This window comes from Lathyrus oleraceus, chromosome 6, assembly GCF_024323335.1.
Source record: "Lathyrus oleraceus cultivar Zhongwan6 chromosome 6, CAAS_Psat_ZW6_1.0, whole genome shotgun sequence".
Taxonomy (NCBI): domain Eukaryota; kingdom Viridiplantae; phylum Streptophyta; class Magnoliopsida; order Fabales; family Fabaceae; genus Lathyrus; species Lathyrus oleraceus.
In genome coordinates this window covers 74,050,870-74,122,958 of record NC_066584.1, presented here as the reverse complement: position 1 = coordinate 74,122,958, position 72,089 = coordinate 74,050,870, and the positions used below count along the sequence as shown (strand labels likewise).

Here is a 72,089-nt window from a genome sequence, read left to right as displayed (position 1 = left end):
CAATGATGAGTATCCAAACCTGAAACATCAGACAAAGTTAGTTTATGTACATCCAATCAACACAACAAAGCATAAACAAAGGCCAAATTCAGAACCTAACCAAATGATCAAACCAGGACTCATCCTTTTGCACATTACACCTTCAAACACTCCCCAAAATTTCCTCAAAAGGACCGGCATCAAATCAATGACCAAATGCCTCAAATTGCCTATGCCATGCAATGACCAAAAATATGCACAAAATGAACTCCCAACTTAGAAAATTCATATCAAATCAGAAATGCATACGATGACTTTGAGATTTTTTATACAAGTTCCTCATGTCATGAATAATCATCATGCAAAAAATTAGGTCCAGAATAATGCAAATGCTATGTGAACAAAAATGCACCAATTCAAGGTCAAAAATGTGACACAAATTGTCACATTTTTCTCTATGTGTCAAAAATGATGATAACATGTGAGAAAAATTCCAAACCAGTGACCAAAAATTCATGCCATGTATGAATGTTATGTATGTACAAAATTAGATCAGAAGGTTCAACATAGAGAATTTCACAAAGCATTAAATGCAATAGGTCAAATTGGCACCACATGGATTCAAAACATCACACATAAAAATCCAGACATCCAAAATTCATTAATTCAGCACTATAAAAAAGTAGACATCCATACAAATCTATGAAAAAAAATTGGGACACATTTGGATAATTTTTGTATTTTTTATGAATTTTACAAAATGACCAAAAATAATTGAATAACCAAGCAAAAGGGAGGGAAACAATTAATTCAAATAAAACTCTGAAAAAACAGGAGCCACACGATCTGGCGCGCTTATGAGATCCACGGCTCTCATTTGAATGCATGAAACGCTTCGTTTCATTAATCCACTCAGCGTCCCGATCATCTTTCAATGCATGCGTGGCTTTGGTCAAGGAAAGCTCGTCCAATCAAACTTCCACGCGACGCAATACCTGGCATCCAGTCAGCCAAACCCTAACACAATACAGACGCCGGAGCTACAGCTCCGGTCGTCTTCTCCGGCGAGACGCACGCTGGCGCCGCCCAAAAATTTCTAGAATTTCACAATGCATATACCATTCTACTCCTCTTCCAACGCTGATTCCAAATATCAATTCAATTTCTCCTAATTCTCCCTGGATTTTGCAAATCGAAGAGGAGAAGTTTCTAGATCTAAACTTCCAGTCCATATCAAATCCTCAATTCTCACTCATTTTCAAATCTAAACACATATTCGTGCTCTACTCAACAAGATCTACAGTTCTATATCATGAAAACAGCAAAAGGAGAGGATGAAATTTGAGTCACCTTGGAATGGAGACCTCTGAATTCGCGTTCTCACAAGCTCATCAGCTCCAGATCAACTCCACTGCATTTCCTTTGAAGCTTTGTGCAAAAAGAACTGGTTGAAACCTCTTGAATCTACTTCAATTTCCAAATTCCATTGCCATGAGAATGCTCTTGATCTGCTCGAATTCTGGATGAATTGCTCCAAACAGTGGATGATTCTTGCTCAGTGAAGCATGAGGATCAAAAATATGCAAGAATCTTTGAGAATTATATGGAGAAAATGAAGAATCGAAGAGAGAGAAAGTTGAGAGAGTTCTTGAATTTTCAGATCTGAAAAGTTAGTTATGGCAGTTAGGATTAGGGTTTCACTATTTATATCCCTTGCTAATGACAATGCTAATCCTCTTTTTCATTGGTTAATCATGATTAAGGAGTTATGAAGCAATTTGCAAAAATGCAAATTAAGCTCTCCTTGCCATAATGCACGTGTTCCTCCTCATGTTATGATCTTAATTCACTCAAGAACATCCAAGGGTCATGATTTGAAGATTTGTTTGCTTACATCTCAAGCCAAAAATGAATGGTGAAGATTCCCTCCAATTTGCAAATGTTGTGAAATAATGAATATACATGCCTCCCTCATGCATGGCAATGGCTTATTTCCACTCAAATATGGTCCATGAAGCATGCTGAATTGAAGCCTTGCCTTGGTTCTTTGTGAATATTGACTTGTAGCATGATAACACCCTTAGAACAAATGTGAAATAATGTGACTTTTGGCCATGATTCCTTGAAGCTTAGCTTGCACAATTTAGCCAAATGATGTCAATTTGAGATGCCTTGAACATGAGAAGCATTTTGCAAAAAGAATGAACCAATTTGAAGCATTATATCAAAAGTTATGCCATTTTGAATTTCCATGCACACCTTGTGATCAAATGACCATAACTCCTTAACCATTCATCATATGGACATGAATTAGGACTTTTTGGAAAGGGGAGACAAAGATCTACAACTTTCATGTTCACCAAAAATCCATTTGAAACTTCTTTGATATTGGAAAGTCAAGTTGAAAGTGGATCAAAAATTTGCCAAATTTGGAAACTTTGAATTATAGGTCACTTTCCATTTTTAGTAACTTTTGCCATGACCTTTGAATCTTCAAGATGGATGTTTAGAATGATAAATGGACCCCTTTTGAACATGATTGAGGTTTCTCAACTCATTTCCCCACTTCATAGCCCCCAGTTGACTGCACAATTGACTTTTGGTCCTCAGATGACCTTGAGATGTCTTGATGATGATAGACCCATGATGATGGTAATATATCCTTGAAAACAAGATGATGCTCAAGACCTTTGAAGAATCAAGAAACCCTAATGCAATGCAAACCCTCAGATGGTTGATAATCAATTCATAGAGACCCTCAGGCTTGAATCTCCTAACTTCCCCATCTTTTGAAAAGACTTTGGAGGATGACCTTCTTATTTTCATATGAGACGCAAAATGCAATGCCTAATGCTCTAAAATATGAAATGCAATGTGTCAAACTAGTCTCAAGAAGAGGAGGGCAAATTTTGAGTTGTTACAGTGGCGTACAAAGAAACAGGACACCATTTCCAGATCATCATCAGAGGCAGAGTACAGAGCATTGTCATTCGCCACATGTGAACTGCTTTGGTTGATTGTTCTCATGAAGGAACTGCACATCAAGTGTACCAAACTTCCTGTTCTTTATTGTGATAGTCAAAGTGCAATGCATATTGCGTCCAATCCGGTATTCCATGAACGAACTAAGCATCTAGAAATTGATTGTCACTTGGTTCGTGAGAAACTTCAACAAGGATTACTTCGACTTCTACCTATCTCTACACATGAGCAACTGGCTGATTTTTTAACCAAGGCATTACCAACTTCAACATTCAACAAATTCATTTCCAAGCTTGGCATGATCAATATTCACCATGCTTAGCTTGAGAGGGGCTGTTGAGATTAATCATGCTGATCATTATGGTTTAGGCTAATACAGTTTTATTAGTTTGTTTAGTTTACTCCATCATGATTGGTAGATAGGAGATAAGGTTGTTGTATATAAAGGATATATTGCCACATGTAATAAATCAATGAACATAACAATATTTCATTTCATCTCATTCCTTCTTCTTTATTCTTCTTTCTCTTCTACTGTTTCTGTTATGTTCTCCTTTTGTTTTCTGTTATCATCCTGCAAGACCCTTGATAATGGCATGGTTATAATCCACCATGAATGAATCTTGATGAATCTTGATTAATCATAATAAAGGTTATCATGAGTTGATATGTTGGTTAGAAGTGTTAACAAAGTTAGGTTTTTGTTAGTAGCAGTTAAACTGCATTGGAAGTTAGTTATAGAGGAGTTGACAGTTAGGTTGTTAGGTGTTAGAATTGTTAGCTAAGTGAATTTGAACGTTAGAGTTATGTTGGATCAGTTTGTAGTCAAGGATATATATTGGAGGTTAGTTGGTATGATAGAATTGGGTTAGAAATTGTTGTGAACTACTAAGAGGATAGTAATTGATCAAGTGGATTGTTTAGAGCTAAAATGTTCTTGTTTTGAGTTAGTTAGCTTGTGAAATAAATTAAAAAGTTACTTGACTGTGAAAAATTGATAAACCGCGGGTGTAACCAATTAACCACTTTGGTTAACCAGTTACCAACACAAACTCTTGTTTTTTTTTGTTATTTGGATGATTGATTTGTGAAATGTTTATGTGAAGACTTGGTATTTTTCTATTAATGGTTTTAATTAACCATTAGAAGTTAGTTACTTAACAAACTAGTCATGACATGAATGCTAGTGAGTGTTGTGAATTGAACCAGGTTAGTCAATGTGAGATTTTAACTGTTAGTGTGAACTATGTTTGGATTGTCATCAAATGTACTAGACTAATAGAAGTGAGTTGAATCAATAACTGGAACTTGGAACTGTCAAACAGTTAAATGGATGTGGCCTTGTGTTGGTTTGTTAATTTGTGTAGTGATGGCTAGTTAGTCAAGATGTTAACATGGTGATTGTAGTGAATAAACTTGAACTTTTTTAGTATTAAAGTGGTATGATTTTTATCATGTATGTTATTGCATGTTGAATTAGTTCTTGAGTTGCATTGCTATGATACTAAGTTTTTATGGACCATTAACTAAGGAGAAAGCTAGTTTGAAGCAGAAGAGAATTAGTTAGTAGTTTAAATGGAATTTTGGTTGAATGTTGAATGGATTTTTGACCTAGTTTGATTACTTGAATTATGATGGAATTGTTATGGTGTATGTAATATGTAGGTTAGTTAAGGTTAAGTTGATATGAGAAACATTTAGCTTAAAAATGAGTTATTAGTAAGTTAGATTGGTTATGCTAACTGAAATATGCTCAATCATGGGATGATCATTAGAATTGTTATGGACTTGTTTGTAATTGGTATTAGTTATAGGTTATATGTTGATGTATGGTAAACAAATTGGTTTATGGATACTGGCTTGATTTTTGTCATTTGTGTATTATAGGCATGCCTTTGGTCATGTGTGTCTATGCATAATGATCATGTATGTATCTGGTGTAGTTTTGCAGGATTTGTACACACGGGAAGGCTTGGCAAGGCATTTTGGTCATGGAGAAGCTTAACACACCAAGGCCTATCAAGATGGGAGCTTTGGACAACACCAAGAATTGTGAAGAAACTTGGAGAATCGCAAAGATGGGATGAATTTGAGGATGAAAGAAAAGTGGGATTAGGGTTTAGGATTAGTAGTTGACTTTGGTAAACTATTTGACCAAAAAGTCAACTCTAAGTCAAATGTATGTGAACTTTATTTTTTGGATTTGTAATGTTATTTGATGATTATGTATTAAAAAATTGCCCTTTTTGAAATGAATTATGTAACTTGTGTTTCAAGAAAAGATAGTTTCCCTCCAAAAAAGAATTTGAACTTGATCTTGAATGAACCTAGAACTTGAATGAATCCATCTTGATTTCTTTAACTTGAATCCATGTTGCAAAGCCTTGAATCAAATGAACAACCAAACAAACTAGTTGTGTAGGACTTCCATAAAGAATAGTCAACAGAAAGTCAACCCCAAAGTTGACCTTTACTTGACCAAAGTCAAAGCTCTGAATGGCTTCCAAATATCAATGTCATGATGCAATCCATAGTAACCAAAGATCATAATCCAAGAATTAGGGTTCCACAAGGCTCTAGTCTAAGAGATGTATCTCCCAAGTCAATTGTATCACCACGATTCCATAGGTTGGATCCATAGAGAAACCGTAGCTCAGTGTTAGGCATAAATAACAAGGACCTTTGAATCAATGGTATTTAGAAAATGCAATTACGAATGACCTAGTTGGCTAGGGGTATGCAGATGAATCGTGGACCAAGAGTCAAATGAAAAAGTGAAAATGGTAGGACAAATTTTGGGGTATGACAGTCCGCAAATATCGAAAGGTTAGTATGTAAGTTTGTCATCATTGATGTTTGCATACCATAAGGTTGTCATGCCCAAGAATATGCATTATGAAACTTGTGGCAAAAGGCCTAAAGTTAGTTGTACTGGTCGTTCTAGAAGTCACTAGGTGACTATGTGTTATTGAGGGGAAAATATCACCCTTTCTTGTGCAATCGGCGATTTAGCCGTGGTCGACGGCATGACCGTGGTTAACGGTATGACCTTCGTGCTAACAATAGAGGCGATTGGTTCACTCGAACTTGTAGTGATCATGTCTGTCGTTGTGCTATTGGAGGATTGTTCTCCATTGTTGTTGTTTATGGGAGTAACCATTTTCATAATGTATCTCCTCGTTGGTTTTCTAACTTCTTTTTTGGTTATCATACCACTCCTCAATCTCATGAACACTCACAAATTTGAGAAGTTTTTTAAATGATGAACTTTTCAAATAAATATATATATTTTTAAAACAAAAAATTATAAATTCATACCAAAAAAAAAATTCCACCGGTATACCAATTTGTTTACCGTGAAATTTAGTAAACAAAAAAAGTTTGATTTCACTTAAGGGATTAAATTAGAAAAGATCCCAGGACATATTGTATGAAAATCACAGGTTTGAAACATATTTTGACACTAAAGTCGAAATATAAAAGGAACAAAAGATAATTGAAATAAAATTCAATGCAGTAAATGACTGAAAATAAAGACTTTGTTTTATAAAAAATGGAATGTGTATACATACATTCTTGACTATTTTCTCACAAACACACAAATACTTTGAGTTTTATAAAATTTGTGTACAATTGCAGACCATTTAAACTATAAGTGGTTGCTACTTATATACTACTCCTAATATAGCCATTTGTAATTTTTGACTAAAAAATCATGACACGTCTTCGTCTCCATGCAGACTCCAACTTTGACAAGCTTCCACGTGTCTTCAGATAAATGTCTGATCTTATCCACTTATACCTCATTCGACTGCGTGGAGAAAACAAACGTTTGGAAAACTCTGATTTCACTAAGTCGCAAGACCAGCCAAACCTTTGGTCTCTGCCTGATTAGAAATTCGACCAAAGTTGGCATCATCTTTCGACCAAACAAATTTTTTGAGATGTCTACGGGATTATCAGACCATTTCGATTTTGGTAATAAACCTATCGTCAAAAAAAAACTTATCACATCTTTATAATTAATGCTTGTGTCGAAAATTTGAGGTAACACAAACGCCTTCATTTGGTTCGTGAGTAACACTAATCTTTTAGAACAAATATAGCAACTTATTCAATTTTTTTCATCTGTTTTATTTCAAACTTCTTTCTTAACGTCTGCAACTTCACCCTCTTCAGTTTTTCATCTCCACCGTACAAATTCTTCAACTTGTCTCACGCTCCTTTAGACGTCTCTTCTTCAATAATCTTCTCGAACATGTTAGGATCCGCATATTAATTAATCAAGAAAAGAGTTTTTCCATCTTTCTTCCTCTGTTCATTGTGCGCAACCTTCTGAACATCATTTGCATATGCTTCCAATGCAGGTACTCCATCACTCATGATTCACGTGTCTTCAGATGATTGTCCGGTCTTATCCACTTATACCTTATTTGACTACGTGGAGAAAACAAAAGTTCGAAAAACTCTGAATTTCACTAAGTCTCAAAACCAACCAAACATTTGATATCTGCCTGATTAAAAATTCGACCAAACAAATTTTCGAGATGTCTACGGAATGATTTAACCATTTCAATTCTTGCAATAAACCTATCATCAAACAAAAAACTTATCACATCTTTATAATTAATGCTTATGTCAAAATTTTGAGGTAACACAAACGCCTTCATTTGATTCGTGTGTAACACTAATCTTGAGAACAAATCAACAACTTGAGTCATCTTTTTTCATTAGCTTTATTTCAAACTACTTTTTTTAATGTCTACAACTTCACCCTCTTCAATTTTTCTTCTTCGTCTTACAAATTCTTCAATTTGTCTCACGCTCCCTTAGACATTTCTTCTTTTCAATAATCTTCTTAAAACACATTAGGATCCACACATTAATTAATCAAGAAAAGAGATTTTCTATCTTCCTTCCTCTAATCCGTTGTGTGCAACCTTTTCAATAGCATTTAAATTCACTTCCAATGCAAGTACTCCAATCCCTCAGAGTATTTTGCAGTACTCCAATCACTCAAGATATTTAGGAAGTACTCCAAAGAAGTGATCATTTGCATTCCCTTCTCGGTATAAATGTAATAAGTGGAGAGAATTAAATTTAGGAAGTTTCAAATTAATGTCTGACCATACAATTTCAACATGATTAATTCAATGAGATGGAAAATAAAACCAGAAGTTTTTATATTATATAAACTAGTAGTATTAAAAAAAAAGAACACAAAACATCTTTACAATGCTAAGGTTTAGAAGACTCTCATTTCCTTCCCCCTCTCTTCACCCCGGTAGCCTTCTTGGCTGGAGACTTCACACTCTTAGCTTTCACACTCTTGACAGGAGCTTTCTTTGCAGCCGCTGCTTTCTTAGGTGCAGGCTTGGCAACAGCAACTTTCTTTCTAGGTGTCGTCTTTGTCGATGTCCTAGCAACCTTTGTAGACTTTGCCTTAGGCTTTGGTTTCGCAGCTGCTTTGGCCTTAGCAACAGCTTTAGGCTTGGCAGCAGCTTTGGGTTTGGCAGCAGCCGCTTTGGGCTTAGTAGTAACAGACTTGGACTTTGGCTTGACAACAGCTTTAGCTTTTGGCTTAGCGGCTGTCTTAGCCTTCACGGCAGCCTTTGCTTTGGCAGCTGGCTTTGTCTTCGGCTTAGCAACTGTGGGCTTTTTGGCCGCTGCTGAAAGCTTGTATGAACCTTTAACCTTAACAAGCTTTCCAGAAGCAACTTTTTTCTTCAAACTCTGAAGCAATAGTTTCTTAAAGTTAGCAGGAAGCTGTTTCTGTTTCTCTTCAATGAATTTCGCAATCGCATATTGGCTGGAACCGTTCTTCTCCTTCAGCGACACTATTGCATCCTTAATCATCTGCAATTCAATTAACCAATCAAAATCCAGATCCAATTGAAATTATAACTCACTACGAAAAAGCATAATTAAACCTGCAAAGAATTAGAAAAGAGTGAAATGAATTGAATGGAACCGAACCTCTTCGTAAGTAGGATGAGAAGCAGGGTTTCGTGGTTTGGAAGCTTTCTTAGGTTTCGATTCCTTGGATTTCTTCGTCTTCTCCGTTTCGGCCTTGGGTTCCTCCACTTTCTCCAAGACTGAAGGTTCGGGAACGGGTTCAACCGCGATGATGGGTTCCTCGGTTGCCATGGGAAACTTAAGGGTTAGGAATAGATTTGAAAGGGAAGGGAATTGAATTATAGATGAAGAGAAGAAGAGACTGTTATAGTGGAAATTGAAATATTTTTGTGTGATATTTGGAACGGAAATGAGTGGTTTAAATAGTGAAATGAGTGTGGGGTGATATTTGAGTACTTAATTCTAATTGGTTCAGACAACCCAACAAGGATCGATGCTTTCTTTTGTTTGAATATCAGCCCTTGGATGGGGATGCTATCTAAGGTTAGTTTTTATTGATAGGTGGAGAATATAATGAAAGGTTTGGTGATTTGGGAGGTGTTGGTTGTTTTAGGTGTGCTTTTTAGTTAGATTCATTTTGTCATAACTTGAGACGTGGTTCATGGTTTTGGGTGATTTTTTTTACAACTTCTAGAAAATTTTATTAGCTTTTCAATGAGTGTTTCAGCTTCAAGAATGGATGGGTGGTATGGGAGAATTTTGGTTTTGAAGGCACAAGGGCTATCATTCGGATTTTTCACGATGTTATCAATGTTTTTCTCTAATTCAAGGAGCGCTTTTATCATGGTTTTGATCAATCCTCACCCCTTAAGATAATAGATTAATTGAGGATTCTATTGCATCCAAAATCATGAAAAATAGTTGAAATTTGAATATAAAACAATTGTAAAAAAGGTCATTGAAGTTGAACAAATTATACTAAAGAACCTATGTTGTGAAGTATTGTACATAAATTATATATAACACATAATATTTCATAATAACTCGATTTTGGAGACTTGATTGAGTCATTGTTCATACAACTATGATGTCCATTTCATGAGAAAAGAGTCTATCAAACATTAAACTTCATATACTGATTACTTTACATGTTATGAATAACAGATACTCAAGAGGGGTGGGTTAATAGGTTTTAGTAGCCATTAAAATTTTGTAACTTCTTCAACCCTTAAAATTTCTGTAACGGTTTCGATCATTGATCTCTCTAGGGAGATGACATCATAATGGCTCCGACTTTGAAGGTCCTTTCGGATCCCGGTGAGTCCATATGTGCATAGAACTTGTTGTCCGACCTCATAAAAATCTCAGGATATACATAAGCCCTCAAAGCATGAGGCATGTAAGGGTGAAGTGTTTTGACTTTATCTCGGATCATGCAAACTTGTCATAATCGTGTTTTAATAGAGTAAACTCCTTTTAAGTTTGTGGCATTGAGGATGGATCAATTACTATCGTATATTGGGAATATTTATGATTTTGATGAAGGAGTTAGATAATCGTGGTCGATACGCGATGTAGGTCCATTAGAGAGCCTAGGTGGGATCTCTACCTGTTTGAAGTCATAGAATCTGGTGGATTCTAGACATAGAGAAGTCGGAGAGTCCTAGTGGGATCTCGACCCTTCGGCGTCGTAGAACCTAGTAGGTTCTAGAAATATATAAGTCGGAGAGCCTCGGGTGGCCTCTCGACCACTTGACTGAAGGAGAAGGGTGATCCAAAACGCATCGGAATTTAAAAATTCTCCTTTAGTGATCCTTACGAATGGGCATGATCAGTGATAGAATCGTTACCTCTTATGGCGATTGAAACCTTTGATGCAGATCTATATAGCGATCACGAACGTTGAACGGTGACAACGCCTCTACTCAGTCCACATGAACAGATTCCTTCAATCTCAGTGCTAGCTGCTACGAATGAAGGCTTTGAGTGTGTGTGTGTGTGTATGTGTGTGTGTGTGTGTGTGTGTGTGTGTGTGTGTGTGTGTGTGTGTCATACGGTGAACTGACTTCGTGTGTTTTTGCTTTGGAAAGCAAATGTCGCGGATAGCAAGAGTCGCCACCGACTTTTCTTTTATCCCATAAGGAAAGGTGGAAAGAACAGGAAAGACCTTAATTAGATTTTGGATTCGGGAGGTACATTATACAAAGGGAAGGTGTTAGCACCCTTTGTATCCATGGTTATCCATGGGCTCTTAATTGCTTGATCACTTATGTTTGTCTGAAAAAAAGTGTTTGTGAATTGCTTAAAAAATGTTTTGGAAAGAGAGTTTAACTTTGTAATGATTCTTGTACGAATGTATACAAAGTAGTTATCTCGTTTAATTTTGAAAGCGGTTTAAAAAATATAACTTGGCAATGATTCTAGTACGAATGTATACCAAGTGGTGATTTTCTAGTATTTGCAAAGTGTGAGGTATGAAAATGTTTTAGGTTGTGAGCCAGCAATTAAGAGTTATACCCACCCAAGGTCTTTATGGGCATTTCCTATCCTTATGAGGGTAAAACTGTCCTTACTATTGAGAAGTAAGTAGTTTTATCCTTTGGATGTAAAAGGGTCATCGTAGGGTCATCGTTTGGTCATTGAAGGCAACATTTGTAAGGATACCTTAGCATTCGAAGGGACGATCATCATTAACCGTAGGCTACAACGAAGGGTCATCGAAGGACAAAATCATATATTCGCAGGCAACATCCGAGGGACTATGATTTATTTTATAGGGACATGATGATTTAATCGAAGGGTCTTTGCTAAATGTATCCCCACATTCGCGGGACATGACCATAATACCGTAATATCGTGAGGCAACAAAGAGAGGTCCAAGATCACATATTCAAAGGCAATATTTTATAATCAATTAGTTAGTTGTAATCAATTAGGTAATTAGGTCCACGTTATAATCAATTAGGTAATTAGGATGAATCTCCACAAGGGTATCCCACAAATAAAGTGGAATACCTTAGCCAGCTACCTTTTCCGGGAGTATGTGAACCCTTACAAAATTCAGCAAACAGGTCAGAATACCAAATCAGGGTGCGGTCAAGAGTTGCACCCAACAAAAGGCATCACAACAGAAATAGTGTTAGGCAAATACTGCATGATTACAATAAAACAGATCAGATAGGCAAGAATCAGAACGAAAAAAAAAATCAGTGACTGTCACGTTCGCTTCTGCCTCGCCTAGCGACGGCTTAGCGAATGCTCGCTACATGCTCGCTTAGCGATGTGCTAGCGAGCGGCTGCGGGTTCTGGTTTTAGAACAGTACGATTCCAGCAAGCTTCACGCCCTATGGCATCCATTACAGAAATTACATGGTTAAACGTTCAAGATATTCATACATACTTAAATTCACATGCAAAAACTTAAGATATTTTTATAAATTCAATCATAATGCCGCATGCAAGTTAAGAACATAAAGCGGTAATAGTAATGCAAACCTGTTTGCAACTGAATTGCAACCTTGAATTGGCAAGTCACTCTTAGGGTTGGCGCCGGATTGAGTTGGGCGGAGATAACCTTGGTGCATATGAGTTTCCTTTAGGGTTTCCTTTAGGGTTGCTCTGAATTCTCTAGGTTAGCCTCTAGGGTTTGCCGTGCCTTCTCTCTATCTCCCGTTTTCGTTCTGTCTATCTGTCCTTTTCTGAATGAGGTCCTTGGTATTTATAATAGTTTTTGTGACCTAATGGGCTCAGAATGAAGCCCAGAATTTTCTGGTATTCGTAAGCTTCGCTAGGCAAGTGGCATAGCGAAGGGTTCGCTAGGCGAAGGAGCTGCTCGCCTAACGAGCATGCCAGTTTGGGCCATTTTTTGGATTTGGCCATCTGTGAGCTGGGTCTTTGTTCCTTTAAGGTCAATGCCTTGAGTAATGAGTTGGAGTGCCTTAAAAAATGTCTTGCAAAATTAACGGGCAAATTTTGGGGTATGACAGTGTGTGTGAGAGAGAGAGAGAGAAATTACAACTGCTGAAATGCTTCTGCACAAGGGTTCTATTTATATAACCACTTGTGTGGGCTGCAAGCTAAAAAGCCCACATAAGTGTATATGACCCATATCTTATAATATGTCAAAATTACTTAAGCGCGTGGTACCTTACCATATTTCGTATTCTACTTAAGTACATCGTGCCTTATGATGTTCTACAATTCACTTAAGTGCATCGTACCTTACGGTGTTCCTTAGTTACTATATCTCTCATCAATCCATCCTTTTGTGTGTGACCTTGTATGTTTTCGCGGCATTGGCAATTGTATTAAATTACGTATTTAACATAATAAACGGTGAGCGGTATCTAGCAACACATCATTGCTACCCAAGACACGAAAATGTCATGTGATCTGACAGATCCTTTTGTGATAATACTTATGTGTACAATTATCCTTTTGCCCTTATGTCTATATTGAACACAAGGCATAGACCGTGTCATCCTTGTCCAGTTCAATATTGGGTCCGTAGACATTTATCCTGTTACGCAGGATGGGCAAATTTCATATAGGTCACTCATGTCCCTCAACATGCTTCGTGGAGTACCCATCAACTATCTTTATGGTCATCCAGTTACGGACAATGTTTGATCAGCAATAAGGCACTCAACTCTACATCTAGGGTCCATAGTGGTTTCAGGTCGAAGGGTGGTATACACCACTATCACCATGAGAATAACTTATGACACTTTGCATAACATTCTATATAGTATTCTCATAGCGGGTTAATCCAATATAAATATTACTCTTAATATTCATACCTATGTTTAAGACTTGATAACTCCTTATCCATGATCCATGAGATGTGATCATCAGTCTATATACATAATAGTATTATATGTAAATGGCATATTAATGCTTTAATGTCCTTATGTTTAATGTAATCTCATGATTAAGTCACACTTGATACATTAAACAAACTAGCTATTCTAGGGACTTTATTAAAAAACATAATAAAGAAAAAGCCTTTTATTATTAGTAAATAATTCGATACAAGTACCAAAAGTATTGGCCTCTAGAGCTTACACCAATAATCTCCCACTAGCACTAGAGTCAATCAGGCATATCCCTAATGCCCATAGATCTAGTATGACCATCATGCTTCTGTTGCGCAAGAGGCTTTGTTAGTGGGTCAGCAATATTGCCAAGTGTAGGTACTCTGCATATTTTCACATCTCCTCTATCTATTATCTCTCGAATGAGGTGATAATGCCTAAGTATGTATTTGGATCATTGGTGAGATCTAGGCTCCTTAGCTTGTGCGATAGCACCATTGTTATCACAATAGAGACCAATGGGATCCACAATGCTATGAACTGTGCCAAGTTCACTACTGAACTTTTTGATCCAAACAGCTTCCTTTGCTGCACTTGAGGAAGCAATATACTCGGCCTCGGTTGTAGAATCAACAACTGTATCTTGCTTTGAACTTTTCCAGCTCTTAGAGCCACCGTTTAAGCAAAATACATAACCAGATTGCGATCTAAAGTCATCCTTATCTGTCTAGAAGCTAGCATCAGTGTATCTAATTACAACAAGCTCTTCCTGACCTCCATATATCAAGAATGAGTCCTTAGTCCTTCTCAAATACTTAATGATATTCTTGACAACTACCCAGTGAGCATCACCAGGATCAGATTGGTACCTACTCGTTGCACTTAAAGCATACGAGATATCTGGTCGAGTACATAACATGGCATACATGATAGATCCTATTGCAGATGCATATGGAATCTTATTCATGTGATGCCTTTCTTCCTTAGTTCAAGGGGATTGTGTTTTTGATAGACACAAGCCATGTTGCATATGTATGAATCCTTTCTTGGAATCATGCATATTAAAGCGTCTCAAAACTTTGCCTATGTATGTACTCTGACTTAGGCCAAGCAGTTTTTGTGATATATCTCTCTAGATCCTGATTCCTAATATATAGGTTGCTTCACCCATGTCCTTCATAGAAAAGCATTTCCCCAACCAAGACTTTACTTGTTGTAGGGTAGGGACATCGTTTCCAATGAGTAATATGCCATCTACATATAATACTAGGAAAACGATCATACTCCCAATAACCTTCTTGTAGACACAAGGCTCGTCTTCGTTCTTGATGAATCCAAATTGTTTTACTGTCTCATCAAAATGAAGATTCCAGCTTCTGGAAGCTTGCTTCAATCCATAGATTGATCTTTGTAACTTACATATCTTTTGGGCTTCTTCTGGTATGTCAAATCCTTCAGGTTGTGTCATGTACACATCCTCAAGAAGATTCCTATTAAGGAAAGCAGTTTTGACATCCATCTGCCATATTTCATAATCATGATATGCAGCGATAGCAAGTAAAATCCGAATAGATTTAAGCATTGCAACTGGTGAAAAGGTTTCATCATAGTCAACCCCGTGAATCTATTTATATCCTTTTGCAACCAGTATTGCCTTATAGGTATGTACCTTACCATCCATGTCAGTCTTCTTTTTGAAGACCCACTTGCATCCTATAGGGTTAACTCCTATAAAAGGCTCTACCAAGGTCCAAACTTGGTTTGTGTACATGGAATCCATTTTAGATTTCATGGCTTTTAGCCATTTCTCAGACTCATGACCAGTTATGGCCTCTTGGTAGGTCACAGACTCATCTTGATCCATGAGTAATACATCACCTTGATTAGTTATGAGATATCCATATCTCTCAGGTAGGTGATGTATCCTGCTTGACCTACGTTGGTCTTGTTCTACTTGAGCAGGTTGCTCTTCCACAACTACTTGTGTTTCCCACTCTAATTCCTCCATAGGTGTATCAATGCTTTGTGATTCTTGAATTTCTTCAAGCTCTACTTACCTCCCACTGATTCCTTTGGAAATAAAATCCTTTTCTAGGAAAACTCCAGTTCGAGCGACAAACACTTTACCCTCGGAAGGATTGTAGAAGTAATACCCTCTTGTTTCTTTAGGATACCCCATAAATAAGCATTTGTCAGATTTGGGCTCAAGCTTAGTTGAAATTTGTCGTTTCACACAAACTTCGCAATCCCAAATCTTTATGTAAGACATATATGGTTTCTTACCACTCCATATCTCATATGGTGTCTTCTCAACCTTTTTGGATGGAACACGGTTAAGTGTGTAAGCTGCTGTTAATAGTGCATGTCCCCAAAAGGACTTTGGAAGATCGGTGTGACTCATCATGGATCGGACCATGTCTAACATGGATGGTACAAATGTGAGAACTGCATCCAGTATCTAATACCCATGATGCAGAAGTAGATAAATTAATTTCAATAACAAAAACACCTGAAGTTGAGGTCTCTACTCCATTCTTCTTATCTTCCAGGTACTTTAGGTAGTTTCTCTTCCAGTGTCCGGTCTTACCGCAATGGAAGCGGGTGCCTTTCTTTGTTATGCCTCCAATAGGCTTCAAAGCAGCAACAATGGGTTTGGGTTTGGAAACTTCCTTGCCTTTCCCTTTATCACCCTGCTTGGTGGGTCTTTTGTTTTGTCTCTTTCCATTTCCGATCATCAGAATGGACTTCCCTTTTGACTTCAGATTCTGCTCAGCAGTTCTTAACATGGCTAGCAGTTGAGGAAGAGATTTGTCCATATCATTCATATTGAAATTAAGGACAAATTGACTGAATCTATCTGGCAACAATTGCAAGATCAAATCAGTCGCAAGTTCCTTTCCGAGGGGAAAACCCAATCTCTCAAGGTTCTCCACATACCCAATCATCTTGAGCACATTTGGACCTACATGGGCTCCCTCAGCTAACTTGCCTTGAAAAAGGGCTTTTGAAACTTCAAACCTTTCATGCCTTGCTTGCTCTTGATAGAGCATCTTCAGGTGTTCGATCATATCGAATGTTGCCATATTCGCATGTTGCTTTTGTAACTCTGAGTTCATGGTAGCTAGCATGAGGCAAGCAGTTTCATTGGCATCATCGACATGCTTCCTATAAGCATCTCTTTCTACCTTAGGTGCATAACTAGGAGGTTCCTCTTTAGGAACAGGTTTCTCCAAGACATACAACTTTCAATCATGTTTGAGGACAATCCTCAGATTTCGGTGTCAATCCAGAAAATTTGTCCCGGACAATTTTTCTTTGTCAAGGATTGATCGTAAAATGTTGTTAGAGGTGTTTGTTGTCATGGTAATCTACATGAAAATAATGAAAATATAAGTATCAATAACATATTTAATTAGGCCTTTAATTAAATATGCTCCCACTATTTTACTCAAAACAAATGACCCTCACCATTTGATATGGAAAATCCCGTTGGAAGATTTTCTAGTGGGTCGAGATCCACATTTCACTTTGTTTTAAGTCCGCGTAGGCGAATTACACAAAACTAGGTTATTTAGGTAGAACTCCTTCCAATTGTATCTAATACAACTCTCGAATATTTTAGTTGGGTGAATAACTCCTTATTCCAATCCATCACATGGATCATTTCCAACTCTTGCTTCTAAACATATATAATCTTATTATAATTTGTTTAGTTAAGTTTGACCCATTGTTTTAGCAATTGGGTATTACAATCATCCCATCGCACCTTACTAATATAGAATATGCACCTCGCGTAGGCGAAACCTACATTATTCTATACTAGTCTTGATGAGTGCTAAAACTTGGAAAGCATAAACTTAATATTTAATTTGAGGGAATTTGCAATTATTCTGATCTCACCGACTTATTTATCATATAAATCGTCTCTCACATACATTCACATGCATGTAGCAGGGTATTCGTTACCATTAGAGATATTGACTAAATCCAAGGTAAACCATACAAGTCGAGTCGCCACCGCACTTCTATTTATCCAAAGGATTGGTTAGAAAGCGAACAAAAACCTAAAAGTTTTATCGAATCAAAAACTAGTAAAAATGTCAGAGATCTGGGTAAGGGGGTTGGTTATGCAATGGGAAGGTTTTAAGCACCCAAAACATCCTAGGTACTCCTAGGGAGCCCTTTTCATAAGTGTTGTTCTAGTCTAAAGGGTGTAGGTATATCTAAAGTACTATTTACTAAAAGGAAGGTTAAAAGAAAATGACTCGCAAGGATGTCGCATCCACTGCCTACGTATCTCATATGAGTATGATAATCAGAGTCTTCGTAGCTTGGCTACCTATGGGTTAAAGAGAAGTGTGCTCGGTAAGACATCGCGTCTTATGCCTACGTATCTCATCTAGAATGAGAATCGGAGCAAAACGTAGTTCGGCTAACTAGGGGTTAAGGATTGCCATCTGAACATGGACTTACAAAAGAGGACATCAGTTGTGTCAAAGGAGGGTGGGCAGTGTGTTCAACGTCCTAGCAGTAGGTGTCGCAACTCGCTAAATCGAGTCTTAGGCAGTTACCTCTTTGCAATAGAACGGACTGACATGCCACAAGATCGGAGACGCACAGAAGGTCTAAAAGTGGGGAAGCTCTGCTCTAGAGTTGTCATGAAATATGGACCTATGTGTTAGGATTTACAAAGGGGAACATTTACCTAATGTTAGCATGCAAAGAATAAGGGAATTCTACCTATGTTATCATACAAAGGGTTCTACCTAATGGGTGCTACCTAAACGGAACAAGAGTCGACGGATGGAGCGCGGAGAGGAGTTACGGATAAGGGTAGATGGCGATGCCGGAGGCAATCGACTTACAGGTAGATGGCGATGCCTGAGGCAATCGACTTACAAGAGGATGGATGAATGCATGCTGGTTCTGTTAAGTTTTGAAAATGATTACTCAACGTTGGATCGAGCTTTTGATCTTATTTTGAAATGGTTATCGGATGTTCGTTTTAATTCTTGTATTAACAGGTGACTAAAGAAATAAAGAAATAAATATTATACACTTTATGGGAGAGGGTTATATTTGTTATGAATGGGGATTGTTCATGGCAAACAATCAATAAGAATATATGTCTCATACATCATACAAGTAGGCAACAGTTATCAATCAGATCGGATAAATAAACAATATATAATCAAACCAAAGAATCAAATAATGGAGCATTTAAACAATGAATAGGAGTATGAACATGTTAAATAATCAAGCAATAGAAAGCATGAATGAGAGAAACAAGTATAAAAGATAACAGATGAATCAAACAGATGAAAATATACACACGAATGGTCCATTGAATAATTTAATCAGGAAATGAGGTAAGGACCAAATAAAATCAAGGTAAAAGGCCTCTAATACATGGCATATAAGATGAACAAGGGAGGATCAAAAGATCTCTTCAATTACCATAAGCAATCCCTAAGTCAAACATCGATCATAAAGAAGTCAACTGAAAATTCAAGTCAACTTAAAAAATAACAAATAAATAGCATATTAATCAAGAAAATTATGAAAAATTAAACTAAGTAAGGTGGGTTCAGGACATCATCATCCCCCAAAAAGATTTTAAAAATAACGAAAATTGGTACATAAATTAATTAAGATAAAACAGAGGTCAAACCAAAAGTCAATTAATGAGACTAGGTTATAAATAAATCAAGAATAAATAGTAAATTAATCAAGAAAATCATGAAAAATAAACTAAATAAGTTGGGGCTAGGAGGACATCATCATCACCCAAAAATATTTTAAAAATAATGAAAATCGGCACGTGAATTAATTAAAATAAAACAGAGGTCAAACCAAAAGTCAATTAATGAGACTAGGTTAGAAATAAATCAAGAATAAATAGTAAATTAATCAAGAAAATCATTAAAAATTAATCTTAATAAGTTGGGGTCAGGAAATCATCATACCCCAAAAATAATTTAAAAATAATGAAAATTGGTACGTGAATTAATTAAAATAAAACAGAAGTCAAATTAAAAGTCCACAACCCAAACTAGGTCAAAAATAAATCCAAAATAAATTGAAAATGTGAAATAAAATTCTAAGAAAAGGTCAGGTTGACCATGAGATAGTGGTCAACCTTCATCCCAAAAATCAAATACTAACAATAATTTTAAGTCATAAAAATAAAATCAATAAAAAAAAGTGTGTTAAAATAGACCGTTTAGAATAAATAATTAAAATAAAATATTAATATTAAAAAAATACGAAAATAAAAATTATATAAAATTAAATAAAACTTTAAGAAAAGTGAAAAATATTTTTGGGTAATTTTATGGACGAAGAAAATATTTTAAATAAGAAAAAGAAATAAGAAAATGGAAGGATTAATGGTGATGAACATGGTAAGCAAGCGTAGATATATCAAAACATGGTCATGGAAGAGATGATTACCTAACGGAAAATAGAAGTGGAATGGAATCTGATATGTGATGAAGCATTGCCTCCTTTCCATGAAATTCCAATGCTCCTTTAGGGTTAGGGTTTCAGTTTCTTAAATAGGGTGGATTAGGTGTTCTCATGGGCTTTTTAATAAGTGATTTATCCATAAGAATAAAAGTGTGAAGTGGGGTGTAAAATGTTGTTATTTTGGGTCAAACTTAAGTGAATGGATGTCCAATACATGGCCAAAAGAGGTAAAAAAATGTGACTGGTTTGTGCAGCATGCTTAGAAAATCTGATTGGGCCAGCCAAGCCCAAAATCTGCCTAGAAAATCAAGTCATGATGCCCACTTTAAATGAATGTATCTCTCAAACCATGGATCCAAATGAGATGATTCCAAAAGGATGTGAAAGAGGACATGGAAAGGTACAATTGTTGTGAATAAAGTATTTTCAAATAATGCCTTGAAGTGCAAGAAAACTGCCCAAGAAGTCTTGACAAATTTTGAAGATTTTGGACTTAGAAAGTGTCCTAAAAAAATGTCTCACTCTGACTAAGCATAACTTTCTCAATTCTAATCCAAATGGAGAAAACTTTATATCTCTAGAAATATTAGAACAAGAGGAACAACTTTCATGTTGGAGAAATTTTCAAATGGAGCTTTTATCTTGATGCAAAATGAGCTTAAAGTGAGTGCAACGATCATGAAAACTTGCCCTAAATGGAAAGTCAACCATTTCCAAATTAAGTAACTTTTCCAATTCATGATTAAATGATGAATCCATGATCCAACCTTGATCAAATTTCACATGTAGGATCCCCTAGGCATGAATTTTGAGATTCCACTCTCAAAAAGTCAGGAGTTGACTTTTCTGGCCCCACAATTGACTTTTCCCAAACTGTCTGATTCCCGATTCCATTGATCAATTGAAGTACTTCTGGCTTAAATAAAGAGCTGATTTTTTGTATGTAGACCCTTGTGGACATATGGAGGGCCATGTAAAAGAGTTTCACCCAAAGAATAAAAAATATACTGATTTTATACCAAACCCTAGTTTTAGGGCAAAATGATCGGGAACTGATTGCACTGTTTGCGAATGGATCTTTCTGAGATAATTGTGAGTCTTCCTAGGCCAAGATGCCTCTCCAATCATGACATGGATGAGCCCCTCTACTTCCAACCAAACATTGCCTGTTGCAAGTAGCCATGAAACCCTAATTTCTTGATTAAATCCAGATGAACACTCTGATAGCTCTGGATCCTTCACTGATGAACTGAAGACCATAATAAGATACTCGGACCCCCCTGAGACCCTTGAGACTTGTATACTTAGAAAATGAAGTCTAATTATCAATGTTGATTTGTGTGGGCTCCTTCTGTTAAGGAGTGATCGATCAAAACCTGATCTCCATGTCACTAATGCAGTATGCAATGAGTATGACCTAATATGATGCTAATGAGGTGTAAAACATAATCCCATGCTTCCAGGAAAAATGAAGGGTAAGATTTGGGGTATTACAGATGCCCCTATTTAATCAACTGGAAACCCGAAAGGAAGATAGCAACGACTTTCACACTTTTGAGGTATCAAGTGATTGAATACGATAAAAGCCCGAAAATTTACACTGGAGTGAAAAAATGAAGTAACAATGCCTGTCAGAATCGGCCAAGAGGTGGTCTTGAAAAAGAATCCGTCTGGTACGGTGAGAGTCGGTCTGAACACCGAAACAAGGAATGTTAGCCTGAATACCAAAATAAATAGTAACACAGAAATAACCATGGCCTGAATGCCGCTCATCAATCTGAATACTGGAAATGACTTCGATCTGAGCATCAGACGATACTTGATTATCAAACATCGGTCTGAACACCAGGAAACTGGCCTGAATGCCACAAGTTGGATTGACCTGAATATCGGAAACTTCTTCGATCTGAACATCGGAAGATATTAGATTATCAAACATCGGTCTGAACACCGGGAAACTGGCCTGAGTGCCGCTTCGGTCTGAATACCGGAAAACTGGCCTGAATGCCACAAGTTGCATCGACCTGAATGTCGGAAACTTCTTCGATCCGAACATCAGAAAACTGGCCTGAATGCCACTTCGGTCTGAATACCGGAAACTTGGCCTGAATGCCACAAGTTGCATCGACCTGAATGTCGGAAACTTCTTCGATCTGAACATCGGAAAACTGGCCTGAATGCCATTTCGGTCTGAATACCAGAAAACTTGGCCCGAATGCCACAAGTTGCGTCGACCTGAATGTCAGAAACTTCTTCGATCTGAACATCAGAAAACTAGCTTGAATGCCACTTCGGTCTGAATACCGGAAAACTGGCCTGAATGCCACAAGTTGCATCGACCTGAATGTCGGAAACTTCTTCGATCTGAACATCGGAAAACTGGCCTGAATGCCACTTCGGTCTGAATACCGGAAAACTTTCGTGCCTGTCAGCATCAGCAGAAATAGGGAAAATGATAATTGAGGCGGCATGTGGGCCAACGACCCCTGCTGGGAATAATAAAGATAAGTCATGAACAATCTTTAGTCTGAGTACTGGAAACAACTTCTGGCTTATCACTTGGGATACCGAGAACGCCTTATGCTTTACATGCGTATGTTTGAATTTTTCAATGGCGTAATGCTCCATGAAAATGGAAATGCTACGCAATTTGGGAGGATGCAATGCAATATGATTCTACATGCAGGGATGCGAAATGCTTGATTAGAGAGAACACCAAGCTGAGGCAAGGAATTCTGTTGGGGAAATGATCACCATCTTCTGGACCCTGGCAAGGCTATTGGAGATGCACAACACAAAGAACTCTATGGGGAAATGACCCGCCACACGGTGTTCTGGAAAATAACAAAATACCGAGGCTCTGACTGGGGAGAGAATGTCACTGAAAACTTGCTGCTGAGGAAAGCGATATTGGTTCTTGCAACTATAATCTGCGAGAGAGATGACTTAGTAGGGGAAGCAAACACCGATACGGTACCGAGATTCTGCTTCAAGGAAAGAGACCATAGACCTAGCGTCGAGATCATCGATCTGGCATCAAACTCTGAGGAGCAGTTGCTTCTGCTGGGAAGATACAGTCTGACACTGTCAACTCCACTGGGGATATATAGTCTGGCACTATCGACTCTACTGGGGAGATACAGTCAGACACTGTCAACTCCGCTATGGATATACAGTCAGACACTGTCGACTCTGCTGGTGAATGTATAATCTGAAACAAATGCTTGGGGAAGTACAGCAGTGAGAGCCTGCTAGGGATTGAAGAATCCAACGCTCGGACCAGCTCTGCAGGGATAAGATACCAAATTCCAACTATTGAGGAAAAACATCTGCGATCATTTGATAGGGACCTTAAGGAAATGCCCCGAGTGTACCTGTTCTGAATAGACGATCCAAAACACTTAAAATTTACAATAATTTTCAATGTTTATTAAGCACATACCTGTAAAGCTCTTATGTTTCATGATGCAATGTTTATCAAAAATTCAGACGTCATTTTTTCAAACAAAACAGTAAAATGAAAATGAACACAGAGATGTACTGAATAACATGATTTTATTGATTGAGTGGCCTTTGAATAGGTATTTACATCAGGAAGCAATCCCTGGAAAGAGGTAATTGCACAACAGATGAAAACATAAATTAATCTAATGGCAATGTGAAATGGATTTCTATCGGGTTCCAATTCTGCTATGATTCGCTCGTCTTCAAGATCCTCCAGATGATCAGCTTTCCGAAAAAGGTGATTGGATTGTTTCTTATCCTTCGGAAGTTTCCGGTTATCGACACGAGATGATATTCAGAATTACTCAGAACGCAGCCATTCGCTTAATCCCTAACTTTTGCCTGAAACGGGTTTTCAATCCACCGGGATACCCATTTTTGCCTAAGTTGCCCTTTCAAGTTTTCAACTTACCGGGTGTACAATCTTTTCATTTTTTAATCCCTAACTTTTGCTCGAACCTTTTTCATTTTCTTGGTTCGTCGGGATGCCCATTTTTTTGCCTGATATATTCTTTTTATCGTCCAGCGGGTCTAGTTTATATGAAGTATTTTTTAACTGCGTCTGAGTTCACAGGGGAAGTGAAGTCTTCACCATCCATAGTTGCAAGCATTAAGGCTCCACCATCAAAAACCTTGGTGACAATGTATGATCCATCATAGTTAGGAGTCCACTTGCCCCTGTGATCTGTCTGAGGAGGAAGGATCCTTTTCAACACCAAATCTCCTACTTGGAAGCATCGAGGACGCACTTTCTGATCAAAGGCTCTCTTCATCCGACTCTGATACAATTGCCCATGACAAATGGCTGCCATTCGCTTCTCTTCGATAAGACTCAACTCATTGAACCTTGTCTGAATCCATTCAGCTTCGTCTAACTTGACATCCAACATGACTCTTAGAGAAGGAATCTCCACTTCAACAGGTAGGACTGTTTCCATACCATACACAAGGGAGTAAGGGGTTTCCCTGGTTGATGTACGTACTGAAGTACGGTACCCATGCAAGGCAAAGGGTAGCATCGCATACCAATCTCTGTACGTAACGACCATCTTCTGCACAATCTTCTTTATGTTCTTATTTGCTGCCTCAACAACACCGTTCATCTTAGGACGATAAGGGGAAGAGTTGTGATGTTGAATGTTGAAGTTCTTGCACAACTCTTTCATCATTTTGTTATTGAGATTAGAACCATTATCAATAATGATTCTTTCGGGAATCCCATAACGACAAATGATTTCTTTCTTGATGAATCGGGCAACCACATGTCTGGTGACCTTCGCAAATGACGCTGCTTCGACCCACTTGGTGAAATAGTCGACGGCAACAAGGATGAAGCGATGCCCATTGGAAGCAGTCAACCCAATCTTTCCAATCATATTAATGCCCCACATAGCAAACGGCCACGACGAAGACATCACATTCAGAGGATTTGGCGGCACATGCACCTTATCAACATAAATCTGGCATTTATGACACTTCCGAGCATATTTGAAACAATCAGATTCCATGGTCATCCAGTAATAACCCTCTCTCAACAATTTCTTAGCCATTGCATGTCCGCCGGCATGAGTACCGAAGGAGCCTTCTTGAACTTCCTACATTAACATGTCTGCTTCGTGTCTATCCACGCATCTGAGCAAAACCATGTCGAAGTTCCTCTTATACAACACATCGTCTTTGTTTAAGAAAAAACTACCTGCCAATCTTTTCAAAGTCTTTCTATCATTATTGGATGCCCCTGCAGGGTACTCTTGATTCTTCAGAAAGCACTTGATGCCGTGATACCAAGGCTTGTCATCAACTACCAATTCAGCAACAAACACATAAGCGGCCCTATCAAGGCGCATAACATCAATCCTGTGTTATGTTGATGGGATGTTTGGGTGGTCATTGGTGGGGGCTACGATAAAGTGACCCATATGAATCATCTGGGCTATAGACGGTTGTGGTCGCAGGGTTTGATTCTTGGTTTTGTGTTTGGGTGGGTGGTATGAATGGATTGCGACATTGGATGGTTGGTTGTTGGATGGATGGCACGAACGGGTTGCGAGGTTGGGTGTTTGGTTGTTGTGTGTATGTGGTAGGTTGATGTTGTGTGGTTGATTGTTGGGTTTGGGTGGGTTCACATTGGCGTTGGGTGGGTGTCGCACCCCAAAATTTGACTTTGGCTTTGTTGACCACATCTTGATTAATCTCGTTGTCTCGTATTCATCTCAATTTCTTAAACTTCGCGTGACAACTGGTTTGATTAGGTTTTGTGTGTTTTCGTTGCTTACCGTGTTGTATTTCGTTGTTTTAGCAAAACCTGGCCGATATCGTTGCCTCGTATTTATCTCACTTATCTCTTTTGTGCGTTTTTTTTAATTGTTTGTTTGTCGGTATTTTGACTGTATTTCGAATATATTAGAGTTTTCGTATTGTCCGATTATTTGTGATTGTGTTTGTCAGCGTTTTTCGTGATGTCGTGTTGATTTTATTATTGCCTAGGGTTGTTTATTTAATTACGTGTTGTGCCGTGTGATTTAATCGAGTCTGTTTGAGTCGTGTTGTTGATTTTACTGGTTTACCGGTTTACTGGTTTATTGGTTTTATCAATTTGTCTGTTTTGCTGTGCAAATTGTCATCGTTTTTATCGCGTTCGTGTCGCTCGATTTTATCGTATTTTAATCGTGTGCCGTTTAATATTATTTGTGCTTAATATTAATTGTGTTTAGTTGTGAATTAGTTTATTTAATTAGGATTAATATTATATTAGTTTATTATTATTATTATTATTATTATATAATATATAAATTATGTTATTAATTTATGTTAGATATTTTTTAGGTTTCTTATTGTTTAAGTAATCTAAATATATATTATTAATTTAGGTTAGATATTTTTTTAGGTTTCTTATTGTTTAAGTAATCTAAATATATATTATTAATTTATGTTAGATATTTTTTAGGTTTCTTATTGTTTAAGTAATCTAAATATATATTATTAATTTATGTTAGATATTTTTTAGGATTCTTATTGTTTAAGTAATCTAAATATATATATATATATATATAGATGTGGTTAGTAAGAAAAAGAAAAGAAAAAGGTGGATCAGTAAGGAAAAAACGTGTGGTGAGAGAAACAGAGAATTGAAAAGAAATATTTTTCCAAAAGCATTACCGTATTTCACTGGTTCTTCATTTTCGGTAACCCAAAATCGTCCCGATTATTCACCGAAACACAAAACCGATTTCATATCTTTGAAGTTCGTTGAGTTCAGGTCACAAATATCCAAGGTTCATTTCATTCCGGCGTCGTTTCACCGATCAAAAGCGACGTTGAAGTCAGGTACTCACGAAGGCAGCCAGCACTGCGTCGATGACGGTTTCCAGCTTTCGGTCGATCATTTGGACGATCAGAAGTTCATCCTCTTCACACAAGGTAATATTCTTCACTTATCTCTGAAATCGGCAAAGTTCCGGTTTGCCGACATGTGTTTTAATATATTAGTTATCTAAATATATATATATATATATATATATATATATATATATATATATATATATATATATATATTATTTTTGTCTATTATATATCTAAATAAATAAATATATATATATATATATATATATATATATATATATATATATATATATATATATATATATATATATATATATATATATATATATATATATATTATTTTTGTCTATTATATATTATTTGTCTAAATGTACATATATATTATTTTTGTCTACTATATATTTATTGTCTAAAATATAAATATATATATATATATATATATATATATATATATATATATATATATATATATATATATATATATATATATATATATATATATATATATATATATATATATATATATATATATATATATATATATATATATATATATATATATATATATATATTACTTTTGTTTACTAAATATTGTTTATCTTTTATTATTATTTTGCATATATGTTTTATTTAAATGTTAGTTAAATTAATTATTTGTTTAAATGTTTATTTTAATTAAATGTTTATTTATATCAAATATTTATTTTGTCTAAAGTAAATGTTTATATTGTTTTTTTATATTTGTTTATGTTGTTACTAACCGTTTCGTTTCAGTTTCAGCTCGATTAACTCCACTAACTATTCGTAATACTAACTATTCATAGCTAACTGTGTTGTAATAATTTACTTTCTCGCATTTTTTATGTTCTGTATTGTGTGTTTAATCGTATTGTTCACGTTTTATGTTAAAAAATCGAAAAATCCAAAAAAGAGAAACCCGATGCGATTCCAACGGTCGCTGTTTAAGAAACCCTTTTCACACACTCACAAGCTTACTCTTGGGCTTCCTTATAATGAGCCCATTTATGTATTGTTTCAGGGTTTAGGCTCATTCAAATCTTTTACCAGCTTTGGCTTTTCAGTTTAAAAACATTTTCAAAAGGACGTGTCAGTCTCGAAGCCTCCCGCCTAGGTCGAGCAAGATATGGCAAGACACGCCAATCTAAAATCAACAAAACAGACTTTCCCCTTTTCTTTTGGGAGAACTACGTGGATTCTGATTTCTCCATTGCGCCTTTGGAGATACGTAGGCATGAAGTCTACGACTTTATCGAGTCCAAAAACAATAAAATCAAGTTCTTTTCTCATCTCCCCAATCAAACGATCAAAGCGAAAAAAGCAAAGCATTCACATAAACATAAGCAAAAAGGTTCCTGTGGAGTACCACAGATGTAGAGGGTGTTAATACCTTCCCTTTGCATAACCAACCCCCGAACCCGTAACTCTAAAGGGATTTATCGTTATTTTTCCCTTCCTCTTTTTGGATAAAATAAAAGACGGTGGCGACTCTTGCATTTAAAATATTTTTCAAACGGGTTAAGTTCAATCAATACTTAATCTCGTGAAAAATCCCGCCGCGACACAATGGCGACTCTGCTGGGGACACAATGATTAAACTTATTTGAGGGTTTAGCCTATCTTTGCTTGTTTATATGTTTGCTTTGTGGATATTTGCTAAATTGTATTGTTTGTAATGTTTGTTATTTTGGGTTTTGGGGGATACTTGTGATAAATCCTATACCCGGATTTGGGGCACATTTGAGATAGGATGGATGATAATTCAGGTTGACTTGATAGGAGACAATCCTTACCGAGTTGACTTGAGCCTTTGTCCGCTTGGTGGAGGCCTCTTTGAGGGTGATAGTGCTAAACAAGTCATTTGTGAGGCATTGTTGCTTTCGACGGGCCCGTGAAGCCAAGGACCTTAGTTTACCTTTACCCCATCTTGGCCTTACTTAGGATGTGATAAGGTGACCACTTCGGACCAAAAGTCTGGTTTGGTTGATACGCGATATCACACTCAAGCGAGATTCTTTTGAGAATAATATTGGAAAGCGAGCAGTTGCTTAACCCGGTATTATCCGAAGAAGGATCCATAACCTTGGGAACTTTTAGAACCCGTTTGGCAGGTGAACCTTAGAACTTATCTTGGGGCGTTGTCCTAAACTCCATGCTGGTGATGAACTTTGAGCCTTGTATTGTTTGACCATGTTTGTGTTTGTTGCATTCATGCATGACATGCATTCATTCCCATAATTTCAACCTTTTTCCAAGGAACTTAAAGTGAAGATTGCAAATATTGCAGGAAACATGGATTTTGGACAGAGAAGTGTGAAAAAGTACAATCTCATCAATCCAAAGATAGATGAACTAAAGAAACTGGTTTCTTCGATCGCAGATCCTATTGGTTTCAGAGACAGATATGGGGCACTTATATCTTTATTGACACTTAGGATGGAAGAAGGGTTATTGCAGACATTAATACAGTTCTATGATCCAGTCTATCACTGTTTCACATTCCCAGACTATCAACTCATGCCTACATTGGAAGAGTATGCCCAATTGCTTCACATCCCAGTTGCTGATACAGTACCTTTCTCTGGTTCAGAAAAGTTACCCGAGCACAGTTCTCTTGCAAAAGTGTTGTACATGAAGAAGTCAGAATTCAAGAATAACTTCACCACCAAAGGAGGACTTCCAGGTTTCACTGCCAAGTTCTTAATGGGGAAGGTTTCTTATTTTGCCAATCAAGGTTGTGATATTATTGTGGAGCATCTGTTCGCCTTGTTGATCTACGGTTTGTTACTATTTCCTAATATTGAAGGTTTTGTGGATTCATATGCTATACGCATCTTCCTAAGTGGTAATCCTGTTCCAACTTTGCTCGGAGACACCTATCATTCCATCCATTACCGTACTTTGAAAGGAGGAGGAACCATAGTCTGCTGTATACCGTTACTCTACAAATGGTTTGTCTCTCATCTTCCTAAGTCAGCTACTTTTTGGGATCGCAAGTCAGGACTTCAGTGGTCACAGAGGATTATGTCTCTTACCCAGTCAGATATTGCATGGTATAGTAGAGTTTTAGACGATGTGAAGATCATTGATAGTTGCGGGGAGTTCCCCAATGTGCCCCTCATGGGCACAAAGGGAATCATTTCTTATAATCCAGTACTTGCTAGGAGACAACTCGGTTACCCTATGAAGGACAAGCCTCCTAACATTCTTTTAGAAGGTATTTTCTTGAGGGATAACGAGGAGGACCCTACCATGAAAGAGAGAGTAGTAAGAGCTTGGCATCGTGTTTGTCGCAAAGGGAAACTTGAATTGGGTAAGAAAGATTGTACCTCCTATGAGCCGTACCTCCAGTGGATCAGAGCCAGAGCTATACAGTTGAAAATGCCATACCCACATCATGATCCTATCAAACCCGCTCCGTTGAAGACCCCCTACCTTCCGCTAGATGACAAAGAAGAACTCCAAGCCACCTTGGAGAGGGTCGAGAAAGAGAGAGACGCTTGGAAGGATAAGGCCCAGGTGCTCGAAATGGAAAATGAAGAACTTCAGAGATAGTTAAAGGAGCAGAGTGGAGAAGATCGTGCAGGTAAACGTCCAAGGGTGCAAGAGGATTTATTTTCCTCAGGCACAACAGATTACTCCCAGATTCCACAGTCCTCAGGTGCATGGAAAGGTCTTGTAGACAGTTTGGTGAAGGAGAAAGCTTTTATGCAGAAGGCCTATGAAGAAAGAATTGAGAGACTTGAAGGACAACTCCTACTTGCTTATGCTCGTCCTGATGACACATGTCCTTAAATGGTTTTCTTGGTTGTATTTTGGGTTGATAACTTTGTATATTTTGATAAAAATGCTTAAAATGAAAAATTTTGTTTTGTTATCAAAAATGTTTGCAATTCTATCTTTTCCTTCACTTAGAGTTCCTTGGAAAATCATTCATTTTTGCATATCCATGCATCACGTGCATACAGGTTGTCTGTCTTGGTCCAGTCTTCTAACAGTTGCTTCCCGCCAGCAAATCCATTTCAAGCTGACGCATAATTACAACACAAGAGCCAACTACAAAAGAAGAATGGAGATAACAGATAACGAGAACCGAGAATTGAAAGCTCAGGTTGACCGCCTTTCTGCTATGGTCGAGACATTGATAGCAAACCAAGCAGCCCAAGCTGCTCAACTTCAAACATCACAAGCTCAGGTTGCCGAAGCACAAGATGCACAGATCCAGGCGCAAGCACAGGCAGTAGAGATGCGCAACCAAATGTTAACCGCCCGTCTACAAGCAGAGGAAGCCCAGGCTAGGGCTCAAGTTCATAATTCAGGACAGACTTCGGCACAGAATCAACCTCAAATTCAGAATCAGACAACAGCAGCACCCGTCACTACAGTCATCACTTCAGAAATCAACGCTGTCCCAGTCACTTCTGTTACCATCACAGCATCCCGTCCTTGGGAAATACCCAGGGATATTAATCAAGATAGATATCAACAAGAGTTCGTTCCACCAAATGCTCCTGTCTTCACTAATGTGCCTCCCGTTGTTCACTATACTCCTCACCTAGGAGAACTTGTCTATCACGGCCCTACCCCAAGTGAGGATCCTGGTCTCAATGATAGAATGGATGAATTCCAGGATCAGTTTGCGGAATTACAAAAAGAGATAAAAGCTCTTCGTGGGAAAGAACTGTTTGGCAGAGATGTAAATGATATGTGTTTGGTTCCAGACGTAAGGATGCCAGCAAAATTTAAACTACCAGAATTTGAAAAGTACAAAGGAAGTCCTTGTCCACAGACCCATTTGGTTATGTACGTGCGAAAGATGTCAATGTACACCAACGACCAAAGGATGCTCATTCATTATTTTCAAGACAGCCTTACCAGTGCAGCTTTACGCTGGTATATGGGATTAGACAGTTCTCAGATCAAGACTTTCAACGATTTAGGCGAGGCCTTTATCAAACATTACAAATACAACCTTGATAATGTGCCAGACCGAGATCAGTTGAGGTCCATGCAACAAAGAGAAAAGGAGACATTCCGTGAATACGCGCAAAGGTGGCGCAAAATTGCAGCACAGGTTGTTCCACCTATGGAAGAAAAGGAGATGACTAAAGTGTTCTTAAAGACTCTTGATACTTTTTACTACGAGAGGATGATTGCAAGCGCTCCTACAGACTTTACTGACATGGTAAACATGGGAGTCCGTTTAGAGGAAGCAGTTCGAGAAGGGCGTCTAGTTAGAGAAGGAAGTTCATCTTCAAGCGGGGCAAAGAGGTACGGCGGTTTTATGAAAAAGAAGGAACAAGAAACTAATGATGTGTCCTATAATCATCCAAGAAGGATCAATTATCCTTACCATTCCCAACACCAACATATAGCAGCCGTGACTCTAGTAATCACTTCCGCTCCAGTTCAAGTCCAATACCCTCAGCAGCGTACCAACCACTTCCAACAGAATACTCAGTATCAGCAACAACATCAACCTCAACAACATCAACATCAGTTACAACAACGTCCACCACAGCAACAAAAAAGAACCAATTTTGATCCAATTCCGATGTCATATGCAGAATTGTATCCAGCTTTGATCGCTAAAAACCTTGTGCAACCACGACCACGACCTCCTGTACCAGAAGTGCTACCTTGGTGGTACAAGCCAGAGGTATCTTGTCCCTTTCATCAGAATGCTCCAGGTCATGACTTAGACAACTGTTTTGCTTTAAAGTTGGAAGTACAGAAGTTGACAAGAGCAGGTATCCTGACCTTCAAGAACATGGGTCCCAATGTGAAGGACAATCCAATGCCAAGTCATGGTCCTTCATCAGTGAACAATATAGAAGTTTGTCTCAATGAACAACGTGTTACAAAGATAGAGGAGATTCGGCAATCTTTGGTTGAAATTCATTCTGTTTTATGTGCTCATGGTCTATTCCAACATGACCACCAGATCTGTGGTACATGTTCAGTCAATTCAAGAGGTTGTAGAAAGATTCAAGATGATTTGCAAGGCGTCCTTGATCAGGGTTTGATTCAGATTTCTAGACAAGTGAGTTCTCCAGAATCACAAGAACAAGAGGGGAATGTCATCATTCCTTGCTTCAACATTCCAGAGAAAGTAGAGATAGCTTATCATCCGAGGGAGCCAGTGGTGATTTGCCCTCCGGGCCCAATGCCTTACACTTCAGATAAAGCGGTCCCCTACCGCTATGCAGCAACTATTATTGAGAACGGTAAAGAGGTCGAGATTAAAACCTTAGCCTCAGTTACCAATATCGCAGCAAATAGCCGAATGACGCGCAGTGGCCGCGTGTTCGCTCCGCCGTTTATCCCAAGTAGAAATGTTGAGAAAGATCCAGTAGTCGTGGTACCAGTGACAAGAGAAGCAGAAGGGAAAACAAGCAATTCAACCCTTGACAAAGAAACAGATGAACTACTCAGAATTATCAAGCTCAGTGACTACAAAGTGGTAGATCAGTTGCTACAGACACCGTCAAAAATCTCGATCCTGTCCTTATTATTGAACTCAGCTGTCCACAGAGAAGCACTACTGAAGGTGCTTGATCAAGCCTTTGTAGAACAGGATATAACAGCAGAGCAGTTCAACAATGTTGTAGGCAGCATCACTTCGTGCAATGGCTTAGGCTTTTGTGATGAAGAACTGCCAGAAGAAGGAAAGAATCACAACTTCGCTCTCCATATCTCAGCCAATTGTCAAGGGGATTCTTTGTCTAATATCCTAATTGACACTGGTTCATCTCTGAATGTCATGCCCAAGTCTACCTTGTTGAAGCTAAAGTATAAAGGGGGGCAAATGCGGCACAGTGGAATTATTGTGAAAGCGTTCGATGGATCAAGAAAAACAGTCATTGGAGAAGTTGATTTGCCTATTGGTATTGGACCACACGTATTCCAGATCACTTTCCAGGTTATGGACATAGTGCCAGCTTATAGCTGTCTGCTCGGACGCCCATGGATTCATGAGGCGGGTGCCATTACATCCACGTTACACCAAAAGTTGAAGTTTGTCAAGAATGGGCAAATAGTGACGGTTAATGGGAAGCAGGCTATGCTGATTAGCCACCTTTCATCGTTTAGTGTGATAGAAGTAGACGAGACGGCTGTTCAAACTCCATTTCAGGCCCTGACCATCGATGATTACAAGAAAAGTGAAGGTTCAATCGCGTCATTCAAAGACGCCCAGCAGATTGTCAAGACAGGTCCTACAGAAATGTGGGGCAAGGTGATAGAGTTGCCAGAAAACGTTAACCATGCAGGATTAGGCTTTGTTGATGGAAAACAAGTGCAGACTTCAGTGGTGCGACCTTTCAAAGATATCTTTCACAGCGGTGGGTTTATCAACATGGTAGCAGTTGAAGAGGATACTTTTGAGAAAAAGACAGAAGACGAAGGCCCCAGATTTGTGACACCAGGAGTAGTTATGAAGAACTGGACCGCAGTTGACATCCCACATTGTGTCCACATATCAAAGTAATTAAGCTTTTCAGTTTTCAAAAATCTTCCGCTTTAGCCCAAAGCGCGCAACATTAATTTTGTAAAATGGGCACTTTTGTCAAAAACGTACTATCCATGAAAAAGATCTTTTGTGTTCCTATACACTTGTGTCCTTTTATCTTTTCAGCTTTTTCGGAAAATGGTAACACAAAAAAACCTTAAAAAGAACACATTTTTGCATGTCATGGTCAGTCCTCTAAAAACAATTGTTTGTACAGGTTACTTAAACCCGTTGAACACAATGACATCATGCCCTCTCCCAACTTTGAACATTTTGTATTCGAAGCTGAAGAGGAAGAGTGGGATGAGATTCCAGAAGAGGTCGCCCGCCAGCTTGAAAATGAAGAAGACACTATTCAGCCATACAAGGAGCCTTTGGAAACAGTCAACTTGGGTTCGGAAGAAAATGTGAAAGAAGTCAAAATTGGAGCATTGTTATCCCCACAGGTCAAGGAGCAATTGATCAGCCTGTTGAAAGAGTATGTAGATGTGTTTGCTTGGTCTTATCAAGATATGCCTGGTGTCGACACTGACATCGTAGAGCACAAGCTACCTTTGAAGCCAGAATGTCCACCGGTCAAACCGAAATTAAGAAGAACACATCCAGATACGGCCGTCAAAATTAAGGAAGAAGTTCTGAAGCAAATAGATGCTGGTTTTCTTGCCACTTCAGTGTATCCAGAGTGGATAGCAAATATTGTGCCAGTTCCTAAGAAGGACGGGAAGGTACGAATGTGTGTCGACTATCGTGACTTAAATAGAGCAAGCCCAAAGGATGATTTCCCCCTGCCTCACATTGACATGTTGGTAGACAATACAGCAAAGTTTGACATATTCTCCTTCATGGACGGATTCTCCGGGTATAACCAGATCAAAATTGCTCCCGAAGACATGGAAAAAACTACATTCATAACACCATGGGGAACATTCTGTTATCAAGTGATGCCGTTTGGGTTGAAGAACGCAGGTGCTACTTACCAGTGAGCCATGACAATGCTCTTTCACGACATGATGCACAAAGAGGTTGAGGTTTATGTGGATGACATGATCGCGAAGTCTCGTTCAGAAGAAGGTCACTTAGTAGATCTATTGAAGCTGTTTCAACGATTGAGGAAGTTCCGTCTTCGCCTTAATCCGAACAAATGCACATTTGGCGTCAGGTCAGGTAAACTCTTGGGCTTCATTGTCAGCCAAAAAGGCATTGAAGTTGATCCAGATAAAGTAAAAGCTATCCAAGAGATGCCCGCACCAAAAACAGAAAGGCAAGTGAGAGGTTTTCTAGGACGATTGAATTACATATCCCGGTTTATTTCTCACATGACTGCCACTTGCGAACCTATCTTCAAATTGCTGAGAAAGAGTCAGAATTGTGTTTGGACAGAGGATTGTCAGAAAGCATTTGACAGTATCAAAGAGTACCTCATGGAGCCTCCTATCTTGTTACCACCTGTTGCTGGAAGACCGTTGGTTATGTATTTGACAGTGCTTGAGAATTCTATGGGCTGTATTCTGGGTCAACAAGACGAAACTGGAAAGAAAGAGCATGCCATTTACTACTTAAGCAAGAAATTTACTGACTGTGAATCACGATACTCCTTACTCGAGAAGACATGTTGTGCATTGGCTTGGGCTGCTAAGAGATTGAGGCAGTATATGTTAAGTCACACCACTTGGTTGATATCCAAAATGGATCCAATCAAGTACATTTTTGAGAAGCCTGCACTCACTGGTAAGATTGCAAGATGGCAGATGCTGTTATCAGAATACGACATTGAGTATCATACCCAGAAAGCTATCAAGAGCAGTATGTTGGCTGAGTACCTTGCTCACCAACCCGTTGAAGATCACGATGATAATGAGGATGAGTTTCCTGATGAAGATGTCATGTTCCTAAAATCCAGAGATTGTAAAGAGCCACTTCCTGAAGAAGGACCTGAACCAGATTCTCAATGGGGTTTAGTATTTGATGGAGCTTCCAACGTTTATGGACATGGAGTAGGTGCAGTCATTATCACTCCAGAAGGTTCTCATATTCCTTTCACGGCAAGAATTTGCTTTGAATGTACAAACAACATTGCTGAATATGAAGCCTGTATCATGGGTCTTGAAGAAGCCATTGACCTCCGCATCAAAAATCTTACTGTTTATGGTGACTCAGCATTAGTTATCAATCAGATCAAAGGAGAATGGGAAACACGCCACCCTGGCTTGATCCCATACAAAGACTATGCAAGAAGATTGTTGACTTTCTTCACCAAGGTTGAATTGCATCACATTCCTCGGGATGAGAATCATATGGCGGATGCTCTAGCTACGTTGTCTTCAATGTATCAAGTGGGTTTTCCAAACGAGGTACCCAGAATTGTGATCAAGCGACTTGATAGACCAGCACATGTGTTTACAGCTGAGGCCAGTTTTGATGATAAACCATGGTACCACGATATCAAGCATTTCCTTCAGACTCAGGAGTATCCTCTTGGAGCAACAGAAAAAGATAAAAAGACTTTGAGAAGATTGTCAGGCAGTTTCTTCCTTAATCAGAATATGCTCTATAAGAGGAATTATGACATGGTCTTACTCAGATGTGTTGACAAAAAGGAAGCAGAAATGTTGATGAAAGAAGTTCACGAAGGGTCCTTTGGTACTCATGCAAACGACCACTCTATGTCAAGAAAGATGTTGAGAGCTGGTTACTACTGGTTGACCATGGAATCAGATTGCTGCAAATTTGTAAAGAAGTGTCACAAATGTCAGATCTACGCTGATAAGGTTCATGTACCACCAACCTTTTTGAATGTGATTTCTGCTCCCTGGCCATTCTCAATGTGGGGCATTGACATGATCGGTATGATTGAACCCAAAGCTTCCAACGGACACCGTTTCATTCTCGTGGCAATTGATTACTTCACCAAATGGGTGGAAGCAGCTTCGTATGCAAAGGTGACAAAGCAAGTGGTGGTCAGATTCATCAAAAATAATCTCATTTGCCGATACGGCATTCCAAACAAGATCATCACTGACAATGGCTCCAATCTGAACAACAAAATGATGGATGAATTATGTGAAAGTTTCAGGATCGAGCATCACAACTCTTCTCCTTACCGTCACAAGATGAATGGGGCAGTTGAAGCTGCAAATAAGAATATCAAGAAGATCATTCAAAAGATGGTTGTTACCTACAAAGATTGGCATGAAATGCTGCCTTTTGCACTACACGGATATAGAACATCAGTCCGTACTTCAACTGGGGCAACCCCATTTTCACTTGTATACGGTATGGAAGCTGTGTTACCGATAGAGGTTGAAATTCCATCAATGAGGATACTAATGGAAACTCAGTTGTCAGAGGCTGAATGGTGTCAAAGCAGATACAATCAGTTGAATTTGATTGAAGAAAAAAGAATGACTGCCTTGTGCCATGGACAGTTATATCAAAAGAGAATGAAGCAGGCATTTGATAGGAAGGTTAAGCCGAGAGAATTCAAAGAGGGTGACCTTGTGCTCAAGAAGATGATACTATTTCACAATGGTTCTAGGGGCAAGTGGACTCCTAACTATGAAGGACCCTATGTTGTCAAGAAAGCCTTCTCAGGCGGTGCTTTAATTCTTACAAACATGGATGGTGAAGAGCTTCCACGGCCCGTGAATACAGATGCAGTCAAGAAATACTTCGCCTAAAAAATGAAAAGAACAGCTCGCTAAGTTGAAAACCCGAAAGGGCGACTTAGGCAAAAATGAGCGTCTCGGTGGACTGAAAACCTGAAAGGGCGGTCTAAGCAGAAATTAGAGACATAAAAAAACAAAGAGAATATTATCCCGGTAGATTGAAAACCCGAAAGGGCAATCTAGGCAAAAGTTAGGGATTTCAGGCAAGTAACTGCATAACAGAGATAAGATCATTGAAGTATCAGAATATTTTCAACAGTTCTCCAACTTTCTCAAGGCTGCAATACAGGTCAAAAGTGGAAGAGAGAATGATGTCATTGTAGTTCAACGTACCCTTTTTCCACGAAATTACCATTTTCCAATTTGTAAAGATCTATGGAATCACGCTGTTGGCTGATTACCATCCTATCAAATCAATTTGAGCCTTTCTATATTTCTTGGCACTCTTAATTTTCATTTCAATTTACGAAAGTTCTTTTACTTTGACAGATATGTTTTGAAACAAAAGTTTTGAATTAAAAACAGTTTTTGAAAAATATAAAGATTATTTATTTTAATTTGTGGACATCAATAAAAGGATTGAGACATGTGGTCCCAGTAATTCTGAAATCATGTGATTCCAACTAGACATGTTCATGTTACTATCCTTATATGTATATGATGAAAAAATCTCCACAGGTGTCTTGGAAGTAATATTTCTCCAGCAGAGGTTGTGATTCTGGATATCCCCAGCTATGCTTCCTAGTTTTCCTCAAGAGATCATGCAAGAAATATTTCAAGAAGTTTATTCCCTTCACTTGGGGCATGAAGACTCCCCAGTTAATTGATCATGAAGACTCCCCAGTTAATTGATCATGAAGACTCCCCGGTTAATTGATCATGAAGACTTTGATCCAGGTTTTAAGTTACAGATTTGGCCTATGGGATTACTACAGGTATTTCCCCAGTAATTTATTAAGGAGGGATCAGCAATGTCCCCAGCAGAGGATGAGAAGGAAGATTTGATTTCCCTAAGCAGGAGTAATACAGAGGTCTCCATCCCTCAGCGAGTGAAGAAAGTTGATATTCAGAAACTACAGGGAATCTCCTGTTGTTCTCTGTCCATTCAATAGAAGGATATGTCTCCTCCTCAGTAATGTTTTGTAGTAAAAGAAGAGTGTGTTATGCATTTTAAGCAAATTCAAGAATTGCAGGATTTCTCCTGAATTCTCATTTATATTCAAAGGTCAGACATCACTGTTCCCCGGCAGAGTCTCCTAGAGGAAAGATCTCGTAACCAGATATCAGACACCATAATCCCCTGCAGAGTCTTCAGATACAGAAAGTCTCCATGATAATTAAAGCAAAAAAATCAAGGATAGATTTCCCCTATATTCTTATTCCCTGGAAAGATACCACCTATCCCCAGCGGACTTTATCCCCAGCGGAGTCTTCCAGAAGAATAATCCCTTCTGCATTATCAGCAAATTCAAGAATTGCAGGACTTCTCTTACAATATCATCTTATTTCCAGAGGATAACACCTTGTATCCCCAGCGGAGTCCTCAGAAAGGTCCAATCCTCATATACCTCACAAATTCAAGAACCACCGGGAATCTCCTGCATTTTTGAAGTAGAAGGCATCTCCATTCTTCTACGGAATCCTCAGCAGAGACAGACTTTTAAAGAAACCTGGATATGGTGCTCTTGTACCAATTCCCCAGCAAGTCTTTGTACTACTCCCTAGCGAGTCTCAGTGCAAATCTCCAACAAGTCCTTATGCAGCTGTTAACATTTTTAGTTATTCCTAGTTTTGTCTGTCCATCATGCATTCATTACTAAATATTCATGCATATCTATGACATATCATGCTTGCATTCATATGCACCTTGTTTCCTTGTTTATATTGTGGGTTGAGTCAATCTCTCCATATAGAGTATCCTCATAAGCAGCAAAATACCTTTTATTGGTCATGTTCCCCACAGAGATCTATGCCTCGTGGAAGATGGTTGTTTCAGTTGTAAATCCTGATGAGTTCATTCCTCTTCAGTTGAAGTCTTGTTTGACCGTTTCATTCTAGTTCTATCCTAGTTTGAACCTCGTGTCTCCAGATAAAGCTCAAAAATTGCCAGTAAAAGAAGGCAACAATATAGTCTTTGTGACTCTCATTCAGTAAAACAGACATGACAGATATTGTGTCCAAGTCCTTTATGCCTTCATCTTTGAGTTGGTACCCGTTACAAACTTGAGTTACCTACATCCATGAGTGGTAACCTTTGTTATCCCTTGGATAAATTAATTACTATCTCCATCTATGAGTTGATAACATCCTCACAGAAAGTTCCATGGTTCTACCTGCAACTTTGAGCTGGTAGCGTGCTTTCGTCTTTGAGTTTAGCACAGATTCCTTTTGATTCCACCTTCGTTTTTGAGTTGGTGAAGTACCTGCAACTTTGAGCTGGTAATATGCATTCATCTTTGAGTTCGCACATTTTCCTGTGATTCCATCTTCGTCTTTGAGTTGATGGAGTACCTTCATCTATGAGTAGGGTATGTTTGATCCTTGTTGAACTGATAGTGTGCTTTCATCTTTGAGTCTGCACAGATAACTTCTGATTCCATCTTCATCTTTGAGTTGATGGAGTACCTTCATCTATGAGTTAGGTACATTTTGTCCTTCCACCGTCATCTTTGAGTCGGTGATGATAAACATCTCCAAGAGAATATGTTCTAAATTCTTTTAAACACCTTTGTCAATGAATCGTTGGTTGCCTTTAACTTTGAGTCGGCATTTCTCTGTCTACCTCATCAATGAGTTGGTAGTGTGCATTCAACTGTAAGTCTGCACAATGATCCTTAGATCTGATTCTTCATCTACACCATCATCAATGAGTTGGAATTTGATTTCCCTAGCAGTGTTATTATCAATCTTTTGAAGCTTGCCTTCAACTTTGAGTTGGCATGTCCTGTTTACCTCATCAATGAGTGGGTAGTGAGCTGTCAACCATGAGTTAACGCAGTTCGATTCTTATTATGCCCTTGTTATACCTTCATCCTTGAGTTGGTATTCATCTTTTCTGTTACCTCCATCTTTGAGTTGGTAATGTACTGTCACATCAGTACTTTTGTTATATTGATCTTTTCCCACTTTCATCTATGAGATAGTGATGTATCGTCAGCATTGAGTCGATATCTCTTTTCCTCCTATTTTCCATCTATGAATAGGTAGTGAATCTTCCCCAGCTGAGTATTCTCAGTGTTTACCTTCATGCATTGAGTCGGTGTATGTCCTTCCCCAGTAGAGTTTGCACTCCTGTGTCTCTGTGTCTGTCTATCTTTTGCATCATGCATACATGCATTTGCGGTCAAATTTTGTGGCGTTTGTCATATTTAATTACCTTACGCCATTCGATAGCCTCCGGCTATCTGGCCTAAGTTAATTAAATAGGGGCATCTGTCGCACCCCAAAATTTGACTTTGGCTTTGTTGACCACATCTTGATTAATCTCGTTGTCTCGTATTCATCTCAATTTCTTAAACTTCGCGTGACAACTGGTTTGATTAGGTTTTGTGTGTTTTCGTTGCTTACCGTGTTGTATTTCGTTGTTTTAGCAAAACCTGGCCGATATCGTTGCCTCGTATTTATCTCGCTTATCTCTTTTGTGCGTGGCATCGCTTCGATTAGGTTTTGTGCGTTTTTTTTAATTGTTTGTTTGTCGGTATTTTGACTGTATTTCGAATATATTAGAGTTTTCGTATTGTCCGATTATTTGTGATTGTGTTTGTCAGCGTTTTTCGTGATGTCGTGTTGATTTTATTATTGCCTAGGGTTGTTTATTTAATTACGTGTTGTGCCGTGTGATTTAATCGAGTCTGTTTGAGTCGTGTTGTTGATTTTACTGGTTTACCGGTTTACTGGTTTATTGGTTTTATCAATTTGTCTGTTTTGCTGTGCAAATTGTCATCGTTTTTATCGCGTTCGTGTCGCTCGATTTTATCGTATTTTAATCGTGTGCCGTTTAATATTATTTATGCTTAATATTAATTGTGTTTAGTTGTTAATTAGTTTATTTAATTAGGATTAATATTATATTAGTTTATTATTATTATTATTATATAATATATAAATTATATTATTAATTTATGTTAGATATTTTTTAGGTTTCTTATTGTTTAAGTAATCTAAATATATATTATTAATTTAGGTTAGATATTTTTTTAGGTTTCTTATTGTTTAAGTAATCTAAATATATATTATTAATTTATGTTAGATATTTTTTAGGTTTCTTATTGTTTAAGTAATCTAAATATATATTATTAATTTATGTTAGATATTTTTTAGGTTTCTTATTGTTTAAGTAATCTAAATATATATATATATATATATATATATATATATATATATATATATATATATATATATATATATATATATATATATATATATATATATATATATATATATATATATATATATATAGATGTGGTTAGTAAGAAAAAGAAAAGAAAAAGGTGGATCAGTAAGGAAAAAACGTGTGGTGAGAGAAACAGAGAATTGAAAAGAAATATTTTTCCAAAAGCATTACCGTATTTCACTGGTTCTTCATTTTCGGTAACCCAAAATCGTCCCGATTATTCACCAAAACACAAAACCGATTTCATATCTTTGAAGTTCGTTGAGTCCAGGTCACAAATATCCAAGGTTCATTTCATTCCGGCGTCGTTTCACCGATCAAAAGCGACGTTGAAGTCAGGTACTCACGAAGGCAGCCAGCACTGCGTCGGTGACGGTTTCCAGCTTTCGGTCGATCATTTGGACGATCAGAAGTTCATCCTCTTCACACAAGGTAATATTCTTCACTTATCTCTGAAATCGGCAAAGTTCCGGTTTGCCGACATGTGTTTTAATATATTAGTTATCTAATATATATATATATATATATATATATATATATATATATATATATATATATATATATTATTTTTGTCTATTATATATCTAAATAAATATATATATATATATATATATATATTATTTTTGTCTATTATATATTATTTGTCTAAATGTACATATATATTATTTTTGTCTACTATATATTTATTGTCTAAAATATAAATATATATATATATATATATATATATATATATATATATATATATATATATATATATATATATATATATATATATATATATATATATATATATATATTACTTTTGTTTACTAAATATTGTTTATCTTTTATTATTATTTTGCATATATATTTTATTTAAATGTTAGTTAAATTAATTATTTGTTTAAATGTTTATTTTAATTAAATGTTTATTTATATCAAATATTTATTTTGTCTAAAGTAAATGTTTATATTGTTTTTTTATATTTGTTTATGTTGTTACTAACCGTTTCGTTTCAGTTTCAGCTCGATTAACTCCACTAACTATTCGTAATACTAACTATTCATAGCTAACTGTGTTGTAATAATTTACTTTCTCGCATTTTTTATGTTCTGTATTGTGTGTTTAATCGTATTGTTCACGTTTTATGTTAAAAAATCGAAAAATCCAAAAAAGAGAAACCCGATGCGATTCCAACGGTCGCTGTTTAAGAAACCCTTTTCACACACTCACAAGCTTACTCTTGGGCTTCCTTATAATGAGCCCATTTATGTATTGTTTCAGGGTTTAGGCTCATTCAAATCTTTTACCAGCTTTGGCTTTTCAGTTTAAAAACATTTTCAAAAGGACGTGTCAGTCTCGAAGCCTCCCGCCTAGGTCGAGCAAGAGATGGCAAGACACGCCAATCTAAAATCAACAAAACAGACTTTCCCCTTTTCTTTTGGGAGAACTACGTGGATTCTGATTTCTCCATTGCGCCTTTGGAGATACGTAGGCATGAAGTCTACGACTTTATCGAGTCCAAAAACAATAAAATCAAGTTCTTTTCTCATCTCCCCAATCAAATGATCAAAGCGAAAAAAGCAAAGCATTCACATAAACATAAGCAAAAAGGTTCCTGTGGAGTACCATAGATGTAGAGGGTGCTAATACCTTCCCTTTGCATAACCAACCCCCGAACCCGTAACTTTAAAGGGATTTATCGTTATTTTTCCCTTCCTCTTTTTGGATAAAATAAAAGACGGTGGCGACTCTTGCATTTAAAATATTTTTCAAACGGGTTAAGTTCAATCAATACTTAATCTCGTGAAAAATCCCGCCGCGACAGTGAGGAATTATTGTGGGGCATACGATGACGAAGCAAGTTGGTATGGATCCATCAAATATCGCGACTCAGATACAAATTATTGAGTTGTTACCGACCTAAACCATGTCATATATTGTTGAGTTGGTCTTGCACCATGGATGACCGGTTCGTTTAAGATATGTTGTCGTTGATTCCTCCATTGACGACACATCTCTTTTGCAAAGTCACTCCAGTAAGAATAATCCCATTATGCATCAACCCTTTTTTGATGCCAATTTCCCAAACACGTGGGAGATTCTGGAATCTGTTGTAGCATGTCGAACTGCAGTTTGACCCGGTCACTCTGGTGCATTTTCACCGTAGTGAATCGGATAATCGGTGTCTTCGCTGTCCAAACTGCAGCATCGTCATGGTTCACATCATGATCCAGACCCAGATATAGCCTCCAAATAAACTGTAAAACAATACAAAACAGTTAGATAGAAAATAATTTGATAAGTATTTTTAAATTAAAATATAGTTTGGTAGGATTATTACATCGTCATGTCCAATATGGTCAAATAGATTGAGATATACTACAATAGCATGTTTCGGACACCTCAAGTGTGACAGTACACTCACCAATCAGAAGGTGAAATATGTGGGTCTCTGGTCTCCACCTCTCAAACAAAGCCAGAATGAACTTGTAGTCCACCGAGTATGAAACAATGTTGAGTAGATTTCCAAATCCACATCCTTTAATATATGGTTCTATTAAAGGATTGCGGGGTACATATTCATGTACACGGCATCTAAAACGCTTCGGATCCTAATAACAACAAAGTAAGAAAATGCAATAAGAAGAAGAAATACATAATCAACAAAGACAACTCTATAAGAAGTAAGAAAAACATAAATAACAAAAGTATAAAACTAAAAATGGAAAAAGTAAAAAGAGAGAGATAACATACAAATGCTGAGATATTCTCGAGTGTGCCTCTGTGTTCATCGCCCATAGTCAACAAAGACATGATTTGATTTTGCAGAGCTTGAGTGTGGTAGAGGATTAGTGTGACAAAGAAGGATATAATTGAGTATTGATGAAGATGATTTGATATTATTGATATGAGAGGCTATTTATAGATGAATGAGTGAGTAGGTTTTCAACCTAAGAAGAATGGGATTGGTTGTGTGCAATGGCAAAAGAAGACAATGGAATGACAAAATGCAGAAACCATGTGAATAATCCTTTGTTCTAGTCACATGTGAAGAATCCACATGCAAAGGAAGAGGCACCCTTCCTCTTGGCGCCTGCATGTGATTCTTCACATGCAAGGAAGAGGCGCCCTTCCTCTTGGCGCCTTAGTGTAGGGCAGTGGGAAGGGACACCCTTCCTAGTGGCGCCTTGGTTCAATTGTTGTGAAGGGGCGCCCAAGTTACTTTATGGCGCCTAGGGAATGGACGCCTGTTAGGAATCTTAGGGCACATGAATTCCTTGCTTTAGAGATTCCTGGATTCCCTGGGTGCATGTGTGTTCTTGTCATTCTTGTCACTGCATGTTAGATTCTTTTTACTGCATGCATGGTTAAGTCTGTACATACAGTGACCAAGTGATCAATGCAACGCTATTTATGTTGTGCAGATGAACAACTTAGCAATGCATTAAATTCCAGTAAAGAAATTTATATTTTTAATATTTGAACAAAATGTCTTCCACACTACTACATGATTAGTGCCCATGTCGAAGGTGAAATATTTGATCATCAGTTGTTCGGTTTTTGTTTTTGAAACATATAGGTAACTCAGTTTACAATAAATCGACGATCAAATTTTTCACATCTGAAACAAAGAATAGAAAAGAAACTGCAGTGTAGTAATGTGGGCCAAATCATCTATAAAAATCCGGTTTGGTTTGCAGAAAACTAGGTAAAATTTTATCAGAAGAAGATTCGAGATGATGACGATCTTCAGCATATGTTTGTCAATCACGAACAATCCAGTTACAACGATATAGAGTTGTATATATTACCATATCAACAACAGGTGTCTCAGTTCATTGATCACTCACAAGTGTTTTGTGAGACTAATGACGAACAAGTTGAGGTGAATGTTCCAGATGACGAAGAAGAAGAAGCCGAGATCATGGTTGATTCAATGGTGAACGATGATGAGGAAGAAGAGCCAATACCAGCAAGTCATGTATACTACCTACCCCAACACATAACAAGGTTGAATTTGGGTTCAGATGAACCTTCAACAGATGTATGGTACAATCCTTACATGCAGATGCAAGGATCTTTGAAACAAGGAGACACATTTCGCACAAAAGAGGAATGTGTAAAAGCCATTAAGAAATTCCACATGCAACTATCAGCTGATTTTAGAGTTGATAAAACTGACGCATCGATGTATAAAGTTTATTGTCCGAATGAGCACTGCCTTTTTAGGTTGTCAGCTTCGTACCGGAAGAGGAGCGAATCTTGGGAGATTGGATCAATGGGTCCAGATCACACATGCATGTTGACAAACCCAATGTAGGATCATCATAAATTAAGCTCTCAGCTAATATGCGATGAAATATTGTCTGTCATTGGCAATAATCCGTCGTTAAAGGTGAGTACAATAATCTCACATATTAGGGAAGAGTACGAGTACACTCCATCATATAGGAAGGCATGGATAGCTAGGACAAAGGTTGTTGAAAAAGTGTTTGGCAACTGGGAGGAGTCTTACAAATAACTTCCAAAATACTTGTTGGCTCAAAAACAATATGCTCCCAAGACAATTGTCAAGTTGGAAACATTACCCGCGTATACACCAGATGGTACGTGTGCTTTTGGAAATAGAATATTTCACCATCTCTTCTGGGCGTATCAACCATGTATCATAGGTTTTTCTTTCTGTAAACCAATTATACAAATTGATGGTACATGGTTGTACGGAAAATACAAAGGAACGTTACTGATGGCAATGTGAAGCACCGCGAAAAATACAGAGTTGCCACCAAATTTTATTTATTCCAAAGGAAAGGGAAAATAGCGATAAAACCCCAAATGAGAGAAAATGTCTCGCAACCAAGAACGGATTCGGAAGTCGGTTATGCAAGGGGAAGGTATTAGAACCCCTCATATCCATGGTACTCCATGGGAACCACTTGCTTGTATTAAATGCGTATGGATGTTTATTCATCTGTATGTTGCTTGCTATCGGGAATGAGATGAAATGATAAGATGGGGTAGAAAATAAGTTTTAAGTTAATGTGCTCGCCGAGGATTTGGGTCCTCGTGCCTACGTATCCCCATACGTGCAATAGGGAAGTCAGAGCTTCGTAGTTCGGCTAAAAAATAACGTATTTGTTTTGTTGTTTTTACTGAACAGTATTGATGTTCGTGTGCTACTGTTCACTTGCTTGTATATGACCCTTGACTAAGTACGGTCATTGGAACTTAGAGGGAGACAAGTATATGACCCTTGACTAAGTACGGTCAACGATCAAAGTACTTGGGAATTGAGAGAACAATGAAGTCCTAACTATTCTTTTTCTTCCTCATAGCACCTAGATCTAACTTGTTTGAATCATCAGATGTTTTAAAGGGGAAAGTCAAGTGTCGAGTCCTCAGGCTAGGTATGGCCGACAACCCAATTACTTGAATGTTGTGTACAAACACGTACACCCCATTTGTATTCCAATTTATTATGAAAATGGTTTTGGAAAAGGGACTTGACGTTGGATCAAGCGTTTGAATTTATTATTAAAATAATGAGTGAAGAATGGAGGAGAGAGATAGAATAAGGTTGAGAAGAGAATGGAGAAGATGTGAATAAAGGATCATGAGATGGATGGAGAATACTTGATATTGGATCGAGTGTTCGCGTTGCAATGGTGTGAGTTTTATTTGGAAAAGCAACTTGACGTTGAATCAAATACCTTTTGTTTCTTTTGAAATGCTTTGTTTATCATTTTGTATTTTATTTTGGTTATTAACATGTATGGTAAACTAGCTAGAAAGCAATAAATCTAAGCTATTACATGACTATAGGGTGGGGGACATTTGACCCACAATATGGGGATTGATCCACACAATACAATGGAAATGGAATGAAAGGAAAATACAAGTTACAAATTATTAACTATGTACCATGCCTATGGCATACAAGTGGCATGGTATTTCAAATAATACAAAGCTATTGAATGAAAATGAAATGGTTAGGAGCATGGCTAGCTAGGAGTGAGCTTGCATCTCAAAGTCAACATGTGGACATAAAACAACAAACGAATTAGCATGAATGAGAATGAATAAGAATGACGCAACAATATGCAAATATGTACAATGGTTAAAATTGATTCGAAAGATAATGGATTAATCAATGGAAAACAATCAAAGATCTATCATATGATCATGGCAAATGGAATTAGACATACAAAGTATTCATCATCTAACCATATGAGTCGATTAAACGGACAATTAAAGTGACTATTAATTCTAAAAATTAAAATTTACCTAAACATGCATTAAGATCAAAATCAATCGAATATGACATTCACAATCCAAAATCAAGAATTGAATCTAATGACTATGATTATACAAATCGGATGAGTGAAAATTAACCTAAGGTCTAACCATGGAAAAATAAACCATTAACCATATAAAATCCACACAAAATCCACAAAAAGAAATGACGAGATTTAAAGACTAAAAATTAAGCATGGCAAGGTTAATCAATCACGAATTAATTCTTCAAAATTAAGAAGCTAAATCTAATCTAATGATTGATTAAACCTAATTTCTAAGTCCTAATCACCTAATTAGTTCTAACTAAGAATTAATATACTTAATCAAAAAAAAAATGTTAATTCCTAATATTTCTAACACTAAGAAATAATCTAATTCCTATCAAGATTAACAAAACAGAATCCATATGGATCAAAGAAAAAAACTATAATTAAAACGATTTCATAGAAGATTAGGAGGGGATTAAGCAAGAATTAAGAATCATAAACATAAACATTGGGCTATGGGTAAGATCCAATTAGAAAGGGTGTGAAATCATGGCTCGATTGGGCCATGAAGCTTGTGGGCAAAAAAGCCCAAAATCTTCAGAATATCCAAGAACATGTTTGATGCTTATGAGCTTCATCCAGGAATTCTGAATCAGGTCACATAACGCCCCGCAAACGCCTTCGGCACTGTTTCACCCTCGTCTTCCCTACGCTACTCTCAAGATCGGACTTCACACGGGTTTATTTTCGTTTACTCTTCATTCTTCCCTTTTTCTTCTTCTTTCTTTTTCGGCTATTTGATTTCTGGATATCTTCTGGTGAGAGGTTTGTTGAATCTCTCTTGCAGGTTTCCGATAATTCATGTTATTGAGGTTGAGTGGAAGGAGCTCGAAGTCGTTGGGTTCAAGAATTTTGTTCGAATTGAGGGTGAATGCAGGTTACAGAAGTTATGTAGTTAGAAGGTTTTTCTTTGTTATGGAGGTTTCGGTTCGGTTCAGTGGGAGGTGAGGGAGAGTGTGAGAGAGTTCAATTGAAGAGTTGTTCAGAAGGTGATTGTGGACGGCCATTGAAGAAGGTTGGTGAAAGGTTGAGGGTGAGGTCAAGAGGGTGAAGAAGATGTTCGTGTGAATGGAAGGCAATGGACGAGAGAGCGTGAATTGAGAAGTGTGGAGCTGAAGGATTTTGCTTCTTCTGCAGGATGGTTATGTGGTGAAGATGATGGTTCCAGAAGTTTTTGTTATCTGGTTCTGAATTGGAGTTTTTGTGGGTTCTCTTCTGTTACAACAGGGTAGTTAGAAGAGTTCAAAGTTTTTTGTTTTCGGTTGGAAAAATCAGTTATATTGTTGAGGAAGATTGGAAGTTCTATTATATCTTGGGAGGGGTTTGTTTCCATTTAGTTAGAAGGTTGGGAATTTACCGGGAGTTAGTTAAGGAGGTTCAAGTTTCGGTTGATAAGTTGGAGGTTGAAGCAGTTAGAAGTTGGAAGTTTCGGTTGGGAATTCGGTTACTCTTTGTTACGAAAATTCAGTTAGAAAGTTGGTTAGGTGGTTGCTGTACCAGTTGGAAAAAAAATCTGTTGCGAGGTGGTGAGGGTAGAAGCAAAATATGTGGTGCGAGCTCTACTTCTGGTACTACCATAACAACTCCGGCAATTGAAAGTGAGCGAAAGCATGGACATGATGTGTCACTGAAAATGAGACTGTGTTTTGGGTTTGTGATTTTGTTTGTGTTTTGATCTTGCAGGTTCATTACCACCGCAAGGCTTGGAAGAAGCAATTCTGGTCGTTGTCGAAGCATGGCTTTGTGGCTTGGAGAAATTAACTTGATTTTGTTGGGATTTATTGTGTAATAGGATAGTGTAATTTCATAGATGAAATGTTTGTGATTCTGTAATCCTTTTGGATTTGGTTTAATGAAATGGTATTTCACACTGTAGTGTGAGATAATGGTTGAATGAAAAATTGGGATTTCTAAAGGGCTTTCAAATGGGACTTGTATAAATATTGTAATAGAAATGGCTTGAATGTTAGAATTGGCTTGAAGTATAATGGATTAAAATTTTAAGATGAGGTGGAATTGATTTATGTTTTAGAATGGGAATTGAAATGGAAATGGTTATCTATGTAAGTTGAATGCGAGGCTTGAATAACTATATGATAATGAATGGTAAAAATGTAACTAAATGAGATTTAAATGGGAATTGAATGCATATGAGATGCAATTTTGGAAATTGGTTCATGAACATGATTTAAAAGGTGAAAAATGACTTTGGGTTAAAACTGGTTGATGAAAATGATTAAGAATGATTTCAAAATGTGAAGACGATTAAAAGTGGATTAAAAAAATATGAAGATGATTAAAGTGGATTTTAGTTAGATGGTTGACTTTGGTGAACTGGTTGACCAAAAAGTCAACCACTGACAAAAAGTCAACTTAGGTAAAAATGTGTATTTTTGGGTGAGGTGATATGGAATGACTTGTATGGAATGGACTTGAATAATGACTCAATAAAATGAATGAAAGTGGACTTTACTGGATAACACAATACCTTCAAGCCAGATGAAATATGCCATGCTACTAGACTAAATCCAATTAAGCAAAACTAAGCGAATGAACATTTAACCAAGCAAGAGATCGTGACCACCTTGAATAAATGCACCTTGATCCAAACATGAAGATCATGAACAAGCAGACCTCTGATGAATTATTGAACAAACCAATGAAGTTCCATGATTGACTAGATGATTCTCAATCTTGAAGCCTCATATTCAATGCCACTTGTGATAAAACCCCTGAATCCATGATTTTATGATTTTTCAGATGCAAGTGGAATGAATATGTAGATGCGATGAATGCTTATCAGGTTATGCGAAAGCCTAGGGTTAGTGACCTAGATGAACTTGTGAATGGATAGGGTAAATTTTGGGGTATGACATAGTGGTACAAGATGGGACACAACAATATTTTTCCAATCGCCTTTGCCCTAGTTAAAGGGGAGACTGCTGAGGGATGACGTTTTTTCCTAAGAAATCTCCGATTGCACGTTGCACCTCAGCCTAACTTATGTTTGATCTCCGATAGACACCCTTCAATCACCAGTGCATATAATAACATTGATAACGGCTGGAAAAATCCTCCTTCGACGCATGTGTTCTATATTAGACATATTGCTCAGAATTTCGTGCGGGAAATCAAAGATAAGACGTTGTGGAAAAAGGTTGTCAATGCATGTTACGCATTATCAGAACCTTCTTTCAAACACTACCGCGAGGAAATAAGATTATCAAACGAAGATGCAGTACGGTAGATCGATAGTATTCCATTGGAGAAGTGGACTAGGGCATACAACAACGGTCAGCGTTGGGGCACATGACAACAAATCTTGTGGAATCAATGAACTCTGTCTTCAAAGGCATCCATAACCTACCAATAACCGCGTTGGTGCAAGCAACACATTTCAGGCTAGGGGCGCTGTTTGAAACCAGACGCTCAAAATGGAGTTCAGTGTTGCAATCTGGACAATTGTTCAACGATGCTTCAATGAAATTCTTCAGACATGAAGTTGCCAAAGCAAACACACACGTGGTTACGGTCTTTGACCGAACTAAAGGTTGGTATAGTGTTGTCGAGTTCATGGATCACAATGAGGGCATGCCGATGGGACAATACAAAGTCGAACTAGATAGAGGTTGGTGCGACTGCGGAAAGTTCCAAGCCTTTTGTACCCCCTGCTCCCATGTAATTGCGGCATGCTCAAAGGTTCGAAGAGATCCATCCTACTTGCTATCTGAAGTTTACAAAGTCGTCAGCCTTTCAAGTGTTTATAAAATTAATTTTTCCGTAGTGGCAAAAGAGGATTGTTGGCCAGAATATCAAAGGGACATCGTCTGGCACAACAAAGTTATGCGAAGAAAGAAAAATTGTCGCCCAAACAACACCCAGATTCGAACCGAAATGGATACGGCGAACAAAATGGTTAGACTATGTAGTTCATGCCGTCAATCAGGTCACAATCGTAATAACTGTCTTAGTGTTGGAACGGGCACAACCAGATAAATTTACATGTACCTCTATTGCAATATATGAAAAATTAAATTTATTTCATATTAGACGCCTGTGACGAAAGTACCATTACATAAACAGTAACACAAATAATTATAACAAATACAATACAAAAATTATGCGATTACAATCATCAAAACAATTTTGAACATGTAATGCATCATCCTACGAGCGTCTTGGTCGGTTTTAGTATCCACTCATTCGCGCACTTCTCCGTTTTGGTTGAACGTGGACACAAGCCATTGTATTCTTCTAATCCTTTCACCCTCTCCAATTTCTTCCTCTAACCAATTGTACAATGTCCGATTAAGACGTTCAAACTTATCTGTGTTCCAAAGTCGAATCTGTATCGGAGCCGCAACGACGGAACATATTAAATCAGCATTTCGTTTCTGAAAGTATGCAGACATTGTTAAAACAAAGAAACTTGAAGGTGATGGTGGTTGAACTAGAGAAGTTATGGTATTTATAGAGACGACACTTCAATTGTAGGCGCATAAGGGATTGACGCCCACATAAAAGAACATGCAGGCGCCAAATGAATTGGCGCCCACCATCCAAAATGCACCTAGGCGCCAGGAGCATTGGCGCCTCCTCATGAGGGCAATGCATGCGTCAATAACATTGGCGCCTCCTCGTGAGGAGCTCAATGCATGCGCCAATGCTATTGGCGCCTCCTCTTACTGCATTGAGGATGCACCAATTCATCTGACGCATCTTCTACAAAATATGATTATTTTGATTATTTTTTTTGAATTATTGATTATTTTTGATTTTTTTAAAAAAATATGGTTATTTTAAAAAAATAAAATCTGAATTTATTTTGACAATAATTCATTCAGGCAATATAGAGAATCATGTATATTATCTTAGTATTACCATATTCATAAATCCATTACCATGTATATTATCTCAGCAAAACCATGTTCCGACAATAGAGTGAATCTCTTTTTGCAATAACTGTTTTGGATTTTGACATAGTTGTAATCATTGTATAGTGTTGCAAGAAAACAAAGATAAAATTGATTGATTCTAAAATAACAATAGCATAATTTGGAAGACATAACCATGTTCATAAATAGTTCAATCGCTGAATTTTGATATAGTTTATAAAGTTGGAAAAATGTTGGCTTTTATGGAAAAATGGTTCAAAATTAAGGCATTGCATAAACAACTTGCCATGCTACTAACGATTAGTATACGACTATCCATAAACATGATAGGGAATTTTTCTCAGGACCAATTACAAAAATCTATTTATTTTTGGACTTGAAGTTCGAAAGGTTTCATATCTTATTAATTTCTCTTAAATGTGTTATTAGTGACAAGTTTTCGGTGATAAGTAAAGATATAACAATTGGTCATGAAAATCAAAATCTATCGAAAACGGATTGGTGAATATAAGTAACACTAAAATTTGACAATATATTTAGGCACATGACATAATACGTATAAACATTGATCATGATGTTAAGAGAAGAATGAATCAAAATAATGTTGAATTGTAATTCTTTGTGCCGTATCAGGTTGCTCGATAGAGTAAGGAAGTTTCGAACCACCTAGTGCGTTGAGTTGTGTTAGTGTGTCGAAGTGTCGAAGCATGTTGTTTCACACATGATTTCGACTTATGCCTATTTTAGTAATGTTAGTTATTTTGGACTTTTGTAGTTTTGAGTTTTGGCTTTAGGTCTAAGTTAACATAAATCTATAAATAGAGGGAATAACCCTTATTTTTGTAATGAAGTGAATAGAGTATTCATAACATTGTATTAATAGTATTTTGCAGTGACAAAGTGAATAAGAAGTTTTTCCACAATTTGTGGACAGAGAGAAACTCTGCAGAATTTAATTCTTCTTCTCCTTCATCGTTCTTTACTTTCTTTCTTTCTCCATTGTTCTTCTTTTTTATTGTTGTTCTGTGGATGATAACAATCCTGTTCATCAAGATTGATTAAAATTCTCAATAGGTTGTGGGGGATTTTCAACATCTGGTATCAAGAGCTCCGGTTTAATCGATTTGTGGGAAAAATCACCATGACAACGAATAATCCATTCAGACATTTTCCAGCAAACCTTTTGATTCTCAAGAACAACAATTATGAGAATCGATGCAAGCAGATAAATGTTGTGTTATGTTATCAAGATCTTTGGGATCTTGTGAAGGAAGAAGTAACAACGTTTGCAGAAGATGCGGCAGATCCAGAAAAGGCTACACATAAAGAATTGAAGAAGAAACATTATAAAGCTCTCTTTATAATCCATCAATGTGTTGATGCAGATAACTTTGAAAATGTTTGTGATGTAGAGTCAGCGAAAGAAGTCTGAGAAATTCTGGAGAAATCGTTTTGAGGCGCGGAGAAGGTGAAAGAGGTGAGGTTAAAAACTCACAAAAGAACGTATGGATTACTTCAGATGGAAGACAATGAAAGCATAACTGATTTCTTCACCAAGGTTACGAAACTGATGAATCAAATGCAGGTATGTGGAGAAGTGTTGACATCAAGATCTGTTGTTGGAAAGATCTTGAGGTCGTTGGTTCCAAAGTTCGACCACATGGTAGTAGCCATAGAAGAGTTGAAAGATTTGTCAAAACTGACAAAGGAAGAGCTTCAAGGGACACTTGAATCTCATGAACAAAGAATGGCTGAAAGAGCTGCAGGAAAGTCGAAGAGTGATATGGCTTTGCAGGCGCAATCAGCAAAAGAAAGAAAAGGAAAAGGAAACTGGAATGGCAACAAAGGCAGATGAGGTTACAATAATTTGACTGGTCGAAATAAGCAAGAAGGAAATTGGTCGAATCAGAGAAAACCCCGGAACCAAGGCAACCAAAGAGGTCATGTTGCAGGTAGAGGAAGAAGTGGTGGTCAAAAGCTAGACAAGAGTCGCATTCAGTGTTACAATTGTCAGAAGTATGGTCACTATTCTAGTGATTGTCTAAAAAAGCAGAAGAATCAATAAACTTATGCAAAGTTGGTGAAGCATAAAGAGGAAGAGACGTTGTTGATGGTTATAACAAGAGATGAAGAGAGATTCAATGACCAATGGTACTTGGACTCAGGATGCTCATCACACATGTCTGGAAGGAAAGATTGGTTTGTCAACATAAATCCCTCAATGAAGAACATGGTGAAATTTGCAAATGACAACACTCTAGCAGCTGAAGGTGTTGGTGATGTTCTGATTATGAGGAACGATGGCAAGATGTCAGTAATTTCAAATGTGTTGTACATACCAGGCATGAAGAGTAATTTGCTCAGCATATGGAAGTTAGTTGAAAAGAACTACAGAATATCGATCGAAGACAAGATGATGACAGTTCTAGACTCAAATAGAAGGTTGGTCTTGAAGGCTCCAATGTCTCGGAATAGAACCTTCAAGATTTAACTAAATGTGATGGAGCATAAGTGTCTTGCAACAGCAGCCAGCAGAGATGAATGGATATGGAATTATAGACTTGGCCATCTCAATTTCAAAGACATATGAGATTTGAAGAGAAAAACTATGGTTTTAGGATTACCAGAAATCGACATTCCAAACGAAGTGTGTGAACAATGTGTGCAGGCGAAGCAGCATAAGAACAACTTCAGTAAGGATGCAGGAAGCAGGTCGAAGGCAATTCTTGGAATCATATACTCTAATGTATGTGGTCCTCTCCAGGTGGATTCGATTGGAGGTAACAAATACTTTGTTACATTCATAGATGATTTCAGTCAAAAACTGTGGCCTTACCTGATCAATAAGAAAAGTGAAGTGATCGAGGTATTTGCCAATTTTAAGTCTATGGTCGAAAGACAGAGCGGTCGAAAGATCAAGATTTTGAGGACTGGTGGTGGTGGAGAATATATGTTGAAAAACTTCAATGCATTATGTATGAAAGAAGGGATTGTGCATGAGGTGGTGCCACCCTACACTCCATAGAAGAATGGAGTCGCGGAAAGGAAGAATATAACCATTATGAATATGGTTAGAAGTATGTTGAAAGGCAAGCATCTACCCAAAGAATTATGGGAGAAGTTGTGTCGACTGTGACATATATCCTAAACAGATGTTGACGAAGAAGCTAGAAGGAATCACGCCAGAAGAATGTTGGTCTGGTGTCAATCCTAGATTGAATAATATGAAGGTGTTTGGATCTATAGAACATAGACATGTGCCAGATCAGTTGAGAAGAAAACTTGATGATAAGTCGAATCAGATGATCCTGATAGGATGTCATTCGACTGGAGGATACAAGTTGTTCGACCCAGTGAATAAGCAATTGGTGATCAACAGGGACGTGATCATAGATGATTTTAGAGATTAGGATTGGACTGAGAATGTCAAGAAAGATTCAATGAGAATATTTTGTGATGAACCAGCTAGTGAAGTCGAAAGAGAAGTTCGACAAGAAGAAGTCAGAGGTGAAGCAAGCACAAGTAAACCTCAAAGAATAAGACACATTCCTGCAAGGTTGAAAGAATGTGTCATTACATCAGATGATGTGGTTAATGAAGAAGGTGAGCTAGTACATTATGCCTTCTATGCAGATGTCGAACCAGTCAATGCAGCCGAGGCATTGAAAGATTCGAAGTGGGTGAAAGCAATGAACGAAAAGCTGAAGTCAATCGAAATCAACAACACTTGACACAAGACAAGGCTTGCCCCAAGATAAGAAGACAATCAATGTGAAGTGGGTATACAAGGTGAAGTTGAATCCCAAAGGATAAGTGACTCGACACAAGACGAGGCTTGTAGCGAAAGGATTTCTTCATAAAGAAGGAATCGACTTCGATGAAGTTTTTGCACCTGTTGCTAGGATCGGAACAATCAGATTGGTTGTTGGTCTAGTAAACATAAACAACTGGAAGATGTGTCAGATGGATGTGAAATGTGTATTCCTTAATGTCCCATTAGAAGGAGAAGTTTATGTTGCACAACCAGCTGGATTTGTAAAACTAGGCGAAGAAAGAAAGGTATATAGGCTGCATAAAGCCCTGTACGAACTTAAACAAGCTCCAAGAGTTTGGAACAAGAAGATAGATGGATTTCTAAAGGAGAAGGAATTTGTGAAGTGTAAATCTGAACATTGAGTATATATAAGAAGAAGCAAGAGTGAATTTCTTATACTATGTCTCTATGTCGATGACTTATTGATAACAGGTAGCTGCAAGAAGGAGATCGAAGACTTCAAAGGTGATCTCAATAAGGAATTCGAAACGTCAGACCTGGGTAACATTTCATATTTCATTGGCATCGAATTCTACAATAATGGTAGAGGTTTGATGATGTATCAAAGAAGGTATGCAAGTGAAATGCTCAAGAGATTTGAGATGCAAGATTGCAACCCAACTTCGACTCCAGCTGAGCCCAGATTATAACTGTCGAAAGATTCAGATTCATATGATGTCGACCCAACCCATTATAGAAGACTTATTGGGTCACTTCGATACCTTTGTCATACAAGGCCTGACTTAACATACAATATAGGTATGGTGAGTAGGTTCATGCAGAAGCCAAAGGTATCACATCTAGCAGCGACGAAGAGGATACTAAGGTATCTAAAAGGAACTCTTGACTATGACATTTTGTTTTCTACAGATGATGAAGGAAAAGAATGAAAATTAATGGGATACACTGACTCAAGTTGGTGTAGTGATGATGATGATAAAAAATCCACAGCGGGCTATGTGTTTATGCTAGGTGGTGCACTAGTTGCTTGGAGTTCGAGAAAGGAACCAGTAATGGCATTATCATCGTGTGAAACAGAATACATAACTTCTTCTCTTTGTGCATGTCAAGCAACATGAATGGTGAATCTGGTCAAAGCCATAACAGCGAATAGTCATGGAGCAATTACCATAAAGATCGACAACATGTCAGTTGTGAATCTGGCGAAGAATCCGATAGCACATGGTCAAAGAAAGCACATCGAAATGAGGTTCCATTATCTTCGAGAGCAGGTAGCAGATGCGAAGATGAATGTGGAACACTGCAGAACTAAGAATCAGATTGCAGACATCATGATGAAGGGAGTGCAGGTCGAAGTGTTCAAAAGACTAAGAGCTATGATGAATGTAGATAGCTTAGACACAATGAATTAGGTGGTGTGTTGAATTGTAATTTCTTATGTCGAAGCAGGTTGCTCGATAGAGCAAGGAAGTGTCTAATCATCTAGTGTATTGAGTTGTGTTAGTGTGTCGAAGTGTCGAAACAAGTTACTTCACATAGGATTTCGACTTAGACATATTTTAGTAGTATTTTCTATTTTGAGCTTTTATAGTTTTGGGTTTTGGCTTGAGGTCCAAGTTAACCTAAATCTATAAATAGAGAGAGTAACCCTTATTTTTGTAATGAAGTGAATAGAGTATTCATAATATTGTATTCGCAGTATTTTGCAATTGCAAAGTGAATAAGAAGTTTTTCCACAGTTTGTGGGTAGAGAAAAACTCTGCAGAATTTAATTTTTCTTCTCCTTCATCATTCTTTACTTTCTTTCTTTCTCCATTATTCTTCTTTTTTATTGTTGTTGTATGAGTGATAACAATCTCGTTTATCAATATTGATTGAAATTCTCCATATATTTTGGGAGATTTCTAACAAATAAAAGTCAAACACTGACCATGAAATTCAAAAGTAATTTGTAATATATTTGGAATAAGATGAACGGTGATTGGCCATGAAAATAAATAATCAATCGGTAGTATCACGACTCTCTTAACATGAATTTGTATAGAAGTAAAAAAAGCCTACATATTAGTAGAACATAACAGAAAAAGATAACCTCAAAATTCTAAGGGTTTGTTAGTAGAAAATAATAGAAAGATTGAGAAGCATTTACAAAGTTACAAAATTCATTTGGTTATATTCACTTTTTATTTTTGTTATGGGAATACTAAATAGTGTCTGACACTCTTTAAGGTTTTAAAATAGAAATTTTTGTTAGAATTATATGTATTTAATGCATTATAAATTAAAATAGATAACATTCATATATAATATTTTCTTTCTTTAAATTTTTTAAAGAATATTCTTGAAGCATTTGTTAGCATTTTTTTTTGTTATTTTAAATAGTTCATTTGTCTCTTTGGAAGATGAACCTCAAATTTAATGTGTGGTAAACAATAAATGATAATCATGTCTTAAGTGTCTGTGTCTAATAATCCAACTTCACGCAATATATAAGGATCACTTTTCATTATAAGTAATGAAGGCTTATAAAGAAAATTTCTTGCACGTTCAAAAAATCAAATATTTTTTTTTCATAACTTATTCAACTTGAAAAAAAATTCAACATTTACAAAGGTTGAAAACAAATAATAGATAATGAGAATTTCTTTTTCCACTTTTATAGATTTTCCCTAATCCCTGGCCAAAAGTAAAAAGTATCTTCAATTTTTAGAGATCCATTTTCGAACGCATTGTTTTCTCATTTCGTCTGTAAATATAATGATTTTAGAATCATCGAAGTCCCATGTTCCCTTATAGAGAGTTTGGAGAGCATCCCACATACCTTTAGCACTCGTATGATGTGAAATCGAGTAGAACACTTTATCACTTAATGCTAAAATAATTATGTTACTCACTTTCAAATCATATGAAGTCTTTTTGGTTTCATCATCATTCCAATCTTTTGGATATTTAACAACGTCATTATCTCCCTTGGGAATATATGGCCCCTCAGTGACGACACACCACAAATTTTTGTCAACCGATAACAAGTGTACATACATGATCTATTTCCAATATGTATAATTTTCGTCTTTGAAAACTAGTGCTCTCTTATACGCTCCCTTAGGATCGTTATCTTCTGACATATTCACAAACTTTTGGATGTCAATTAGACACAATTAAAAGACGAGCTCTTGATGCCAATTGTTGAGTGTGAATATGGAAGTAGAAACGGTCTAGAGGGGGGGGGGGTGAATAGACCCAAATTAAAATATGCAACTGTTATTTTCCAAAATCAGAGTATTTTCAAAGATGAGTTACGAGCAGAAGGTTTGAAGCGAAAATGAAAATTATACAGTTGAATATGATCAAGCCAACATAGTTCGTTTCACAAATATCTAAGATTATAACAATGAAATGCTTGGTATGCATTGATTTAATTTGTGTAGTCACGAGAAGTGTACACAATTGATTCAATGTGTGAAATCCTAAATTCAGTTTGTTTTCAAGTTTATCAATCACAATACTAGCTTTACTAGTTGTCCAATTCCAACAAAACCTAAAGATTTATGTAATTAATCGCTATCAAGAACAAAACGATATAATACAAAGAAATTGAAAAACCTAGCATGCAATCACTACAAATATAAATGGAAGAGTAAGAGTTAGAGAGATGACACCGATATTTATAGTTTCTCGACGTTCGTCCTCGTTTGGCTTGCGTGCACTCTTCAATAGTTTCTCATTGGAACCTGCAAAGTTCCTTGTTATTTGACAAATATTTCCAAGAGTTCATACAATCACCAATCCACAACTACAACTGAGAAAATAAATCTTCTAATTTGAATCTTGATATGTGTACAACAAACTTGTCAAACTCTTCTACGTAATCTTTACTCGAATACGTTTCTTGAACCTTCCAATAACACCAATTCCGCTTCAAGCCTTCGTGTATAGTTATCAACCCCTTGATCATACCGATTCATTGAATGGTGAAATTATCCAAAGATGTGAGAAGAACTATGCCTTATATGTATCCTTCCACACAATTACTACTAAGACAATACTGGAGAGAAGAACATACTTCTTTTCAATGGAATTTGTCACCATCATTGACAATCCATCAATCTTGCTAACAACTTGAAAACTCAACAAGATCTCCAAGAACAGTTAGTTTCAAGTACGCGACTCCTTTAATCAATCTCACAACTCTCGTTATCAAGTGTGAACTCAATTGGAGTTGAAGATGTGAGAAATTTGTAGCAAGACTTTGAACACTAAAAATAGAGGAAATTGATTTTCACACAAAATCTCACTTAACAATATTAGCAGAATGATTGATGTTATGTGTAGAATGATGACAAAAATGATTTATATGTTCTTGAGATAAAACACACAAAATGGTTGAAAATGTGGTTAGATTTGAACCAAGAAAAATATGATATGGATCAAAGGAGCAAAATGAGGTGGAATGATAGAAATAACCAATTTTTTAAAAAGACGTCAGTTAATTTGTATCAGAGAAAACATGATTAGAATTAAATGCCTTATAATTCCAATAAAGCACAAAATTTAATTTGGATTAAATGACTCACAACTGACAAGGCTTTTAGGAAAAAGAATTTGATCGGAATCATGTTTAAAGTTTGATTTAGATCAAATCAAACAGAATCAAACATGAATTTTGAAAAATGGAATTGATTTGAATCATGTACAAATTTTGATTCGAATCAAACTAGACAAAATTTGTTCCCAAGAAAATGTCATGCTGAATACCACTAAAAAAACGGGCAGAAATTCAAACTTACCCGTCAAATGCGACAGACCCACACAACTCACCAAAAATCGCTCTGACAGATTCCATGAGCCTGCAGAGCTCATACCTTGCAGAACCGCAACCAAAAAAACAGATCAAGAATCACCAAAAGATAAACCAATAGAAAGTCAGACACACCACACAAGTGCAGTGAACTCAAATGAAAAACCTATAAACCGCCAAGACAAATTCAAAAATCTGTAGAACTCAGAACTCCCCAATAATGACTGAACAGAACCTATGCAATATAAAGGATTTAAAATCCATTGACTAAGAGCAAAACTAAAATCCCTAATCTTACTCTTAAGTCATTTCTAAGAAATCAGTTGAATTTCTTCTAGCCGGTCTTCCAAGTTTCCACCACCGTTCCTGAAACTTACGTTTATTACGATTTCGCCAAACAACCCAAATACATGTGAACCAAATAATTCTAAATCTATCCTTCTTCGCATTTCCAAAACCAATTAGTCCTCCAAATTGAAAAAAAATAAAAATGAACCAATGTTAAATTATGCCGTGCATTGAGCCATCTTAGGACCTCGCTTCATACCACCGAAAACACCCAACATTCGAAGAAAATTTAAGATATATTTTCCTTACTTCCGCATCCAAAACACCTATATTCACTAATTTTATTTTATAGTAGGAAGATTGAGATAACCTATAGCAACATTCAATTCTACTACATGCATTCAGAATCAAGCTCGTCATGACATGATACCAAATCCATGCGGTCTTTTTTGCATGAGATGATTTTTCTGGAAGAGTCTTACTAACCCCCACGAAATAACTATGAGAATTCCATAGATATACAAAACACAATGAAACGAAATTAATCTTTATTAAAAATCAAGTAATCAAAGGTATGAGTATCAAGTGTCGGTTTGGTTTTCCATCAGGTCCAACAAAATCATGCAAAACTCCAAACTCCAATTTCTCATTATCCACAATAGAATTTGATTTTGACTGTGCAAACTCGGTTGCAAACTCATACTTAGACACGTATAAATGTAATAATTACTATTATCAGGTTACATGTAATAAATGGAAAATTTAGGAAGATTTAGGGTTTGTTTGACTCAATTTTAATATTTTGTTTTTAAAAAATATTTTATAAATTAGTCTTAACAATTATTTTTAGGATGAAAACAAAATAAAAATTTATTTGAAAGCTGTATTTTTTAAAATTATTTTAGAAATAATAAAAGAAAAAACGTGTTTGATTGATTTATTTTTAAAAGTTAATTCAAATATTATTTGATTTCTATTTTAGATGTTTTCCATATATTTAACACTAACAAAAATATATTTTCTATTACAAATTCATATTTAACAAATGTAATTATGATCATGTTGTTAATGAAAATTTCGAATTTTTCATATATCTTCACTTTTGATATTTTAAAAATTCAAAAGCAAAATAACTTTTACGAATTTTGATTTTTTAATTTTTAAAACTAAAAAATAAAAACAGTTTTCAAAACCATTTTCTTAGGGTCCGTTTGAATGAGTTTTAGTTTTTAGTTTTTAAAAACTATTTTGGAAATTAAGTTTTAAAAAAAAGTTTTGAGGAAAACTCACAAATTTTGAACATCATTACAAATTTGCCATTGATGAATATAGTACCATTTTTTCTTGTTTTGTCCTCTTCCTAATTTCTAAAACTAAAAACCAAAAAATCAAAATCTCTAAAACCTATTTTAGATTTTTAGTTTTAAAAACTCACAAATAGAAAATAGTTTTGAGAAATAATTTTATAAAATTAGACTACCAAACAAATTTTATAATTTTTAATTTTTAAAAACTAAAAAACAGTTTTCCAAAAACATATCAAACAGGTAAGGACACGAGTTCAACGACCCCTTAAATGAGTTTTTAATTTTTTAATTTTCAAAAATTAAAAGACTGGTTTTGAAAAGGGAATCAACCACCCCTTAAAATGTAATCTAGTAATACTTTTAGCAAGTCATTTGTCCTTTAAATAATTATGAAGGATTATATAGTTCTATCACAAATAGTTATAAGGGACGAATAACAAAACCAGAACGTTATGTTATAATAAACTATATTATATAAACTAACAGTATTAAAAAAAACGAACACAAGATTTTTACAATGCTAAGCTAAGATATCAAAACTCTCACTTCCTTCCTCCTCTCTTCACACCGGAAGACTTGACGCTCTTAGCTTTCACACTCTTCACCGGAGCTTTCTTTGTACCAACAACTTTCTTAGGCGCAGTCTTCGCAACAGCAACTTTCTTTCCTGGCGCCGTCTTGGTCGATGTCTTTGCAACCTTTGCGGGCCTTGCCTTGGCCTTTGGTTTCGCAACTGCTTTTGTCTTAGCAACAGTTTTAGGCTTGGCGGCAGCCGCTTTGGGCTTGGTAGTAACAGATTTTGCCTTTGAAGCAACCTTTGGCTTAACAACAGCTTTAGCTTTAGGCTTAGCCACTGGCTTAGCTTTCACAGCCTTCTTGGCAGCTGGCTTTGTCTTCGGCTTGGCAACTGCTGGCTTCTTAGCCGCTGCTGAAAGCTTGAATGAACCTTTAACCTTAGCAAGCTTTCCAGAAGCAACGTTCTTCTTCAAGTTTTGGAGCAATAACTTCTTGAAGTTAGCAGGAAGCTGTTTCTGTTTCTCCTCGATGAATTTCGCTATAGCATATTGGCTCGAACCATTCTTCTCCTTCAACGACACTATTGCGTCCTTAATCATCTGCAATTCAATTAACAAATTAAAATTCAGATCCAATTAAAACTATAATTCGTGACGAAAAAGTATAATCAAACACAGGATTAGAAAAGAGTGAATTGAATTGAATGGAACCGAACCTCTTCGTAAGTAGGATGAGAAGCAGGGTTTCGTGGTTTGGAAGCTTTCTTAGGTTTCGATTCCTTGGCTTTCTTCGTCTTCTCAGTTTCAGCCTTTGGTTCCTCCACTTTCTCCGAGACTGGAGGTTCGGCGATTGCTGGTTCGGACACGAGTTCAAGGACGACGATGATGGATTCTTCGGTTGCCATGGGAATAGATTTTAAAGGAATTGAATTATGGATGAAGAGAAGAGACTGTAACAGTGGAAATTGAAATATTTATGTGTGTGATAAATTGACGAGAAATAGATGGTTTAAATAGTGAATTGTGTGTGGGGTAATATTTAGTTATTTCTCATTGGCTCAGAGAATCCCACAAGGATAGGAGCCACGGTTTTTCTGGATTAATCTGTTAATATTGTATCTAAACTATATAAAACACATTTGTTACTCATATATTATGTTGAATTATAATTTATTTTTCAAATTTTAATATTATAATAAATTAATTTTATTTTCAACAGCATAAATTAAATTTAAGTTTTTGTTTACGAATATTTTTTATTTAAAGAAACTCGACCACGATAAAACACAAGTAAATGTTTAGTCATTGTTTGATTTAATTTATGCTGTTGAAAATAAAATTAATTTATTATAATATTAAAATTTGAAAAATAAATTATAATTCAACATAATATATGAGTAACAAATGTGTTTTATATAGTTTAGATACAATATTAACAGATTAATCCAAGAAAACCGTGGATAGCTTCGGATCGAAGGGCTGCCGTTGAAAATAGATGAAAGCACCTATCCTTGTGGGATTCTCTGAGCCAATGAGAATTAACTAATCGAATATTACCCCACACACAATTCACTATTTAAACCATCTATTTCTCTTCAATTTATCACACACATAAATATTTCAATTTCCACTGTTACATTCTCTTCTCTTCATCCATAATTCAATTCCTTTAAAATCTATTCCCATGGCAACCGAAGAATCCATCATCGTCGTCGTTGAACTCGTGTCCGAACCAGCAATCGCCGAACCTCCAGTCTCGGAGAAAGTGGAGGAACTTGTTTTACGCTAAGGATTTATTGAAGTGTTTGACCTTCAAATTGTTTTGAAAAGAACCTACAAACATTTTATGGTTTGAGTTTATTACTCGTATTGTGGCCTCATTTTAGCATTCGAATTCTTCTATGGTGGCGTGAATTTCTTATAGAACATCGTTATCCTTATATGTGTGTTTAGGTGGCAAAATTATTATCTAAAATAATGGGTGTAAGAGACTCTTGAGATGATCTATGGAGTCTCTTCAAGTATCGAACAAAAATAAATTAATACACGAGGCCGAGAAGTTGAAACACCTTATGAATCTGAATGTTATCTTCACAGATGGTGTTCAACCATAAATTTTGGAAAATACGTTAGAAATTTTATAACTAACAAATATCTAAGAGATAAAAATTGGAATTAGAAACCTAATCCAATCCTTAAATCAAAAGATGAAAGTGTTTGTGATTTTCAGGAAAATCTAAGAAGGAAGAAATCATTGAGAAACTTAACAAGTTGATTCAACTATTGAATGATAAAAGAATGAATTTAAGAATCCTAGAATAATATTCAGAGTGTTGGTGTAAGCTCTGGAGGTCAATACTTTTGGTACTTGTATCGAATTATTTATTAATAATAAAAGGATTTTTCTTTATTATGTTTGTTTAATAAAGTCACTAGAATAGCTAATCCGTTTAATGTATCAAGTGTGACTTAATCATGAGATCACATTAAACATAAGGACATTATTCTTAAAGTATCCGTAGTCGAGCTTTATTGAGAAGTGGGATAACATTAAAGTATTAAGACTATTATGTATATAGACTGATGATCACATCTCATGGATCATGGATAAGAAGTTATCATGTCTTAAACATAGGTATGAATATTAAGAGTAATATTTATACTAGATTGACCCGCTATGAGAATACTATATAAAATGTTATCCAAAGTGTCATAAGTTATTCTCATGGTGATAATGGTGTATACCACCCTTCGACCTGAAACCACTATGGACCCTAGATGTAGAGTCGAGTGCCTTATTGCTGATCAAACGTTGTCCGTAACTGGATGACCATAAAGACAGTTGATGGGTACTCCACGAAGCATGTTGAGAGACATGAGTAACCTAGATGGAATTTGCCCATCCTGCGTAACAGGATAAATGTCTACGGGCCTAATATTGAACTAGACAAGGATGACACAGTCTATGTCTTGTATTCAATACAGACATAAGGGAAAAAGGGTAATTGTACACATAAGGATTATCACAAAAGGATTTGTCAGGTCACATGAAATTTTCGTGTCTTGGGTAGCAATGATGTGCTGCTAGATACCGCTAACTATTTATTATGTTAAATACGTGATTTAATATAATTGTCAATGCTGCGAAAACCTACAGGGTCACACACAAAAGGACGGACTGATGAGAGATAGAGTAACTAAGGAACACCGTAAGATACGGTGCACTTAAGTGAATTATAGAACATCGTAAGGTACGATGTACTTAAGTAGAATACGAAATATGGTAAGGTATCATGCACTTAAGTGATTTTGGCATAATATAAGATATGTGTCACATACACTTAAGTGGGCTTTTTAGCTTGCAGCCCACACAAGTGGTTCTATAAATAGAACCCTTGTGCAGAAGCATTTGTGCAGTTATAGTTTTGTTTCTCTCTCTCTCTCTCTCTCTCTCACACACACACACACACACATACACACACACACACACACACACACACACACACACACACACACTCAAAACCTTCATTCGTAGCAGCTAGCACTGAGATTGAAGGAATTCGTTCGTGTGGACTGAGTAGAGGCGTTGTCACCATTCAACGTTCGTGATCGCTCTGTAGATCTGTATCAAAGGTTTCAATCGCCACAAGAGGTAACAATTCTATCACTGATCATGCCCATTCATAAGGATCACTAAAGGAGAAATTTTTATATTCCGCTGCGTTTTGGATCGCTCTTCTCCTTCAGTGGTATCAGAGCCACTTATGAAACCATGCATCTGATAACTGTTTATTTTATGTATTTTCTGTATTAATATGATTAAAAGCCATAATGAATCAAAGAATAAACGAGTAATTAAATTTGACATCATGTGTGTACGATTTGGATGATTGATGTTACTATGCTTCGAAATCCGGCGTTAGTATGGTGAAGCAACGATACATCGATCGTCCATAGGTTACGCAATTGAGATCAATCAAGTTATATATATGATATAAGTAATCCTGATGCAAAATACGGTATATATGATATACTATTTCTATTTCGTTCATTCAAACACTTAATGGTTGTTTTCCTTTGAGCGATCAATGGTCATTTGCCTCTTGATCCGACATTAGTATGGTGAAGTAATGACGTGTTGATCAATCATACTGAATTAACAATCGAGGTGTGTTTGACGGTCTGCAATTGGTGCATTATGATTCATGACAGCACAAGGGTTGTGTTGTCAAAGAGTTATGCGATTAGGGTTGTGACTGCGCAAGAGTTGTGTCTTAAAGTTTCAAGTGTTGATGCGAAAAATGACGTCGATTTCAAATGAATTGTTCATTAAAATTTTGCGTCGGGGCGCTTCCCCTAACAACCCCGCAAGGGGGCGCTTCCCCCTTGACCCCCCGTTCGTTGACCGGTCAGCGGAACCACTGTCCGCTGACCGGGCAGCGGAACCCCTGTCCGCTGACCGGGCAGCGGACCCCCGACTAACTCTTCGTAGTGTGATCGGTCGCCGAAGTTTAATTTGGTTTTAACTAATTAACAGAATTTAAATTAATAATAATAATGTGTTTATTATTATTGGCATGTGGTGATCGGTTATGGCCTTAGTTTTCCTTTATTTTGTTTTGGATTTTAAAATACGACATGCGTGTCGTGACACTCTTTTAATCTCTTAATGTAACTTCTTTTCTCATCTCACCCCTCGTATGTAAAACGAGTTTCTTTTATATAATGTAATGTTATGAAGAAAGAGAAGAATACAATATCAAAGGAGGACAACCTTGAAGATCTTGCTTGAAGAAGCTTAAATCGTTATTAGGTTAGCTTATGTTCTCTCATTGACTTGGGAGAACAATTGCGCTAAGGGCCATAACTATTTCATTATGTATGTTGATGCATGTGAATGTATGTTGATGCATGTGAGAGACGATTTATATGATAAATAAGCCGATGAGATCAGAATAACTGGAAATTCCCTCAAATTAAATATTAACTTTATGCTTTCCAAGTTTTACACTCATCAAGACTAGTATCGAATAATGTAGGTTTCGCCTACGCGAGGTGCATATTCTATATTAGTAAGGTGCGATGGGATAATTGTAATATCCAATTGCTAAAACAATGGGTCAAACTTAACTAAACAAATTATAATAAGATTATATATGTTTAGAAGCAAGAGTTGGAAATGATCCATGTGATGGATTGGAATAAGGAGTTATTCACCCAACTAAAATATTCAAGAGTTGTATTAGATACAATTGGAAGGGGTTCCTACCTAAATAATCTAGTTTTGTGTAATCCGTCTATGCAGACTTAAAACAAAGTGAAATATGGATCTCGACCCACTAGAAAATCTTCCAACGGGATTTTTCGAATCAAATGATGAGGGCTATTTGTTTTGAGTAAAATAGTGGGAGCATACTTAATTAAAGGCTTAATTAAATATGTTACTGATACTTACATTTTCATTATTTTCATGTAGATTATCATGACAACAAACACCTCTAACAACATTTTGCGATCAATCCTTTACAAGGAAAAATTGTTTGGGACAAATTTTCTGGATTGACATCGAAATCTGAGGATTATCCCCAAACATGATAGAAAGTTGTATGTCTTAGAGAAACCTGTTCCTGAAGAGGAACCTCCTAGTTCTGCACCTAAGGCAGAAAGAGATGCTTATAAGAAGCATGTCGATGACGCCAATGAAACTGCTTGCCTCATGCTAGCTACCATGAACTCAGAGTTGCAAGAGCAACATGAGAACATGACAACGTTTGATATGATCAAACACATGAAGATGCTCTATGAAGAGAAAGAAAAGCATGAAAGGTTTGAAGTTTCAAAAGCCCCTTTTCATGGCAAGTTAGCTGAGGGAGCCCCTGTAGGGTCCCATGTGCTCAGGATGGTTGGGTATGTGGAGAACCTTGAGAGGTTGGGTTTTCCCCTCAGAAAGGAACTTGTGACTGAATTGATCTTGCAATCGTTTCCAGATAGATTCAGTCAATTTTTCCTTAATTTCAATATGAATGATATGGACAAATCTCTTCCTGAATTGCTAGCCATGTTAAGAACTGCTGAGCAGAATCTGAAGTCAAAAGGGAAGTCCATTCTGATGATCGGAAATGGAAAGAGACAGAATAAAAGACCCACCAAGCAGGGTGATAAAGGGAAAGGCAAGGAAGTTGCCAAACCCAATATTGATGCTTTGAAGCCTAGTGGAGGCATAACAAAGGAAGGCACCTGCTTCCATTACGGTAAGACCGGACACTGGAAGAGAAACTGCCCAAAGTACTTGGAAGATAAGAAGAATGGAGCAGAGACTTCAACTTCAGGTATTTTTGTTATTGAAATTAATTTATCTACTTTTGCATCATGGGTATTAGATATTGGGTGCGATTCTGACATTTGTACCAATGTGTAGGGGCTAAAAAGGAGTAGAGATTTGGCAAAAGGTGAAGTTGACCTACGAGTTGGCAATGGAGCAAAGGTTGCTGCTTTAGCCGTAGGAACTTATGTATTGACTTTACCTAATGGTTTAATAATTCAGTTAGGGAACTGTTATTATGTACCTGCAATTAGCAGGAATATTATTTCCGTTTCTTGTTTAGACAAATTTGGTTTTTCATTTATAATAAAGAACAATTGTTGCTCCATTTATTTGAATGATATATTCTATGCTACTGCACAAATGAACAATGGACTATATGTCCTTGATCTTGAAATGCCAATTTATAACATTAATACTAAAAGGATGAAACCTAATAAGTTAAATCCAACATACCTTTGGCATTGTCGATTTGGCCACATAAATGAGAAACGCATTTCCCAACTCCATAAAGATGGACTCTTGGACTCTTTTGATTATGAATCGTATGAGACGTGCAGATCTTGTTTAATTGGAAAGATGACAAAGTCTCCATTCACAGGAAAAGGTGAAAGAGCTAATGATCTTTTGGACCTCATACATACTGATGTATGTGGACCATTGAACATACCAGCCAGAGGAGGTTTTCAGTACTTCATCACATTTACTGATGGTTTCAGTAGATATGGTTATGTGTATTTAATGAAACACAAATCAGAGTCCTTTGAAAAGTTCAAAGAATTCAAGAATGAAGTACAAAACCAAATAGGTAAGAATATTAAAACTCTTCGATCAGATCGAGGTGGTGAGTATTTAAGCCTAGAGTTTGATGACCATCTGAAAGAGTGTGGTATCCTATCCTAACTTGCTCCTCCTGGAACACCTCAATGGAACGGTGTACTAAGAGAAGAAATCGAACCTTGTTAGACATGGTCCGATCCATGATGAGTCACGCCGATCTTCCAAACTCCTTTTGGGAACATGCACTATTGACATCAACTTACACACTTAACCGTGTTCCATCCAAAAAGGTTGAGAAGACACCATATGAGATATGGAGTGGTAAGAAACCACATATGTCTTACATGAAGATTTGGGGTTGCGAAGTTTATGTGAAATGACAAATTTCAACTAAGCTTGAGCCCAAATCTGACAAATGCTTATTTGTGGGGGATCCTAAAGAAACAAGAGGGTATTACTTCTACAATCCTTCTGAGGGCAAAGTGTTTGTCGCTCGAACTGGAGTTTTCCTAGAAAAGGATTTTATTTCCAAAGGAATCACTGGGAGGAAA

General features: G+C 36.9%; 4 protein-coding genes and 1 long non-coding RNA gene across 5 annotated transcripts; 3 read left to right on the top strand and 2 right to left on the bottom strand.

Annotated features, from left to right (window-relative positions):
• Positions 1–8,120: 8,120 nt before the first annotated feature.
• On the bottom strand, positions 8,121–9,224 carry LOC127091752 (histone H1-like). The gene is made up of 2 exons (XM_051030448.1): positions 8,938–9,224; positions 8,121–8,817 (listed from the first exon to the last, which is right to left on the bottom strand). Exons 1-2 carry the CDS (start codon positions 9,106–9,108, stop codon positions 8,218–8,220), a joined length of 771 nt encoding a protein of 256 aa, XP_050886405.1. The 5' UTR covers positions 9,109–9,224; the 3' UTR covers positions 8,121–8,217.
• A 17,569-nt stretch (positions 9,225–26,793) lies between these two features.
• On the top strand, positions 26,794–30,708 carry LOC127091751 (uncharacterized). The gene is made up of 2 exons (XM_051030447.1): positions 26,794–27,023; positions 29,251–30,708. The coding sequence occupies exon 2, from the start codon at positions 29,256–29,258 to the stop codon at positions 30,516–30,518; it is 1,263 nt and encodes a 420-aa protein (XP_050886404.1). The 5' UTR covers positions 26,794–27,023; positions 29,251–29,255; the 3' UTR covers positions 30,519–30,708.
• Positions 30,709–31,971: 1,263 nt separating this feature from the next.
• Positions 31,972–47,681, top strand: LOC127094094 (uncharacterized). The gene is made up of 2 exons (XM_051032963.1): positions 31,972–34,392; positions 47,676–47,681. Exons 1-2 carry the CDS (start codon positions 31,972–31,974, stop codon positions 47,679–47,681), a joined length of 2,427 nt encoding a protein of 808 aa, XP_050888920.1.
• Positions 47,682–49,281: 1,600 nt separating this feature from the next.
• On the top strand, positions 49,282–50,864 carry LOC127091750 (uncharacterized). Its single transcript, XR_007791999.1, has 2 exons — positions 49,282–50,456; positions 50,542–50,864. It is a non-coding gene; the product is annotated as an uncharacterized LOC127091750 (long non-coding RNA).
• Positions 50,865–64,292: 13,428 nt separating this feature from the next.
• Positions 64,293–65,430, bottom strand: LOC127091749 (histone H1-like). The gene is made up of 2 exons (XM_051030446.1): positions 65,153–65,430; positions 64,293–65,036 (listed from the first exon to the last, which is right to left on the bottom strand). Exons 1-2 carry the CDS (start codon positions 65,339–65,341, stop codon positions 64,464–64,466), a joined length of 762 nt encoding a protein of 253 aa, XP_050886403.1. The 5' UTR covers positions 65,342–65,430; the 3' UTR covers positions 64,293–64,463.
• Positions 65,431–72,089: the final 6,659 nt, after the last annotated feature.

Excerpts from the sequence above, each read along its gene's own strand:
- LOC127091752 (XM_051030448.1), bottom strand. The coding sequence starts at position 9,108 with ATGGCAACCGAGGAACCCATCATCGCGGTTGAACCCGTTCCCGAACCT. Across the intron at positions 8,818-8,937 it reads CTCATCCTACTTACGAAGAG|ATGATTAAGGATGCAATAGT; the intron begins GTTCGGTTCCAT and ends ATTGAATTGCAG.
- LOC127091751 (XM_051030447.1), top strand. The coding sequence starts at position 29,256 with ATGGATTTTGGACAGAGAAGTGTGAAAAAGTACAATCTCATCAATCCA.
- LOC127094094 (XM_051032963.1), top strand. The coding sequence starts at position 31,972 with ATGCAACAAAGAGAAAAGGAGACATTCCGTGAATACGCGCAAAGGTGG.
- LOC127091749 (XM_051030446.1), bottom strand. The coding sequence starts at position 65,341 with ATGGCAACCGAAGAATCCATCATCGTCGTCCTTGAACTCGTGTCCGAA. Across the intron at positions 65,037-65,152 it reads CTCATCCTACTTACGAAGAG|ATGATTAAGGACGCAATAGT; the intron begins GTTCGGTTCCAT and ends ATTGAATTGCAG.